This window comes from Sus scrofa, chromosome 2, assembly GCF_000003025.6.
Source record: "Sus scrofa isolate TJ Tabasco breed Duroc chromosome 2, Sscrofa11.1, whole genome shotgun sequence".
NCBI classification, from domain to species: domain Eukaryota; kingdom Metazoa; phylum Chordata; class Mammalia; order Artiodactyla; family Suidae; genus Sus; species Sus scrofa.
In genome coordinates, this window is record NC_010444.4 from 30,283,304 (window position 1) to 30,355,392 (window position 72,089).

The following is a 72,089-nucleotide window of genomic DNA, read 5'->3' on the forward strand; positions in this document are numbered from 1 at the left end:
AGTGATACTAGGAATACACTTGCCTGAATCTAGAGATTTTGGGTAAGTAGCCTCTAATTTATCATTTTACATTACAGAAAGCCTGGAGAATTATATAAAAGCCTTTGGCTTTTGCATCTGTATGTAAAAATATTCCCAAACTAGAGGAGCCCTCGATCATTAATGATGTCTAAACACTGACCCTGGAGAAATCACTGTGTGTCTAGTCATTCCCAAGGACATGCCAGCTGTAAAAGCCATGCAAGGAAGTACCTCCACCAGCAGGCCCTTGTCTTCTTTCCCAGACTTAAGCTGTCAGTGGAAAAGAGGTAAACAGAGACAGAAGTTGAGAACTCAGTCTCTGGAGTCGGGCCAGGCTGGGTGTGACCCTAGCTCCACCCCTTACCAGCTGTGGGGCTTATGCATATCGCTTAACTTCATTCATCGATTCCACAAATAGTTGCTCAGTGAGCACCTACTAAATGCCAGCTGACCATTGTAGGTACTGAGACAAAGGAGTGAAAAAACAAAACTATTGGAGTTCCTGATGTGGCACAAAGGAACATCAGTGGTGTCTTGGGAGCGCTGTGACTCAGGTTTAATTCCAGATAGGCACAGTGGGTTAAGAATCAGGCATTGCTGCAGCTGTGGTATAGGTTGCAATTTCGGCTTGGATTTGATCTTTGGTCTGGGAACTCCATATGCTTCTGCAGGCCAAAAGAGAAAAAAACAAAACAAAACAAAACTACCTTGTGTTTCCATTCGTTTCTAAAATGGAAATAATGGAAGCACCGAGCTCACCAAGAGTGTTTAAGACTTACACAAAGCATGGCACCTTGCTCAGACTTACACCATAAAAACTTAATAAAGCAATATTTAGCCTCGATTTTAGATTTTAAAAACATTTGGTATTGCTTGTTTATATTTTGAGCCACTCCAAAACCCTGCTTTTTAGAAAATTCTTGAGGGATTTCCCTCAGTGGGGCATGTATGAGAAACAGTCTCTGGAGCTTTGGGCCACATGGACGGGAACTGTGAGGGCAACGGGAGAGTTACGTCCACTTGGTGAACACAGCCATGGTCATGATCAGAACTTGCTCAGGTGGCCTTTGCACAGATATTCATAGAAGAGCTTCCTTTTCGGTTTTATTCTGAAGGGATTCTGCTGATACTATTTTTACCACTGGAATTTCTGTCTGCCCAGAACACAATTTTAAAGTTTCAAATGAAACATTTACCTGAATCCCTGACATTACAGCTCACATTCATTTCCTTTCCTCTTGCCCTCCAGGTCTCAGCAGTGAGATGGCCCAACCAAGAAAGAGATCCCCCCCCACTCCTGCTCAGATCTGATACCTGGGCTTTTCCTTGGGCCTCTCTGGGATGTACCAAAACCGAAAGCCCATGTACTGGCCAACCCTCCTTGGTACAGACACCAGGTCCAGAATCACTCTGTCTTTGACAGTCAAGTGCACTGTCCTTTTCTCCTGCTCCAAAGGATCACACTATCCTTCCTTGGTCTTTTTGTCATTGAGAATCCATTTCCCATTGGGATCTGGAGTTCACTTCCTTGCTTCAAATTTTTGAGATGGGTTGAAACAATAAGTAAGGTCAAATTGTATGAAATTGCCAAATATCAGCTATTTTTTTTTTTTTTTTAACCTAAAGGAAGGAAGGAGGGGAGGAAGAAAAGCTTAAAGAAGCCAGGGCTGGAAATAGGTAACTACTCATCTATTCTGCTCTTTAATGATAATTGTAGTTGATGGAATGTTTCCTCTTTATGAAGTACTGGGCCAAGCAAAATTTTACATACATCATCTCAGTCATTGTAGCAAGTGCATGAAGTCCAGCTCCCTCTATCATCTCATTCAATTTCCAGTTTAAGGATGCAAAACTGAGGGTCAGAGTTGTCAAGAGTCTTTCCCAAGGTCCTTCAACTCTAACCAGAGAAGCCAAGAGCTATATGCTATATCTTCTATGTGACAAGGATGGATTACAAATCATTAATCTCAATAACTTCCACTACCTTCTTGTAATCACCTATGTTGTCATTATTATAAGAGTAATAGTGTTCAATATAGGAAATCTGAAAATTGTATAACATATGACAGAAAAAAATTAAAAATGCATAAATCAAAGATAAGTTCTACTAATATTCTGGAGTCTCTCTCATTCTGTTTTTCTGATTTATTCTGCTTTTTAACAAATTTGGAATTGTCCTGTTTATATTGCTTTGTACCCTGCCTTAAAAAAATAAATACTATGTCATGAGTATTATTCCAAATCATTAAAAATTCTCCAAAAAAGTGTTTGGTCGCATTATATTGATATATAAGTACTATAACATTAATTGTTCAATTGTTTTCTTCTTGTTGGAAAATAAGTTCATGTATTTTGCTGTTATATGATAAAGATCCTTGAACAAAAGTCTCTGTTTTTAGTCCCCAGTGGCAGCCAAGTTTGTCTTAGAGATGATCTCCTTCTGACAAATGTCATCAGTTACATTTTCTGGTTGTTTAGTCACAATGGAGTTGATACAGCACACCTGCTGGGAGCTGACACAGCTGTGCCTGTGGTGTGAGGGCCAGGCCAAAGGCCAACAACGGGCAGAGTGGCTGGACCTGCAGCCACTGCCCACTCGGTGCTGCTCTGGGCTCAGCCTGGTGAGGACTTCCTGGGGGAAGTGGGAGGAGCAGAGTGGCGGAAGCAGGGAGAGCGCAAGTGTGGCTACTGTCCTGCACCCCTGAGAGCTCACCAGCGGCACAGAGCAGCTCACCTTGGTCCAGCCTTGGCACGTAGGGTGGCACCTATCATGTGGCTTGGGACACTGCACGTGTCCTCAGGCCTTCCTTCTGCAGCACACTTTCTAACCACCACAAACAAAACAGAGGACAGTGAGCAAAACACTTCCTTTTAGTTCCTCTTACCTTCCTTCAATCCCCAAACCTACTTGTAAGTGGTCAAACTCACTTTCCCCACTCAGAGAAGAAAGGAGGGGGCTGACTTCTTTCACTGGGGACAGGGAGAAGAAAGGAAAGGGAAGAAGGCAGAAACATAGCCATTAGACTACATTACCAGTTTCATCTCTGGCTTCATGCTTTCTTTCCTAAAGACTCACATTTTGTAATATTTTAAAGCACTTAACTCAGTAAGATTTATTGAATGTGTACTATGTGCAAAGCACTGTGTTTAAGGCAGTGGAGAATGGAAATGGCCAAGGCCTATCTTAAAAAAAAAAAAAAAAAAAAACAAACCTATAACTTTGCTCAGATTTGCTACTTATTCAAAAATTTAGAAGCTTGCCTATTTTAATTTTTCTAGATACTAGAAATGTAAAGTCTTGGACTAAAGTCTCTAGCCAGAGACTTTGTGCCAGAGTTTCCCATTTCAGATTGCCATATTTAAATAAAAATAAAAATATAGGACACCCAGTTAAATTCAAAATTCAAACTTCTTTCCTTTTTTTTTTTTTTTTTTTTCTTTTTTTCTGTTTAGGGCCGCATATGGAGGTTCCCAGGCTAGGGGTTGAATCGGAGCCGTGTCTGCAACCTACACCATGGTTCACGCCCACGCCGGATCCTTCACCCACTGAGAGAGGCCAGGGATTGAGCCCGCAACCTCATGGTTCCTAGTCGGATTCGTTTCCACTGCGCCACAAGGGGAACTTCTAAATTCAAATTTAAGATAAACAAATACATTTTATGCAGTAGATCTAAATATGTTCCAAATATCGCATGAGGCATACTCATACTAAAAAATTACTTGTTGGAGTTCCCATGGTGGCTCAGCAGAAACGAATCTGACCAGTATCCGTGAGGATGGAGGTTTGATCCCTGGCCTCACTCAGTGGGTTAAGGATCCGGCATTGCCGTGAGCTGTGGTGTAGGCTATAGACGAAGCTCGGATCCCAAGTTGCTATGGCTGTGGCATAGGCCAGTGTCTACAGCTCTGATTCAACCCCTAGCCTGGGAACCTCCATATGCTGTGGGTTTTGTTTGGTCTACCAAACAAAACAAAACAAAACACAAAAAAAAACTCACCTATTTTTTGCTTATCTAAAATTCAAATTTAACAGAGTATCCTGTATTTTATCAGGCAACCCTACTTCTACTGAATAAGAAATTGCCATTTACTATTAACCTGGCATATTTAATCCTCACAATATCTCTATCACACAGGTACCACTCTTTACATTTTACAAGCAAGGAAATTCAGATCTCTGGAAACCAGGTAACTTGTCTGAAGTCACAAAGCCAAGAAATATTAAGGACAGCACTCAAACACAGATCTGTCTAAGAGAAAAGCCCATGTTCTTTTCTCTGGATTATAAATACTTACAATTTAAGTATGGACTGGTTCTGGAATATTCTACTACAATCTGTACTTCTGTAGAATATTTAATTTCCAGCTGAAAGAACAATTTATCTAAAAATGTAGTGGAAAATTTTCTCTTCTCCATATAATATTTAGAAGAAATATTTTTCCCTGAAACCACTCGGGCAAATTGCACTTCAACTGTACCTTAAGAAATCCAGTTTCTCAAACTCACAGATTTCAGAACCAGTCTTATGGTTGTCATAGGTGAAACTGTTGGGAGAGAAGGAGAAACTGGGAGTGTGGGAATAACACGTACACATTACTGTATAAAGTAGATGATTAATAAGAACCTACTGTATAGCATAGGAAAATCTACTCAATAGTTTGAGTAGATGGGAAAAAAGAATGGGTATATTTATACGTATAAGTGATTCACTTGGCTGTACACTTGAAACCAATACAACACTATAAGTCAACTATACTCCAATAAAAATTTTTTAAAAAGAATGGATATAAATATAAAAATATAATAATGGAAAAGCGAAAAAAAAAAAAAAGAAAAGATAAAAAAGAAAAAAGAAACCTGGTTTCTAAATGCTTACCCTCTCCAGAGTAAGCTGGAGGAAGTCTCACTGTAAGTTTGTAGTAAAACATTGCCCTCTTCTGGACATATGGGCATCATACAATGGAGATGGCTACAAAGGGTTTTTTAAAGTTGGAACAAAAAGGACAATTCAATTCTGTGCCCAACGACACAATGAAAAGCCATTGTTATCAATTATCAGGTTATATCTTACTCTTCAAAGTGATTCCTCAGAACTGAAGCAGAAAGACATTCTGGAACTGACTGAGCAATAATTTTCTGTCCATTTTTATGGAGGTGGCTAAGTACTGCAGATAGAAGTAGGTAAAATTTTTAATTACAGGACACACCTTAAGTAACTTATAATAATACCTAACTATAATAATAACTATAATAATACCTAAACGATCAGAACCAAATAGCTCCAATGAATCCTGAATAGAAAGAACTTTGCATACAAAAGATGAATGGAGAAAGAATAGAAAGAATAGTGAGTATAGGTTGGCATTTGCAGGTTGGAGTCAAATAGACTTCATTTGATTTTTTTCTTCTATTTATAAGCTATGGGACTGTAGGCAAGTTATTGAATTATTTGAGCCTCAGTTTCTTCATCTGTTATTCGTAATTATAAAAGTAGCTGCTTAAGTGAAATAAGCCAGGCAAATACTTCATAGTATTACTACTTAAATGTGGAGTCCAAAAAAGTCAAACTTTTAGAAACAGAAAGTGGAAAAGTGGTTGCCAGGGGCTGGGCAGGGGGTGAGGGGTGGGTGTGAGGGATGGGGAGAATTGGGAAAGGTAGGTAAAAGGGTACAAACCTTCAGCTATGAGATAAATAAGGTCTGAGGATATATTGTAAAACATGTGACTATTTTTAATAACACTGTATCGTATAATTGAAAAAAAAGGTAGCTAAGTAGGCCAGGTGGGAAAATGAAATGAGATAATATTTGACAAAGGTAACACATTGCTAAGAGACTCAATACCTGTGAACTGATATTTTGTTAGGTTTTCCCAATTATTAATTGCATAGAATCAGCTATTTTAAGTTTTGAAGCACAAAAGCCAACAATATAGAAGTAAAAAAGCAGTTTCTTTTTCTGAAGTGTCTATTTTTACTGAAGTTTTGGCTAACAGTAAAGATCCAACAAACCGAATATTTCTCTATAAATTATCCAAATTTTAGAGCTGTATACTTTCTAAAAGAAATCAATGATATTCCTACCAAGATGTTTTGGAACAGAAACCTCAAAAATATGTGAATTTATGAAATTCATGGCAGAGATAATCTATAATTTCAAAACTAAAAAAAAGTTTAAAAATAAATCAATATAGAATATAAAGAAGATGAGAGCCAAATATTCCTATAATAAATGTTTAAGAACATCCTAAGACACTATCAAATATCAGAAAATCATTAGCCATTTAATTTTTTGGGACTATTTGGAAGTGACATAGATGCTGTTAAATTGTGCTGAGTTTCCTTTCATCTGCTGGAAATACTGCCTCATATTATGCCTTCAATCACATAGAATTAAATGGTCTGTAAGGACAGAATGGAAGAACTGGAGCAGTTAATGCTTAAATTTAACTTTGCCAGAAGTGTATCATAAATCACAAACTTGAGGCAATGATATACATTTAATTGCCTGACAAGTTAATTAATTCAGACTTGGCTATTAACAGTTTTTAATCATTTAACCTAGGACCACGTTCTAACTATGATACATAGGATCATAGAGAGAATGCTTCAGTATTCAAATAATTTTCAAACATCCTAAGTGCCTTAAAGGCAAATGATACAAACCAAAATGCCAAATACTGATATCTGAATTATGTCTCTTATTTTTATTATATAATTTCAGACTCTAGTGGCAAATTACTACAGTCCATGCTATATTCGTCTTTTAAAGGAAGTTGAGTCCATGAGGACTATAGAGAAGATTCTGCAAGGATTTGGCAGAGGAATAAAGATATGGCTGTAGGTCACAGCTGCTTGCTCTCCTTCCTTAAAACACATATATTTATTTGATTTGTTAATCACATCTAAAAAATGCCTTCACAGCAACATATAATCTTTGACCAAAACCTGAATACCATCACCTAGCCAAGTTGACACATAAAATCAGCCCACTAGAACTGAGTGATTTCCACACGGAGCCAAAGTGTTGGCCTCCCAATGCTCAGGCCAAACTTCAAACCAATTAAATCAAATACCTGCAGATGAGGCTCAGGTAAAAGCATTTTTTGATAGAGTAGTCATTCTTCAAACATGGTTTCCAGACTAGTGGCTCCCACTTTACCTGCAAACTTGCTAGAAATGTTCCAGACCTATCTATAACTTGCTCCTATCAGAAACCCTGGATTTAATCCTGGCCCTACAGGTGGTGGTTTTACAAGCTCCACCCGAGGTGATTCTGATGCATGCTCAAATTTGAGCCTCGCCTGTCCAGACAGCAATACGATGCTAACACATGCAGGAACATAACATTACACCACTCTTTGTTAAGTAGAAGGGTACACCACTCTCTCTTAAGTAGAAGGGCAGATGTATTAGATTCCTTAGGTAAAAGTGCCAACTCCTCATCAAGGTTTTCCTAATGATGGTGTTGTTTCTAAGGATGCTTATGAAAATAAGGGGTCTTAACTGCGCGTGGCCAAGCTTCATTGAGATCGGGTATTTTCAAGATACAACAGATGTACTAATCTGACAGCATCTCTGGTGACTCAGTGGCAGCCTGATTAGTCGTTGAAGGTATAGTGTGTAGGTATAGAACCTTGGTGTTCCACTGTAGTGCCTTAGCTATCCAGTCATTTTGTCTCAACTTATACAAACCGCTGAATTTTTCTCCTTTATCTTTTTTTTTTTTTCTTCTTTTTTTGGTCTTTTAGGGCTGTACCCATGGCATATGGAGGTTCCCAGGCTAGGAGCTGAATCAGAACTACAGCTGCTGACCTACACCACAGCCATAGCAACACCAGATCCGAGCCACACATGCAACCACAGCTCAAGGCAATGCCAGATCCTTAACCTACTGAGCGAGGCCAGGGATGAAACTGCGGCCTCTTAGATACTAATCAGATTCGTTTCTGCTGAGCCACAGTAGGAACTCCTCTCCTTTATCTTCTATTTAAACTCCTGAGAATTGGATTGGCTCAGTTAATCACTTTCACCATTTGGGTAGTGTTTCCTTAATGGTTGCCCAGCTTTAAGCTCTGCTGTGCAATATGAAGACTGGATACCCCCGGGTCAGGTCACCCTCCAAGCCCTCTCAGTTGGGACTAGGGGAACACAAATTGCAGAATGTTAATAATCTCCTAAGCCCATTTCCCTTAAAAGGTCTGAGCCCCACAACAATGGGTTATGGGTTTGTCACACAGTGGGAGGCTTTGCTGTTAGGAATGTCTAGTTCTTTGCCCTTAAATCTACGTGTAGTTCTTTAACACAAAAAGACATCAAAGAGAAATTAAACATTTGTTCAACTATGGGGGATGAGTTGGAAACCAACTGAAGAAATTTGGAAATGTTTCCCTTTCAATATTTCCTATAAGCATGTCTTCTTGTGCCTAATTTAGGATTGCCATGAGCCAAATTTTGGGGAAAAAAAATCTCATTTGCATAAACCAGATTGCAGGGTCTTTATTTCATGCAGAAATTCTCTTCACATAGTTTCATTCACTAAGCCATAAATGACTAGAAGCTTGTTGGTATTTTTTAAAAAACCTCATTTAACATAAAGGAAAAAAAAGCTCGTGATAGTTTTCTCCAGATCATTTCTGATTTGTCAAGGCTCTTTTGGGGGGGTGGGGGGGCAAGGGAATTTTAGAAGCATGGCTAGGAGTTTTAGTCGTGGCTCAGTGGTAACGAACCTGACTAGGATCCATGAGGATGTGGGTTCGATCCCTGGCCTCGCTCAGTGGGTTAAGAATTAGGCATAGCTGTGAGCTGTGGGGTAGGTCGCAGACACTGCTTGGATGTAAGTTGCTGTGGCTTTTGTGCAGCTGTAGCTCCAATTCGACTCCTCCTAGCCTGGGAACTTCCATATGCAGCAAGTGTGGCCCTAAAAAGCAAAAAAAAAAAAAAAAAAAAAAAAAAGCGTGGCCAATAGGAAAAAGGATATTATAACAAAAGATAATTCATGATTGAGTTACTATGAATTACACCAATTTAAAATTTCCTTGCATGATGTGGTGCCTTTCTTTTTATTGAATTATATAGTTGATCTACAATAGTGTTAGTTTCTAGTTATTTCAGCAAAGTGACTCAGTTATATATACATACATATATATATTCAGATATATGTATCTTTTTCAGACTCATTATAAGTTCTTATGAGACACTGAATATAGTTCTCTGTTCTTGTTGTTCGCCTGTTTTGTGTACAGTGTTATGTGTTAATCCCACACTCCTAATTTATCCCTCCCCTACTTCCCCTTGGTAACCCTGCTTGTTTTCTATGTCTGTAGACTTTTTAATAACTGATCTGATCTTACTATATTAAGATGAACTTAAAAACAGGTAAAATAAGCCACAATCAAAAGATTAAATAACCTTTGCGAAGGCATGAAATTATTTAAAAACCTGAAGGACACCACGATTCACTTAACATCCCTAAATCACTGTACCTCTCTTAATGCCAAAATTAAATTTGTACTTTACCCAGAACCTTGTAGAACCCATTTACATGGTACCAGAATTGCCACTACTGCTTACTTTGTCTTATGACACCAAATAACAAATGTAATTTTTAAAATAACTATAAGTAAATGCTACTTTAAAGTTCAAATCATAAATCTGGGTTACCAGACTATCACTAAAACCAACATTTAATTTGCATTTATCAAACTGTCTGATGCAATTGATTAGTTGTTGATAACAAAGGGAAAATTACAGAGTTAGCATTTACATTTTGAATTGTTTCAGGTCTCCTTTTAAAAGTCATACTCCTCAATCTTGGTTCTAGACAATTTCCTTCTATAAGACAAATATCCCACAACTCTGAGCCAAGGTCTGGTTTTCACTTTGTTTCACTAAAGTAAAATGTGCTTTTACTTCAAAATACGCCTCTGAAAAGAACAGATTAAAAAAAAGTATCATTCAGGCTGTTCACAATGAAAATCATGAGCCCCCAACTTCTGTGTTTTCATGTACTGGTGTAACTGGGAGTACGGGGAAGTTTTGGCTATTTTAACAATGTTTGCAACCAAATGCAACCATTTTATTTTTAATAAGTCCATTTATTTAAAACCATAGTCAAGGAAGATTACAGCAACTTCAATAAAACACTTGTTTACTTACAGTGATAGGAAGTGAGAAAACTGATGTTCCTAATCATTGTTTCACAAATTTCTTCATCATTTCAAGGAAAAAAATTAATAAATTTTAGTTGTCCCAGTTTACAGGGCTGGAATTAAATACTTTCAGTTGTATTTAAAGATGGATTATTACTAACCTGAGTTAATAATCTGTTTTATCTGATAAATCCTCTAGAAGTTAAATTATCTTGGTAAGAATGGTCACTCCTCATAATTATGCTGTTACAGATAACCTCCAAATTGAGGTATATACTCTATAGAAGTCAATTATACCTATTAAATGAAGTGTTTGATGGTTTTTAATTTTACACGTCAATGAAGGGTTTGATGATTTTTAAAAAATAGATAAAAGCATTATTTTTCCAAGTTTTTTTAATTTTATAAAAAAGAAACCCAGAAGTGTCCATGCATATGTTTATATATTCATACTTTTTAAAAATTTGGTGCAAGACCTAAGAATGCTAAAAAGAGAAGCCATTCTACTTTAAGAATTTTTTAAAATATCCTACTTCAATATAATTATGTGTTCAAAGTTTAATTTACAAGTGAAGAGATTATAACCATATAGTAGCAGCAGAGTTTATTTTCATGAAAATACCAGCAGATGTCAGCAAACACTAAGGCAGTGCCATATGAATTTGTACAAGGATGCTAAGCTATTTCTAGTAGCATAACCTATCATAACTTGAGAAAATCTCTAATTATGAAAGCTCAGTCCGTGTAAGACACCTCAGTTTTCTAGCTACTCGACCTGTAATTACCTTTTTGGAGGTAGGACGGGTAGGGATGATAGCCACAATGGGATCTAGCTTTTTCAGGGTAGCAACAGCTCTCTCAAGAAACTAAACCACTCTGATTTTGTTTAATAAAATCCATCTACAACACTTCATAACAAACCATACCACACTTTGTTTTTTGTGTGTTTTTAGGGCTGTACCCGTGGCGTATGAAAGTTTCCAGGTGAGGGGTCAAATTGGAGCAGCAGCTGCCAGCCTACACCACAGCTCACAGCAATGCCAAATCCTTAACCCACTCTGGGTGAGGTCAGGGATCGAACCAGCGTCCTCGTGGATCCTAGTCCAGTTCATTACCTGAGCCGCTATGGGAACTCCAACACGCTACACATCATAGACAGCCATCCTCACTTTAAAAAACATCAATGGTTTATAGAAAACTCCTATTATTCAGAGCATGAGTTCTGAACATGGAATATGTGAGTACTCAGATGAATTTTTCTGGGCAGACAGTTCATAGTTTTCATCAGCTTCTCACAGGGGTCTCTGACCTCCATAAAGTTAAGAACCATACTAGACTGTACTATAAGTTATATTCTCTAGATTAATAAATCACTCTACATATGTATGCATGTTTTAAAAAACATCTGTTAAAAATTACTTAGTTGAGTCCATGCCAGGAAAGCAGTTTTAGAACAGACTGCCAGGCTGTGGAACAGCTTATTATGTGGGATTAGACATAATGTTTAAAAAAAGAGAAGAATCTCATATATAATATTCCAAAGGTAAGCAGCTATTTTCTTTTTTTTTTTTTTGTCTTTTTGTCTTTTTTTGTTGTTGTTGTTGTTGTTGCTGCTATTTCTTGGGCCGCTCCCGCGGCATATGTTGGTTCCCAGGCTAGGGGTCCAATCGGAGCTGTAGCCACCGGCCTACGCCAGAGCCACAGCAACGCGGGATACGAGCCGCGTCTGCAACCTACACCACAGCTCACGGCAACGCCGGATCGTTAACCCACTGAGCAAGGGCAGGGACCGAACCCGCAACCTCATGGTTCCTAGTTGGATTCGTTAACCACGGCGCCACGACGGGAACTCCAGCAGCTATTTTCTTATACTTGTAAAGAACAAATGGGAAAAATATCACAGGGATGCCATTAATTTTATTCAAATATATACATGCATTTTTACTCTAATCTTTGTGACCAACGCTGTGTAACACCAACGTCTGTGGTCTTAACGTTAACTTTTCCATTGGACCCAGTCAAAGCTATATATTCATACAACTTTTATTTTTGCTTTTTAGATTAACAGCATTCTAAAATAATTTAGTCACCTTGAATCGTACTTATGAAAAATACAAGAAGGAATTTCATTGGAGTCTATATTTCTATAATTTTATATTAAAACAGTAAATGGACTTGTGATGTTAATTTTTCTAAAACACAGCTTTTATTATAGCCTACTCTAAATCAGATATACTTGGATTTTCCATGGCTCAGCAGTAAGGAATCCGACTAGTATCCATGAGGATGGGGGTTCGATCCCTGGCCTTTTTCAGTGGGCTAAGGATCCTGTGTTGCTGTGGCTATGGCGTAGGCCAGCAGCTATAGCTCTAATTTAACCCCTAGCCTGGAAACTTCCATATGCCACAGGTATGGCCCCTAAAAAAAAAAAAAAAAAAAAAAAAAGATATACTTTTCTCTATGAACATTTTGCATGCTTACTAAGTAAGTTTGTCTCCTAAATAGGCATAATGAACAAATACCTGCAAAATTGTTTAAGAAAGTTTCCCTTGAAAAACTTACTGTCCTTAAAAAATGACAGAAATCTTCTACTAAGAAATGTTAAAATATAACAATTTGAATTTTAAAGTCATTTATTTTGCTGAAAATATGTTCCTGTTTTAAACAAAAAAACTAAGATTTTAATTTATCCTTATGAAGAGCTTAAATGATATACTAAGTCATACTTGGAAGCAACTCAATAACACAACTAAGAAAGTCTAATAACCTAAAAGTTCAGATAAAATTGGGCATCTGTGTTTGCCTCCTCTGTACCAAGCATTTCCTTAATGTAGGAAAAAAAGAATCTAGCAGCTGACTTAAGTATATAAGGCCTACATATTCTTTTCGCCAGTGTCCTGTTGAAACGTATGAATCAAAGAGTTGATAAGCTGTATTTCTGATAACGAGGTCAGTGAACAATAACTTAAATATGACATTTAATTGCATGGTTGAAAACGGTATTCTATCAAACGAAAACCAGTCATTTTAAATAGATACCAAAAGTATCCAGGAGTAAAAGTAAACTTCTATTGGTCAATTTATACAAAATGGCTATATAAATTTACTTTCAACAGCTAAAAAGTATTTCAAATTGCTAACAGTTTGTTTGATTAAACTAAGGTACTATATTTAGGGAAAACAAAACAAAAACATAGTTTAGGAAACACAACCTAGATGACTAAGAAAAAAAATTTTAGATAGACAGACAGGTAGCCGTTTTTAAAAAATAAAGAGCAGAGAGAAGCTATTACCTACCTCCATCCTCCAAAGGGTACCTACTCATATAAATTCCAACATCAAGAGTTGATCAATTTCCAAATAACTTACACTCTGTCTCAACCAGTGTTTCTCCACCCCTTTTCATTACTACTCCATTAAGGAGTTGTTTTTAGCCCTTTTAATCTAGTCAACACACTATCAAATTTAAATACTACAGACATAATATATATGTTTATATACTACATGTATATCCATGCTTTATACACAGAAAGAATAAGACTTTTGACACCAACAACAAATTTTCACCAAGAATGCATAGTCTAAGCAATGACAGGTTTAAAGCATTAAAACTTTTCTTTTAAAAAAATTAAAAAAAAAACGAATAAGTGGGAAGAGGGAGCTCTCTGGTAGCCTAACAGTCAAGGATCTGGCATTGTCACTGCTGTGGCTCAGGTCATTGTTGTGGCAGGAGTTTGATCCCTGGCCTGGGAACTTCCACATGCCACGGAGGCAGCCAGGGGGACAAAAAAAAAAAAAAAAAAAAAAAAAAAAAAAAAAAAAGAGTAAGTGGGGAGAAGAAAAGATATATGCTAGTACTAGTTATGTAGATTATTTCCAAAATAATTCAACTACTTAGCTGTACCAAAATTAATTTTTCCTGAAGTAGGCAATGTTTTCATCTATAGGCAGTCCTTGCCTTGCATGGTCTGTAGTGAAGGACCATTAAAAGTGTCCATTCAATGCAATCTTAATAATTAATAGGGAAAATTATTGTACTTTGACCTTGAAAAATCTAACAAAATATTAAAAACTGTCAGTTTTTAATGCAAAAGAAAATGAAAAAGTTGTAAAAAACTATTTACTTACTACACTGTAATTTAATACATTAGAAACACTGAGAATTAAAGAGTTATTTCATTGCAAAAAATTAATCAAGAAACAGTGTGAACAGTTTTGCCTTTCTGTCAAGTAACATATCAGGTAAGCATCTTTTCTATATCATTGCAAATTGTCATACTCCTGCAAGTTTAGATTAGCTTTCGCCAATTTATCATGTGTGCTTTCGATGTAGTGAAATACCTCTGTAATTTCCTTTAATGTGATGCTTGTTACCATCACTTCCTCTAGCATATGTTCATCCTTTTCATCACACCCTTCCTCATTTATGATGGTAAGTCTGCCTTCACTAAGTTCCTCTAGCTGCATGTCAGAGGCTTTAGAATACAGCAGTGCCAACAGTCCAATGATCAGTGATTTCTTCTAGACTCCATCTAAGTTTAAATGAAGTCTCACTGCTGGCATTATCATTTTCATTTCTTCACTGCACTTTCATCTTTGTTGGCCAATTCTTCTCATTATCCACTTTGTAAAATGTCACATGGGTGACAAGGAGACAACACAACTATGTGCTTTGCTGTCTGTAAATAAACTGTAACAGATGGGCAGTGACCAATCTAGCAGAATTTGAGAAAAGTAACATGACTGGTCACTGATCTTGAAACACACCTGTTACTCACAAAGTGATATGTGGACTTAAGAACTAGCAGGAAGTCTGCACTTCATGTAACTACTGAATTAATAATATACCATGGTAACTGAAATTTGAACTGTGCTGTTAGGGAACTAGTTTATCTAACTAAGTCATTGTCACTGAAATCTGTGGACATGGGAACTGTGCAAATCAAGGACTGCCTATACACTACTTGTTTATGTGGACATGGACAGGCTTAAAGCTGACTGAGTAATAAATAGCCCATCTAAATTTATACCAAATAATGACTCTTAAAGCACTCTACAAGCAACATTAGTGCACATGGAGTGCATGTTGAGATGGTTTTCAAATTTTCGTCATTTGGCAATCAACTTTAAAATGTGTCTTAGAATAACAAAATTCTAGATATAGAGAAGGGACCTTTAAAGATCCCCTAATTTGATACCACAAGTTATCCAGCATGTTTGTTATGAATTATTTCTCCTCCTTCGATTTCAATCTGCTCATACAGCCACTTGCGGTCACAGCGGCATTCGGCTCCACATTTGGTAGAACCACAGGCAGGACAAGCATAGAAACATCCTAAGCAGTCTTCATCGAGGCAGTCGCAGAGGTCCATTCCACTGAAAATGAGGAGACCCTGGCTATCATAGACCTTACTCTTCGCTGGGATCACTTGTCTGTAATACAAAACACAAGGTGAGTTACACCTCACAAATACATTATTTCTGAATATCTTACTGAAAATAAAGTAATGAAAAGATTTTAAGGAGATAAAATGTTTTGAATTAGGGATGAAATCCTGCCAAATCGATACATGGCCTACCAGATTCATGGCTACTCTACAATTAGTAGTTAATGAACTCCTTGTGAAAGTAAGAGATTTATTTCACTCTTAAAGCATTAAGACAAATCCTAAGGAATGGACAAGAACTGTGTCCCAACATATTAAATTTAAAAATTATTTTCCCCTTGCAAAAAAAAAAAAAAAAAAAGGCTAGGTAATAATGGTATATTATTTTATTAGCAACCAATCTCTTTACTGCTTTGTGAACATAGTTTTTTTTTATGAGATACTATTCAATTGTTTTTATACTATAATTAATCTGTTTCTTGTTCTTTAATGGACTCTAGCAAATCTGGCCTAAAAACACATGACTTAATGGAAAACTTTAACAGATGGAATAAATGGCATATGCAGAAAAGAATTCTGAATGATTACACTAACATTTCATTGTCAATTTGTATTTTAGAAATGTTCAATTTAAAAAGTCACATTCTGGGAGTTCTCGCTGTGATACAGTTGGGTTAAGAAATCAACTGCAGCTGCTTGGGTTGCTACAGGGAAGTGTGGTTCAATCCCGAGCCAGGCACAGTGGGTTAAACAATCCAGCTGCTGCAGCTTGGATTCAATCCCCGGCCCAGAAACTTTCATATGCTGCAGGTGTGGCCATATTCTGGAGTTCCCTTGTGGTGCAGCAGGTTAAGTAAGGGGCATTATCACTGCAGCAGCCTGGGCTTCTGCTGTGGTGTGCATCTGATCCCTGGCCTGGCCTGGGAACTTCTGCATGCTGCCAAAAAAAAAAAAAGTCATTCAAAACAATTTAGAATTCCTGTTCATTCTATTGACTGTACATTAACGGTTTCTATTTTAGACACTTAAAAAATAAAAACCACCTTTCATTCTCATAAAGTTTATTTTTTAGCTGCCACTCATAGAGCAGAGATATACCAATTACATATATATACCAAATATATATACATATACATTTTTTGGGCTACACCCATGGCATGTGGAGTTTCCCAGGCTGAGTCAAATTGGAGCTACAACCCTACACCACAGCCATATCAATGCTGGATCTGAGCCATGTCTGTGACCTACACTACAGCTCATGGCAATGCCAGGTCCTAAACCCAATGAGTGAGGCCAGGGATTGAACCCATGTCCTCACGGATACTAGTTGGGCTTGTCGCTGCTGAGCCACAACAGGAACCCCCCCAATTATATATTAATGCTTTTCAAACAAGTGAATTCATTTAATTGTAAGAAGCGTATGTTTAAATTATTTTAATTCTTGTGCCAAAAATACTGTATTGCTTCCTTCATTGATATTTTCTGAAAAACAAATTTTTAGAGGGGAAGGGAAGCCTTAATGTTACACGAGGCCCTTAGAGATTCTTACTGATTCATTCCAGATTTTCTTTTTTCCAGATTATCTTTTTTATTTTTTTTTGCTTTTGAGGGCTGCACCTGTGGCATATGGAGGTTCCTGGGTTAGGGGTCTGATTGGAGCTACAGCTGCCGGCCTACACCACGGCTCACAGCAACAGCAGATCCTTAACCTACTGAGCGAGGCCAGGGATCGAAGCCTTAATTCCAGATTATCAAATTTAAAATGTCTAACCAGAAAACTCAAAACTTAAAAGAAAAATATTTTAAAAATACACATGTGAAGCAGCAACACATGCCTTAAAATTACACATAGCCTACCTGTCTGAACCAGCAGTTGCATTTTTTGTAAGCCTTCTTTTTTCTCTTTTACCAGTTTCTGGAGCAAATTCAGTTTGTTTTCCCGGGTTTGCAAATTGTAATGACCTCAAAGCCTTAGCAGTTCTTCCCTGAATAAAGGTAAACAAATTATCAACTCAAATCTTGATACCAAAACCATACAAAGATTAATATTTCACTTCAAGTTAATCCAGATTATTCCTTAACCTGGAAGACACTCTGGAACTCACAAAAAAGAAAAAAAAGGTTTTAGTGCTCGTATGCAACAAAATTTACATGGCCCTGGACCACATTTAAAGTTCATTGATTAACTTATTTATAACTGTTTCTTTATCTAATTTTAGTCTCTGAATATTAGAAGAGGAGGCAGGCATGGTGAAAATCACAATGGCTGCTGCCAACATGGGAGAGAAGGCAGAAAAACTGTATAACCCAACAGCATATATAGCAGAGGTTCCCAACAAGGATGTTGAGTCCTTAGGAAAAAGTTCTATTACACACATATTTTTTTTTTCTTTTTAGGGCTGCACCCTCAGGATATGGAAGTTCCCAGGCTAGGGGTCAAATTGGAGATGCAGCTGCTGCCTATGCCAGAGCCAACAGCAATGCCAGATCCAAGTTGCAACTGCGACCTACACTGCTGCTTGCGCCAACACTGGGCTGGATCCTTCACCTACTAAGCAAGGCCAGGGCTCCAAGCTGTACCCTCGTGGATACTAGTCGGGTTCTTAACCAGCTGAGCCACAACAGTAACTCCCTATTACATGTATTTTTAAAAGCAGAGAATATAGTTCTGAAATGGTATTATAATCGTCTAAAAAAATTTGGTGAAATAAAATTTTGATGGCTATGGGTTCATAACCTGGGGAAAAGAAAAAGGTTTATGTAATACATTCTACATGAACAAGAGATAAATGAAGTGGAAAATGAAGTGACAGTAGCAAGTACATAGCATGAATTGCAAAATAACATTGGGTCCTAGAGATAGGCCTTTGAGGGGATAACAAAAAGAAAAACACTACAGGAGTTCCCGTGGTGGCTGGCACAGTAGTAATGAACCCGATTAGTATCCATGAGCTCACAGGTTCAATCCCTGGCCTCACTCAGAGGGTTAAGGATCCGGTGTTGCTGTGAACTGTGGTGTAGGTCACAGATGTGGCTGGGATCCAGAGTTGCTGTGGCTGTGGCGTAGGCTGGGAGCTGTAACTCCACTTGGACCCCTAGCCTAGGAACTTCCATATGTCATGGGTGCAGCCCTAAAAAGATATAAAAGAAAAGCACCACATATAATTAAAAATCTTAATTATGTTTTAAGTTGGTTTATTACTATAATGACAAGAAAATTGAGAAAAATATCCCAGCAAGAATTATAAATTGGTTATAAACAGAAAATTTGAGAAGAGCTCCTTTGACATACCTATTCTTGTCCTACACCAGAGACAGCTTCATAAAATCTTAACATTGATCTGATACAGCTAAATAATCTAAATGTAGGCATATGAATTAGGAAGTTATAAAATATTTAATATTTACAATGTAAAAATGTATGCTTTTTGACCACAGGGAGTCCTAAAATTAGCCCTGACCATAACAAGTAAGAATTCAGAGCTAGAAGCAAAGGAAATTCACAAGCATCTTAAAAAAATGCAAAACAAGAAGGGGTAGTGAGGAGTTCCCATTGTAGTTCAGCAGGTTAAGAACCAGACTAGCTGTAGTATAGGTCACAGAGGTGGCTTGGACCTTGTGCTGCTGCGGTGTAGGCTGGCAGCTGTACCTCTGATTTGACCCCTAGCCTGGGAACTTCCATAATATGCTACAGGTGTGGAGGAAGGAAAGAAGGGACAGAGGAAGGAAGGGACAGAGGAAGGAAGGGAAAGAAAAGAAAGAAAGGCATAGTGCCAAAGTAGAAAGAAAGGCTGAAATAAGAAACAATTATTTTCAAGTCACTTCTGAAGTTCCTTGTACTTTTTTTTGGCTTTGCCCACAGCATACGAGAAAGTTACCAAGCTGAAGAACCTGAGCCATAGCAGTGACAACACTGAATCCTTAACCACTGGGTCCCCAGGGAACTCCCTGAGGTTCCTTTTAAAGCAGTAATTTTCAGGAGTTCCCTTGGTGGCACAGCGGTAATGAATCCGACTAGGACCCATGCATGAGGTTTTAGGTTTGCTTCCTAGCCCCACTCAATGGGTTACAGATTCGGTGTTGCCATAAGCTGTGGTGTGGGTCGAAAATGAGGCTCAGACCAGATGTTGCTGTGGCTGTGGTGTAGGCCACCAGCTGTAGCTCCAATTTGACCCCTAGCCTGGGAACCTCCATATGCCACGAGTGCGGCCCTAAAAAAAAAAAAAAAAAAAAAAAAAGCGGTAATTTTTAAGTCCTTCATAAAAAGGGGTATTTACTCTCCTATACTTCAGATCCTTGCGGCCAGCCTATCCCAGTGAGTTATCAGAAAAGAAACTACAAAGTTAAGTCCAGGCTTTGCCAGAATGTTCTAAAAGCCAGTCCTAATGTCTTAGCAGCAGTCGGAGTTATGGCTTGAGAGTCTTGGGCATGTTATGTTATTTCTTTCTCAAGGCTACTTTCTTTACCATCCAATCTGGGTTATGCAAATATTTAGAAACACCATTTATTTTCACCTCCCCAACTTCATATCTACTGCATGTTAATTAGTATACAATTGTCCCTCAGTATCCAAGGCAGATTGGTTCCCAGATTTGTTGTGGATACTAAAAAGCTCGAATGTTCAAGTCCCCTAAGTTGCCCTCTAGATTCTCAGGTTCAACTGCAGACTGTGTAGTACTATACTGACTGCAAAAAAAAAAATAAGAATCATGTATAAGTGGACCTGCACAGTTCAAATCTGTGCTGTTGAAGAGTCAATTTAAGTAATTATATAAATAGTATTTCTTTACAATTAAATAAAACCTCACACTGTAGAAGCAACAGAGCAGAAAAAAAAAAGACTACGTATACCTACATCTGAATCAGGTTTTCTTCTCTGCCGGTCTTCAGAATCAACATCCACACTTCCATTGATTATCTGTGTACATTTTGGACAAAGTTTCCAACCAGGTACAAGCTGTCTTCCAAATTTTGCACTCAGAAAAGTGGCATCATCTAAGTCAATTACATGTAAATTTTTTTTGGCTAGTTTCTTGTGTATGTTAAATGGGTCACAACATGACTTCTGCAAATCCTCAAATCTGTCTATGTAAATTTTTGCATGATGGAAACAAATTGTATTGTTCCCAGAAAGTGTCATTCCAGTTCTAAGCTGAAGTAAAAGCATGTCATTTGACGACAATTCTTGCAAAGTCTTGAAACCTGTGTGACGTGTATAGTAGGTTTTATGACACTCATTTGTTGTACGAAGCTGGACTCCAACTGAACATGGATCCATCATTCTTGATTTTAGCAAATTTCCTCTTTTTGATTTTGACTAGAGATCTCTCTCTAGCAGGTCATATGCTGACACCTTAGAGAAGACATTAAAGAGAGTCAGATTGGTGCTGCAAAATTTTTATCTGAAAAACTGAAAAAGCATTTGATAAAATGTACTGCCTGTATAACAGAAAGAAAACTCTCAGTAAGCAATGAATACAAAGATATTTACCAAAAGACCACAATAAATATTGTATTTAATTATAAAACATTAGAAGCATTCACTGTAAAGTTAGAACTACACAAGAATACCTATATCACAGTTCCCATTTAACACAATATTAAAAGGTATAAGGATTTAAAAGGAAGAAACAGGAGTTCCCGTTGTGGCGCAGTGGAAACAAATCCAACTAGGAACCATAAGGTTGAGGGTTTGATCCCTGGCTTTGCTTGGTGGGTTAAGGACTGGCATTGCCATGAGCTGTGGTGTGGGTCAGAGACTCAGCTCGGATCTGGCATTGCTGTGGCTGTGGTGTAGGCCAGCAGCTGTAGCTCCAATTAGACCCCTACCCTGGGAACCTCCATATGCCGCAGTGCAGCCCTCAAAAGACAAAAGACAAATAAATAAATAAATAAATAAAATGAAGAAACAAGAAATATTACCCAAAGATGACATAAATACCTACATGGAAAGACGAAAGAAGGGGTTCAATGGGCAAACTATTATAACTAGTAAGATTGCTGGAAACAAAAGCACTATAAGATACCTTACGAAATACATAAATCTTACAAAAGATATGCAAGACTTTAATGGAGAAAATGATCAAAGAGAGACAAAAAAGGCACTCTAATGTAGAAATTAATTATGGGAAGTCTGACTACAGTAAATATGTCAATTCTCTAGATTTCTCTACAAACTCTAGGATTCCAATCAAAATTCCATCAGGTATTCCACAAAACCTGCTGCTCCCTAGAATTTAGCAACCTGGTCTAGATGTAAGAGTAAAGTCAAGAAAATCTTGAAGGAAAATAAAAATTTTATTTACTATAAAGTCTTTAAAAAAAAAAAAAAATGGCCACACCCCATGGCATATAGAAGTTCCTGGGCCAGGGACTGAATCTGAGCCACAGTTGCAACCTGTGTTCCTTTAACCTGCTGCACCAGGCTGGGGATTGAACCTCTGCCTCTACAGCATCCTGAGCCTCTGCAGTTGGATTCTTTTTTTTTTTTTTTTTTTTTTGCTATTTCTTGGGCCGCTCCCACGGCATATGGAGGTTCCCAGGCTAGGGGTCGAATCGGAGCTGTAGCCACCGGCCGACGCCAGAGCCACAGCAACGCGGGATCCGAGCCGCGTCTGCAACCTTCACCGCAGGTCATGGCAACGCCGGATTGTTAACCCACTGAGCAGGGGCAGGGACCGAACCCGCACCCTCATGGTTCCTAGTCAGATTCGTTAACCACTGCGCCATGACGGGAACTCCCGCAGTTGGATTCTTAATCCACTGTACCACAGCAGGAACTCCATTATAAAGCTATTTTATTTAAAACAGTGTATGGTATCAATATAGTACAGGCAAATAGATCCAAGAAAAGATGAGAGCTTGGTGTATGATAAATCAATGGGTATTACACATTAATGGGAAAAAGACTTAAAGATGCTGGGGTAACCAGCTAACCATATGGAAAAAGACAAAGATCTCTTCTTCACAAACAAAAATCAATTCCAGATGTATTAAAGAATTAAACATAAAAAGAAAAATTGTAAAAATGTTTACAAGAAAATATAGCAGACTTTGTAACACTAAGGTAGAGAAGAATTTCTCAAACAAGAAAGGACATATCAGAGGAAAAGATGGATACACTTGATTTTATATCAAAATCAAACATTCATATGTAACTCTTAGGGAGGGGAAAAAAGTCATACTTGAAAGGTGTTGTTAGGATTATTACTCCAAAAATGCAAAAAAAATCCTGACTTCTACAAATCAATTAGAAAATGACAACCCATCAGTAAATGAAATATAAATATAAATTCCTCTTCCAATTTACAGAGGAAGAGAAAAAAATAGCCAAAATGCAGATAAAGATGTTCAATCTCATGGTTATCAGGAAAATGCAAATTAAATACCATTTCTCAAACATCTGCTTGGAAAGATTTTAAAAATCTGGTAACACAGTGATGGCAAAAAATGCCATAAACTGTTACATGCTCCTTATACCTTGGTAGGAGTGTAAATTTCTGTTGAACTTCTTTAGAGTGTTTTTGGCAATTTCTTACAAAATTGAAGATGTCCACACCCCAGGACCTTCCACTCTCAGCTACAGGTGTCTGTGCCAGAGAAATACATGTCCCATATGAATATGATTCTGTGCATGCATCATTTTTGACAGTGAAAAACTGGAAATAACCTAATGGTAAAGAATGAGAAATTGTATGATACTCAAGAGGGACTCCTATAGGACAGTTAAAATGAACAAACCGCATTAATTACATAAATCAATCTAAAAAAATCTGAAAGACAACTGTGTAAGTGAAAAAGCTTCAAAAGGACATGTGGTATATCACATACATAAAATTTTAAACACACAATAGTATACATTGTTCATGGATAAGAATGCGAATACATGCTAAAGTGTACATAAGAGTGACAGATAACAAGTCTGTGGTATTTATTTATACTTCTAAAGGAGGAAAGAATTTTTTTTTTTAAGAGAATAAAAGGCTTGCTTGGTGGCATGTATACGAATTTCATTATTTTCTGTTACTTTCTGTTTACAGTTTTTCATAACTAAATATTTTTCAAAGTAAATACAAAAATTTAGTTGAGGAGTTCCCGTTGTGATGCTGCTGAAAGGAATCCTACTAGTAACCATGAGGTGGCGGGTTCCATCTCTGGCCTCGCTCAGTGGGTTGGGGATCTGGTGTTGCCATGAGGTATAGTGTAAGTGGCAGACATGGCTTGGATCCTGCATTGCTGTGGCTGTGGTGTAGGCCAGGCAGCTATAACTCCAATTCGACCCCTAGCCCGGGAATTTCCATATGCTGCTGGTACAGCTCTGAAAAAAGCAAAAAAACAAACAAAACAAAAAATTTAGTTGAATTCTTAAAGCAAGTTTCAACAAATACAAGTCACTAAAAATTATTACAGAAAATAGAAAACTGAAATCCAGGATCCTGAAATTTTCTGAGTGTTTTTATAAGCTTTGGTCCATGTTTAAAAAATGGTCCCTGGCCTAAAAACTTCCAAATGCTTATGGGTGTGGGCGTGGCCAAAAAAATCCAAAAAGGTTAAAAAGCTTAGATGCTTTCTGAAGTGTTTTCTGCAGAGAGAAATTGTAATCAGTAAAACCGTATACAAAGAAAAGGCTAACCTCATGTAACAAAAAATGGTGAGTAAAAAATACACATTTCTATGTTTTAAATTAAAGATGTTAAACAATTTAAAGTGTTTGAAAATTTTAACTTAAAATGATTAAAAAAGCATTTTTAAATTGTATTTTAATCAACTTTTAAAATTTAACTACCAAGTATGGTCCCAATCACATCAGATAAAAAGACTTGTGTAATACAAATAATTATATTTAACATAAAAGTGGGTTAGGATAAGTTTAGGAGTGGAAAATCCAGAGATATGGTTATAAAACACTATCAAACTATGTTGTATTAAACTTTAGCAGATACAGGACACAAATCTGGCTCTGACTTCCTTAAGAGTCAAAACAAAGAAGGAAACTTGATCAAACATCCCCCCCCAGCACATTATGGAAACTACTAATGCTTAATGTCTTATTAATGCCATAGATTCTTTATATTTGTAGCTAACTATCACCAATTTTTAGGCAACACCCTTTGATTTTTTTTAACATAAAACTATTTCTTAGGATTCAAAGACTTGGGCTACACTCTAATCATATGTGATAGGAAAAGCACCTTATAACTTAGAAATTTTATTTTAGAAATTCTATTTGTCCATGGTAATAAAACATGTTTACTCACTAGGGAATTTTTTTTTTTTCGTTGCTACTGGGAGCTTGTCTTCGCTTATTTTCCTTTAATCTTGACTAAATTACTACATAGTTCACAAGAGTTTATCAGTAGACTCTTAAGTTGTGCCAGTGAAGTTGAATGCTTATTTCTAAGTGATCTTCTAGAAAGTTGGAAATGTAATTAACTCCTGTTAAATCAATTTTTCTGATAAGAATTTGTTTGGACACATTCCACATAGCATGGGTCTTTTATTAAAAGAACCTAGACTCTTAGATGGAGGGTGGAGTTGAATTTATTTTTCTTTCAAGTTAGCCAGGACTCTTATCAGTCTTTGAAAGCATCCTTTTCTGGTAAACAGTGGCTTTCAAACATTTGAACTTGTGGCACACTTTTTTGAGTACTATAATTTTTGGAGGAATATTTGAACAAATATTGCTGCACAATGATACTATTTTCTAAGACGCCATCCCTCAGGTATCACTTTAGGGTAGAATTATTTAGAGAATTTCAAAGACAGAAAGAAAAAAACAACTAATCACATACAAGGGAACTGCCAAAAGGCTATCAGCTGATTTTTCAGCTGAAACTTTTGCATGATAAAGTGCAGAAGGGGGAAAAAAAAAACTTGCGGAGTTCCCACTGTGGTGCAGCAGAAACGAATCCAACTAGGAACCAAGTGGTTGTGAGTTCAATCCCTGGCCTCACTCAGTGGGTTGAGGATCCGGCGTTGGCATGAGCTGTGGAGTAGGTCACAGAAGCGGCTTGGATCTGGCATTGCTGTGGCTGTGGCATAGGCCGGCGGCTACAGCTCCAATTCGACCCCTAGCCTGGGAACCTCGTGCTGCGGGTGAGGCCCTAAAGAAAGACAAAACAAACAAACAAAACTGCAACCAAGATTACTCTACCCAGAAAAGTTATCAATAGGAAACTGAAGGAGAGATAAAGTTCCCCAGACAAGCAAAAACTAAGTAAGTTCATCACCACTAAACCAACCAGAAATGTTAAAGGATCTTCTTTAAGCAGAGTAGAAAAGGCCATAACCAGAAATAAAAATATGTGAAAGAAAAACACTTCTCTAGTGAAGACAAATATATAGTAAAAGCAGTGAATCAGCCACTTAAAACAAGTATGAAAGTTAAAAAACAAAAGGTAGTAAAATCAACTATAATCAAGAATTAAGAAATTCACAAAAGAAAAAGATGTAAAATATATGCCAAAATCATAAAACATGGGGGAGGGGTAGAGTAAAAATGCAGTGCTTTTATTTATTTTATTATTATTTTTTTTTGTCTTTTTGCTATTTCTTTGTGCCGCTCCCGCGTCATATGGAGGTTCCCAGGCTAGGGGTCGAATCGGAGCTGTAGCCACCGGCCTACGCCAGAGCCACAGCAACGCGGGATCCGAGCCGCGTCTGCAACCTACACCACAGCTCACGGCAACGCCGGATCGTTAACCCACTGAGCAAGGGCAGGGACCGAACCCGCACCCTCATGGTTCTTAGTCGGATTCACCAACCACTGTGCCACGACGGGAACTCCCAGTGCTTTTATAGCATTCAAACTTAAGCAAGGATCAGCTTAACATAAACTGATATATATATATTTAGAGATCTATATATAGGAACTTCATGGTAACCACAAACCAAAAACCTACAAAAGATACACAAAAGTAAAAAGAAGCTGTAGCACTGAAAACAAACAAACAAACAAACAAAACCCCATCAAACCACAAGGGGAGAGAAGAAGAGAACTATAAAAACAACCGGAAACAATCAACGTAATGGCAGTAAGTACATATGTAAATAGAATAGACTAAGTGCTCCAAATCAAAAGACACAGATAAGGTGGATGTATGAATAAAAAAATAAGACCCATCCACATACTGCCTACGGTTCTTCATATTTGGAACAATTCAACAAACCCTTCAGGTCTCCAAACTCCGTTTGTAATTTGTCTCCATTCCTATGGTCTGTAAATTAAAGGTCAAACGGAAAAGAATTAACTAAGAGACTGTTTCCAGACCAAGAGGAATGAGCACAGCTCTCATTTCTCTACCTTACTTCTGAATATGGTCAAAATTGTCAAACAGTATTTAACACTACAGATGTTGGTTAAGTGACTGCTGAAAACACTTTCACCTCTTCCTAGAAAACAAAGTCTGAACTCTTGAGCTTCTCATGACTTGTTCAAATGTCACACACTCCAGGTCAAACTACACTACCGGCAAAGTTCTTTACATTTTGTCTTTAAACAGTCCTCTTTGCTGGGAAAGCCTTTGGCTCTTTGTGCCAGGCAATGCTAACTTGTCCTTCAGGAAAGTGCCAACGTCTTCATCTTTCTGCTGTGCCTTCCCCAAGTTATTCTTATAGGTCCTTCTTAATCTTGTAAAAGTTTGAAACTTTTATTCTATTCTCAGCTGTTGGAAGACAGGAGCTATATGGTGTTATTTTTTATCACCCAAGGCAAAAGAGTAACTTCCGGGACTTCCCTTTTTTTTTTTTAGCACTCATCAGAGGCTTTCTTCCTTCTTGTTAGATTTTTTTTTTTATTGTATGTTAAACTCCGTTAGGGGGCAAGGAATCACGTGGGTCCTGTTCACAGCAGCAGTTTCTCTAAATAGCACACTACTGGGGCTTTGTAGGTGCTTAACACCTTTCCAATGAATACATGCTCCTTAACTGCCAGAATCTCACACCAAGAAGCCTGAATCTCCCCAAATCAACATGGGACTAGGTGTCCAGAGACCTGCAATTATTCCCACCTCAACCCTGTAGTCACAAGCATAACGTCCCTATTTCAGGGCCATATCATAAAGTTTCAAGCCATCAGAAACACGTCATATGAGCACCTACTACGTTCATGCTACCAGGACGGAAAAAAAAAACAAAAAAACCCCAACCATTCAGCATCCAGCCTCAGCCTCAACCAAACAGCTACGGCTGGGAGGGTTCCGATTTGAAAAATAAAAAACAAAGAACAGAGATTACGAGCTGAGGACGGGGTTCTAGGCCACCAAAACTCTCAAGTGACCATGACAAGCCAAAGTCAAAGTTTGGAGGGCTCTGGGTCTCCCGAAGACAGTCGACACCTCGTGGGGTCGACAGGTGCAGCAGAAACCGTGCTGGGCCTTGACACCAGGGGCCACAGAGGAACTGGGAGAAGAGGGAGTCTCTGCAGGGTGGCAGGCTGCCGGAGGCCCCAGCGAGCCGCTGAAAATCCACCTCACGCATCGGACTCCTCTTCCTCCCTCTCCTCCCGGCCCGTGGTCCCCCTCCCACCCAGGGATCCTTCTCCACGCCCCTGATCCTCTCCAGAGCCACCCCAAGCCCTTTCCTACCTCTAGCGTGAACTCTCCTCCACTGGGGTTCAGAGCTGCCTTGGCCGCCGGCTTTTCAGTTTGTCCCGGCGCTACCATCGAGAGGACGGCGAGCGGGGCTAGAGAGGCCCAGCGCTACCATAAAGAGAAGCCCGGGAGAAGCCTAGAGAGGAACCGAGTCTGGCCGCCTCCGGGGCGGAAGGGGCGGGACGACGTGGATTGGCGAGTGATTCAAGGTGAGGCAATAGTTACTTCAGAGGGTGACGACATTTTGCTCACCGTTCTCAGACGTTTTGTAGTTGGGAGGTGTCTGGGACCACCTTTTACAAGATACATATTCGGCTAAGATGTAATTTGTTCGCGAATCTCTACGCCTGTGCGTAATGCCATATTTTTGCTTCCCAACCCTCCGAATCCCTGAAATAGTAAATGAGTTAAAAGGACTTCAAGACCTTTAAAGGGCCCACGTTTTCTTTGATTTTTTTCAGTCAAGCTAAATATATTTCAAAAATGCATCTCCCTTATTATAAACTAAAAAAAAAAAAAAAAAAAAAGCTTTGTTTATTCCTTTGAGAAAAGTATAGACACCGGGATGATGCTTGCAAATTTTCTGAGGGGAAAAAAAAAAAAAAAAAAACCCACAACACTATCGTTCCTGTATTCCTACTGTCCTAATTTAGGAGCACATTAATTTTTGTTGTTGTTAGGGCCACAGGTAGGGGTCTAAGTTGCTGGCCTACGCCACAGCCACAGCAATGACCAGATCTGAGGCCGCTGAGTGAGGCCAGGGATTGAACCCACATCCTCATGGATACTAGTCTGGCTCGTTTCAGCAGAGCAAGAATGGGAACTCTACGCACATTGATTTTTTTTAACTCAATGAATTTTATTATGTTTATAATTTTACAACGTTCATCACAACCCAGTTTTATAGCATTAGCACATTAATTTTTAAAGCAGATTTTACCAATCTAGAATCTTTGAGAACCCTAGATCATTAGCCTGGTGGGCCTCAGCCTTCAACCAGCTTCAAGTCTAGGTAGGAGGAGATATTACAGGCCACCCCTACCCGGCAACCTCCCCACCCCACCCCTGCCCCTAATTGCTTTTTTTAGCCAGCCAAACGAAAAATGTGAAACAGGGAAATAAGATTCACCAAAACCCACGCTTGGTAGCAATACTATGTATACATACTGTAAGTTGTTTTTTGCAGTGAACCTATGGTCCTTCCCTAGCACCTCCATGCTGCTTTGCAACCAAGCAGGGCTTTGCTACTTGCTAAGTTACACCAATTTTAGAAGTGAGGAGTGGGAGAAAGGCAAGAACAATGGGTAATCCCCTCAACTGTGCCTGTAGGAGGTGACATTCTGTAGTTCTTTTAATAGTTACTTTGTGGTTGGCACTTTGCTAAGTTATAAGGAGAGAAAAAAGAGAAAAAGAATGAAACATTCCTGCTTTCAAAGAGCTCACAGACTAGCTAGAGACAGAGGAATAAATAGTTAATCACACTGTGGTGTGGTAAATGTCATCTTGGAAACATAAGGATATGAACAGGATAAAAGAAGAAGTGCTAAAGCAGGGGCATTCTGGGAGGAGATTAATGCCTGAATTGAGTTGTCCTATGGAAAACTGCTTGATGCAGTGGTGGCCTCCAGGTACACTATTGGGAAGTCTATCTTAGAGGTAATGAACTACAGAGCTCCCAGACCAAATTAAGATGCTTGAATAACATGGCTTACTGGATCAATTTAAATATCCCCTGAAAAGCAAGGGGAAAGAGTTGGGGAGTAAGTTAATGCACCTAAGCTAAGAGGGGGGCAAGTGCAAGGGCAACATCAGCTGAGTCATGGGTTATGCAGTGTTCATGTGCCCTGTTGGCCACATCAGCCTTCTCCACTGCTCATATGCTTGTGAAGACTAGAGGTTACAGAAAGAAGGCCTACAGGTGGAAGTGCTTTGCACCAATGATACACACCTGCTCTGTAGGTTCTATACAGGACCAATGTGCTTGGCCCCAACCAGAACTTACTCATTAGCCTGATGAACAGACATCAATTTTATTTGCATTTCTTGGCTAGAGCATTTATGAGACTATACTAGATGCCACCTATGAATGGCTGATTTAGGGGTGACATAACTGGCATCCCAGAGATGGTGTGATTATTTATATCTTAGTTTTTTCATTCCTTTTTGACTAAAAATGACGCTCTGTTCCATCACATTTTTGATTTATTTTAACTTTGGTATGCCTTATAGTTTACTAACTTACAATGTGTGTTTAACACAATTCTGTCTATGTTTCACAAAGTACATGCTTACTCATACGCTATATATAAAATATCCTAGGAGTTTTGCATTTATCTCATAAGCTCCCAGTGTACTTAACACCTCTTCTGAGTAACGCTTCTTCTGACTTTCATCCATCCTTCAGGAAACTGCAAGGAATTCAATATAGCTGGGGTAGGAAGCTAGCGAGGTAAGTAGAGGAAAGATAATACCCTTTTTTGCCTTATTAGAGATATAGATTTTATCCTGGAGAAAACTGCAAAACTCTAAGGAGTGTGGGGAATAGGGACAAGGTAAAGTCCTGGGCAGGAGGGCCAGATGGAATCTCTTGCCTTAATGCAGGTGATTGAAAATGAGGACTTTGGAGTTCCTGTCGTGGCTCAGTGGTTAACGAATCTGACTGGGAACCATGAGGTTGTGGGTTCGATCCCTGGTCTTGCTTGTGGGTTAAGGATCTGGTGTTGCCATGAGCAGTGGTGTAGGTTGCAGATACGGCTCGGAGCCTGCGTTGCTGTGGCTCTGGCGTAGGCCGGTGGCTACAGCTTGGATTAGACCCCTAGCCTGGGAACCTCCATGTGCCGCAGAAGCGGCCTTAGAAATGGCAAAAAGACAAAAAAAAAGAAAATGAGGACTTTGATCAATGAAGATAGTGGCTCTGTAGAGAAGAGGTGATTCCCTTGTTGCCAAGACATTTGGTAATGTCTGGTGACACTTTTGGTTATTCCAGCTAAAGGGTGCTACTGATACCTAGTGTGGTGAGGACAGGAAAACTGCTAAACAGCCAGTAGTGCACAAGAGAACCCCTCACAACAAAGAACTACTTGGTTCAAAATTTCAATAGTGCCGAGATTGAGAAACCCTGAACTAAGGGAATTAAGGAAGCACAGAGAGTATAGAAGTTAAGCAAGCAGATTTAGTAGGATTTTGTAATTGCTTAGATATATATGTGAGGAAGAAGGTGACAAGCAAAAGAATTGAGGAATACAAAAAACATGAAGCATTAACATGAATTGGGTCCCAAGTTAGGGATGAGATGGCCTGGTGCTTGGAAAGGGGATACGAGAAATGAAAGAGGATGGGTTCTTATCACTGCTTTCCTCCTCTTCTTCTTCTTTTTTTTTTTTTTTTTTTTGGTAAGCTTTCATATTGAATTTTAACATGTCACTGAGAAGTACACAAGTCTTAAGTCTATAGCTTGATGAATATTTATGTCTGTATAACCACTAGCCAGGTCAAGAAATTCCAGCATCGTAGAAGATTCCTCTAGTTACTGTTACCAAAGGTAACCATCGTTGTAACTTCTTTTCCCATAGACTGATTTTGCCTGTTTTTGGAATTTGGAATTTAACCGAATAAACTCTCTTGTGTCTGGTTTCAGTGACACAATGTTGTATCCATCTGTATTGTGTATAGCAGTATTTCTTTGTCATTACTGAATCATATTCCTACTATATGAAGGTGAGGACCTTTTATCATATCTGTTTCACTGTTGATAGACTGGGTTGATTTTATTTGTGGCTTTTACAAGTAATGCTGCTGTGCACAGTCTGTCTTTTGGTGCATGTATGTTCCACACTTTGTGTGAACGTATGTAGTGGATATTCAGTAGATAGTGGAATTGTTGGATCATAGGCACTGTGTATGTTCAGTTTGAGTAGATAATGTCAGAGTTTTCCAAAGTGGTTGCATCAATTTACATTCCTTCCAGCTCCAATCTATACTTCTAAACATGTTCCCCAGCACTTGGGATTATCAGTTTTTATTGTTGGTTTTTCATTTTAGTTATTTTGGCGTTTCATAAGTAATGTTTTCTAACACTAAATTGCTTCATTGTACCACTTGGGGCACAGATCAACTCTTAAGTGGGCTCTGGAATTAGATGCCTGCTTCAAATCCTGAATCAGCCACTTATTAGTGCAAGTTACTTCTCTAAGCTTTAACTCTTCATCTGTATAACAGGGATAATATCATGTGCCTTATAAAGTTGTTTTGGGGAATAAATGTGTGTGTGTGTAAAATAAATAATATATTAGGGAGTTCCTGTTATGGCTCAGTGGGTTACGAACCTGAGGATGTGGGTTTAACCCCTGGCCTCACTCAGTGGATTAAGCATCTGTCATTGCTGTGAGCTGTGGGGTAGGTTAAGGACATCGCTCGGATCCTGTGTTGCTGTGGTGTAGGCTGGCGGCTGCAGCTCCCATAGTAGCCTGGGAACTGCCTTAAAACAAAAAAGAAAAAAAAATGTAAATAAAAGTAACCAGATTTGGCCCAAGATGTTATTGCCCATGCTAAGTAAGCCCTGTGTCAGTAAACCAAAACAAAGTTTCTATTCTCTCCAAAAAGAAAGGCCAAAGTGAGCCAATCAGTGCCTGCCTGCTCATGCAAGTTACCTAACCAGGCCCCATGACTTCCCTTTGCTCCATATAAGGAATATACCCTCACTTTAAAAAGCAAAAAAAAAAAACGCCCAGATGACTTTCCTGTTCTTGCTCCCTTCTACCTTTAAAAAACCTTTTATTTTGTACAGCTCCTTGAAACTACTTTCCATCTGCTAATCCACTTACGAATCACAGAATAAAGCCAATAAAAACTTTAAAATTGACTCAGTTGAATTTTTTTCTTTTTTTCTTTGACAAATATATATACTAGCAAGAATTATATAGCTACTAGTTATTGAGAATTTAGCTATATATGCTAGTCACTATGCTGAACTGTATAAGACGTGTTGTCAAAAAACAAAAGTCATCCTGGTAAATTTGAAGATCTAATTGGCTTTATTCAGGGACTCGTTAATTGGGCTGCAGGCCTTCTATTGACTTGAAGGGCACTCCAAAGAGTGGTACAAAATGGAAGCTTTTTTGTAGGAAGGTGGGTGGGGCAAGAGAACTATTAGCAAGAGAAAAGAAAAGATTATTTTTAGACCAGGACGTCTTCTTTTGGGTGGAGTGGAGGGAGGAAAAGGAACAGGTAAGGGTTTTATCATGCAGATTGCTTTTCTTCCTCTGGGAGGTTTGGAGTGGGCCCATTTGACAGATTACCTCAAAAGTGCTGATGAGAAAATTCCAAAGTGCTTCATTAAGATTATATTTCTGGGGTTCTTATGGCTCAGTGGTAACAACACCGAATAGTATACATGAGGATGTGGGTTCTATCCCTAGCCTCGCTCCCTGGATTAAGGATCTGGCATTGCCATTAGCTGTGGTGTAGGTCACAGAGGCAACTTGGATCCAGTGTTGTTCTGGCTGTACTGTAGGCCAGAAACTATAGCTCTGATTTGACCCCTGGCCTGGGAACTAACATACGCTGAGTGCGGCCCTAAAAGGAGCAAAAAAAAAAAAAAAAAAAAGTTTTTGTTTATGCAGAGTGTCAAAATTGCAGTTGATGATGTATTAAATCTAGGTTTGAGATTATGGACTTCAGCATAGGCAATATCCTTTTGGGCCTGTGGTCATATTTTTGACAGTAGGTACAGTCAACCTTCATATCCATGGCTCCGCATCTGTGGATTCAGTGAACCTTAATCATAGATGTAATCCTGTAGCACTTACTATTGAGACAAGTCAAACCACACAGTTCAAACTTGTGTATATATTTAAAAAAAAAAAAAAACAACAAAATAAAAAACCTGTGTATATATTCCTTTGCAGTATTATCTATGTTTGTATATACCTCTACAGTATTGTTGAAACAAATAGTCCGCCTGATATTTCTTCAGCAAAGAAGGGTTTACTTGCAATCAACAGAGAATTGCATTTTGGGTTCTGCAACCAAGGGAGCAAGTCTCTGAACAGCAGAGGGAGGCAATGCTTTCATAAAGAGGAAAGGAGTTTGGCAGGGCCATAGTAAACAAAGAGCCATAGCTGTTCACTGGCTGAGTCCTTTCCAGGGGAGTCTCTCTTCTTCCTGTTGGACTGACTCCTGCTATCATCCTAGGGTGTGAGATCTCCCCTTTCTGGTCTTCAACTCCATTCAGTGGGTTTTCTGTTTATAAATTTTTATAGATTACATGTATATGCCACACCTCTTCCTGTGTGTTTTCCTTTACACTGAATAATCCTTTACTTATGACCCTCCACAGATGTATGGATTTTCCACACACAAAACAATTCCATGACATCAGCTGGTTGTCCTACAATTTAACTCAATTTTTACACTGTCTTACTGGAAACAGTATCAGATCCCACAGGTTAAGGGTTCAGTCCCAGCAAGACTGTCCTTTCCCCTTCTGATACCAATCATAAGTCCAGGTTGTTATCTGTGCTTCTGACTCACTGGCTATCAATCTGATACCAATCATAAGTCCAGGTTGTTACCTGTGCTTCTGACTCACTGGCTATCAGGTGCCCATGACCCTCTGGTGCCATTAATTTGCTAGAGCAGCTCACAGAACTCAGGAAGATGTTTTACTTACTAGACTATTTGTTCATTATAAAAAGATATAACTCAGGAATAGCCAGATGAAGGAGACACATGAGGCAAGGCAAGTGAGAATAGTTTCAGAGCCTTTTATACCCTTTCTGGGGCATACCACTCTCCCAGAGGCTTACGTGCATTCACCAACCTGGAGACCCTCTCGGTTCAATCCTTTTGAAGTTTTTTTGGAGGCTTCATTAAGTAAGCACAATTGATTAAGTCATCAGCCATTGATGACTGAACTCAATCTATAGCCCCACACCCCACTCCTCCCCTCCCAGAGGTGGAGTGAGGCCTAAAAGTACCAATTCTCTGCTTGCCTGGTTCTTTCCCTTGGTAACCAGCCCCTAGCCTTTGGGGCTTTCCGTTAGTATTCTCATTAAAAACATACTGGTGTGGAAAAAAAAAAAAGGAGTTACCATTGCGACACAGTGGAAAACAAATCTGACTAGTATCCTTGAGGACACAGGTTCGATCCCTAGCCTCGCTCAGTGGATTGAGGATCCGGCGTTGCCTTGAGCTGTGGTGTAGGTGGAAGACAAGGCTTGGATCTGGCATTGCTGTGGTTGTGGCATAGGCCAGTGGCTACATTTCTGATTCAACCCCTGGCCTGGGAACAGCCATATGCTTGTTCAACCCCTGAAAAGAACAAAACAAAACAAAAAACACTGGTGTGGTTGTTAAGAGCTTATTTATCACTCTTATAAATAGGGAAATTCTAAGCAGTTTAAGAGCCTGTGCCAGGAGAAGGGGTGGAGACCATATATAAGTTTCTTATTGCAGATCACAATATGACTTTATATATACACACACACATATATATACACACACACATCATATGTATATCAATAACGGGTAGCTATAATTACTTGTGCTACTATTTATGGATTGCCAATTATATCAAAATACTTGAGTGATCAGCTCACATATGTTCTCTTATACATGACATGCTATATTTTAATCTTGAAAGGTGGATATTAAACTGAGAAGCGGAATTGTTATTTGAAACTATATCTCCTGACTTTCTTCTTACCAGTTTGTACCCTCCTTCCTTGCAACAATATTTAAGAGTCAGTTGATGTAAAGAAATGTGATATAGGGAATTTAACTAATGGCTGGACAGTAGAACAGATTGAAAGTGCATTTTTAGCTGCTTCTGATTTTTCTCATTTGAAGCAAAGATTTCAGACTGTTGTGGGGGTGGTGTGGGGAAGGAAATACAGATCTGTTCACAGCTGCTACTCAAAATTCTAGCCATATAACTATAAGAGAATTTGGCCCAAATTAAAACCCCAGGGCTCTTCATTGCCATCATAATCATTAATATATCAGTTAAGATTCATTTAGGTGTCCACAGTGTGTTTGGCACCCCATCAAGGAAAGATGCTGACAATGACAGGAAAGAATTCAACCATTTTGCTTATGTCTGAGAAGGACTCAAATGGTGTAACAAAGCAGAAATCGTTAAAATTTTGTAATTCAACACACTTAAAATCGTAAAATATTAGAACCAGAAAAGGATCCAACAATTCTACTGCAGAGTTTCTTCATTTAGAGCTTGATGAAACTCAGTTCCAGAAATGGTAATGTTATAGAACCTATATGAAAGTGACAGTTAGTAAAGGTTACACAACCAGGAGATAATAGGGAAAGCCAAGACTCCTGCCCAGGTCTTTGAACTCAAAATACTGTGTTTTTCCCACTCTGTCAGGTTGCATCTTGATCTGTAAGTAAAGATCATATTCTTAGAAAACTGGAAAATAGAATATTATATGTATCTGTTCTTTTGAATTATTCTCTTAAAAAATTAGGAGTCAAGCCATTAGAGTTTACTTGTTCTGTCTTTTCTATATTAGCCATTATTTTTTTGTTTATCTTAATTTTTTATTTTTTATTTTTTTTAGGCCCTCACTCGTGGCATATGGAGGTTCCCAGGTAGGGGTCCAATTGGAGGTACAGCTGCCAGCCTACACCACAGCTCACAGCAATGCCAGAGCCTTCACCCACTGAGTGAGGCCAGGGATCAAATCTGCAACCTTATGGTTCCTAGTTAGATTTGTTTCCGCTGCGCCATGACGGGAACTCCTGTTTGTCTTAATTTTTTATATTGAAGTATAGTTGATTTACAATGTTGTGTTAGTTTTAGGGGTACAATAAAGAGATTCTATTATACATACATTTATACTTTTCCAGATTATTAACCATTATTAATGATAGAGAAGGTACTGATGGCTTTGGGGGAGGATCCTTTGGCTTGGGGGAGGGTGTTTATTAAATGAGCAATGTGAACAGTTCAAAGTATTTTGGGAATTCTGTGAGAGAACCCTCATCAAGGCCTTTGGCCTTGCCTTTGAAGAGCAATACTGCCTAGGAGCCAGCAGAGGGAGAGCAGAACATTGTTTTGCCAATTTTCACCAGATTTCTCTTCAACTATTTTTACCTTTTGTTCATTTTTTGCACATATTTGAAAAATTGCTTGACAGTGGTAAGCAAAATCCTCTTCTTTCCTGCACTTTTAGGGAGAGCAGAGAATACCTCTGTCAGCAAATGGGAGTTTTATTTAACTTATTGGTCAACAGGCTACCAAATGAGCTGGGTTTGGAAAGTTCTTAAACATGGTAGGAATGATGTGTTTGTGTGTGTGCACACTTTTCTTCAGAAAATTGGGTTAAGTGATTTTAAATATATAATCAATCCATTATGTAGATTCTCTCATTTCTAATAGTTACTGCAGAGAAAAATAGAATGTAATAAGGTTTGGAATTATCTCATTAGTTAGTCGATTTTCTTGTGTAAGAGGTTATGTGTGTACTGACTTCAAAGAAAGTTTGCAGTAATTACTTTTTATAGCTAGAGGTTTAGAAATAAAATTCATTTGTCAGTTAGTTCGAGTAATCACCTATTCTTTTTCCCAGAAATCTTCAGCAAATTTGCAGACTCATTAATGCTTTGTTTCTGTATCCTCAGACTTTGGGGAATCAAACTGAATATCATGAAAATTTTAAGGGCAATATTAAACAATTAGACGTACATGCGGGACCATAAGGGTGCATAGAACACAGGCATTGGAGTTCTTGTTGTGGCTCAGCAGGTTAAGAACCCGAATGATATCCGTTAGGATGCAGGTTCATCCCTGGCCTCACTCAATGGGTTAAAGGATCTGGCATTACCATGAGCTATAGTGTAGGTCACAAATGCAGCTCAGATCTGGAGTTGCTGTGGCTGTGGCATAGGTCATTGAACCCCCTAGCCTGTGAACTTCTATAACCTCCAGGCACAGCCCTTAAAAAAGAAAAAAAAGGTGCATAGAACACAGGTATTGAACATAGTAAGAGAATCTGGAGTGCTTCCTGGAGGAGGACCACCTGCACTCTTATACAGGATGAGTAAGAGTAGTTCCCATTGTGGCTTAGTGGGTTCAGATCCCAGCTAGTATCCATGAGGATGTGGGTTCGATCCCTGGCCTCACTCAGTAGATTAAGGATCAGGCATTGCTGTGGCTATGCCTGTGGCATAGGCCCATAGCTTTAGCTCAAATTCAACCCTTAGCCTAGAACTTCCATATGCTGTAGGTGTGTCAGTAAAAAGAAAAAAACAAAAACAGATGAGTAGGAGTGTACTCTCCTCAGTGTAGTCCTTAATCTGCCCTGTTCTCTTTCCTCAGCTTTTCTAGGTACTTTTCTCCCCCATCCATATGCTTATGGCAAGAACAGCCATTCAATACACTGTCGCACTGTGTCCTTAGGCCACAAGTTTTTGTTCATGAGCTGGGCCAGTCAGTATCCTTCCCTAGGATTTTTCAACGCGGTCCCTATGAAGCTTGAAAACTCTCATCTGCCCTGTTTTCTGCTTTTTGGTAGAGGAAAGACAACAACAACAATCTACATTACATCGACAACTCACAGAGAGGAGCAGACACAAGCTGTGGACAGACCACATGCTCTTAGCATTCAAGCTTCTGGTTCTGTTGTTTCCTACAATAGATGTGCAGCCACTTCCCTGTCTTTCTGTTTCATGAGCTTCTCCAGTATCCTTATAATAAATTTCTCTTTTTTTCTCAAGCTAGTTTGAGTTGGCTTGGTTTCCTTTGCAGCCTTAAGAATACCAACTGGTATTAAGAATTACCAAAGCAGAGAGAGGGAAAGGAGGTTTCAGGGGCCACAGAAGCAAAGGAATAAACACATAAAAAAGAATGGCATGTATACAGAAATTATATAGTTCATATTATTGAAACTTATCTTAGCATTCTTCCTCTCTCTCACTTTTAGAGATTGGGTGGTTATCTGTCATTTTAAGGATTCTAAAAGACAGGAAGAACCATAGAATGATTTATGTAGTGGTTGACATAGTCATATCTGTGGTCTAGGTAGATCTCTCTGGCAGGAGTTTCTTTGGCATTTCTCTGATCTCTGGGCTTGTTATGTTTTGTCTCCTCACTCAGGACCATAGCGAAAGGGGTTGGGACCTGGAAGATGTATGCTCACTGACCAGAACAAAACCTGGGGTTGTGGCTGCTTCTGCCTTCCCTTTAGTAGCTGTGTGACAGTCTTTTTTCCCCTTCATTCTGAAAATACTGCTAGGGTAGGTGTCATGGCTGCTTTGTTCATCATGAATTCCCAAGGCCTATCTTAGAACCTGAAACATGTGATTATGCAATAAAAATTTGCTGATAAATCAGTGAATGAGTAAATAGTGATGAGGTAGAGGAGATAAGGTCAAGATATATTTTGGAAGTAAATAGGGCTTGATGAGTTTGATAAAACTAGCTACATCTATTATGTACCAAGAAGGAGGCTGAGTACTTTGCATGTATTACCTTCTTTAATCTTCACAACAATCCTCTGTGTAACGTGTACCATACCTTTTCCCATTTTGCAGATGAGGGGAAAAAAGAGACTAAGTACTAGGCTGAATTTATGAGGTTGCCATGTAATAACTTGCCCAGTATAGTTAATAAACCCATATCTGGGACCTGTTCAGGGCTAAGTTCTGGATCACCATACTGCTCTACTGCACATAGATGTGAAGGGTAAATGAGAGGGGAGAGTCGAGAATGCTTCCCAGCTTTCTATCGTTGATGAATGATGGTGTCTCCAACTGAGGAAGAGAACACAGAGCAGGAGTACTTCTACCAATAGAGATGGGGAATTTGGGACCTGTGGAGGATGAGGTTTTTGGGATGACCTCAAGACAGTGTCTGTCTGCAAGTTCATGTGTGTGGATCTGAAAACACCTTTGCTGAAGAATTGGATTCATTGGTTACTAAGTTTCCAATAGAATAAAGATATGAAGTGAGGTCTAGCAAGGAAGGTATGTTGCATAAGGTGAGACTGGCTTTAGGAGAGCACCTTGGGAAATATTACATAGAAGCTCAGAAGTGATGGGCAGAAAGTACAGTGCCATGAGAGGAAAATAAGAAATCCAGGGAGGAGGAAATAGGGAAGAGGGAATGATCTATGGTGCCATAGGCAGCGGAGAGGTCCTATAAAATATATATTGAAAACTCTACATTAGGTTTGCCAACCAGAAGTTTATTGATGACTTAATAAGAACAATATCAGTAAAGTGGTTGGGCAGAAGCCAGAATACATGCGGTAGAAAAATGATTGGCAAGTATGGCCAAGAAGAATAAATAATCTTTCAAGTGCTTTCTGTGAGAAGGAGAAGAAAGATGCCATACATTAGTTAGATGAAGATTCTGGGAGAAAAGGCACTATTTGTATTCATTTACTTTTTTTTTAGTCTTTTAGGAAGAGAGAGACAATTGAGTATGTTTATCAGGTATGAGAAAGAAGCCGGTTGAAAGATTGAAGATATCGGAGAGGATATTGGAGAAAAGGCCTCACAAAGGAGGGAGGAAATAAGAGAAAGCTGAGATGGAGGTGCGTGCCTTGAATAGGAGTTGGGACATGGAACTTCTGAGCTTAAAGGGAGGTAGGTGGTGATGTATGTGGATGGAAGCAGAATTCTGAGAGACATCCTGTTTGATGGGTCTGATTCTCTTGATGTAATGGGAATCCAGATTATCTGCTTTGAATAGGAGCTTTAGAAGAAGGTATAGTACTTCAGTATCTGCAGGGGATTGGTCCCAGGACTCCCACAGATACCAAGATCTGCAGATGCTAAAGTCCCTTATAGAAAATGGTATAGTACAGTCAGCCCTCCCCACTACAGGTTCTGCATCCTCAGATTCAATCAGCTGAGTATATGGAAACTTTGATATGGAGGGCCCATTATAAGATAGTCATTATGCAGTTTGGGAGAGCAAACTGATCAAAGCTTATAAGGGATCATATTTGGTAAGGGTAACAGTATGGTTTTGAGATATTCTTCTCATTGCTCAGCTTTCTAGTTGACTGAGGAGTGAACTCAAGATCAGCACATTGAAAGCTAGTTGTACAAATGAATCAAGGATGCTCCAGACTGCATACAGCCCGTAAAAACTAAAGGCTGTAGCTTCAGCACTCTCCTAGGGGCAGAAGACAGGCTTTGACTTGTGTGAGGCAGAAAGTTATAACTCAGGTACCTGTATAAAGGCAGGACCTTGGGATTGCTCTCTCTCAGTGAAAGGGGAATTAGGAAAACTAAATGCAAAAAGTAAGGAAATATCCCCTGAGAAAGGAGAGAGCTCTACGCTCTTTCCAGGTGCAGATGTAAAATTTCATTTGACATTTTTCCTAGGATTTTGATATGAACACTAATGTTTCCCACCAATGAAATCCTAGAGTGTCCAGCAAAAGGAAAATTCTTTGTAGCAACATTTCCAGCAGTCCTAGAAATAAGGAACTCCCATGAAGAGTTAGTGATTAAAATGTATACATCAGAGAAGAAAATAATTCATGAGAGAGAATATACATGGTGAAGAGGAATGTTACTTAGAACTTGAGAAAAAAAAGCACAGCCTTAAAGATACTATGGAGTAACTGTGCTTCATGTTATTAAAGTGATAAAAGGAGTAAAAACCAAAGGGAAAGAGTAAGATTATCATGCTATTAGAATATGTGAATTTGAAAAACAATTGAAAGGAACTCTTAGAAATGAAGTCATTGACATTAAAAACTCAAATGAAGAGTTAAACATTGGATAGGTCCTAGGAAAAATGAGAAATACGAACTAGAATAAAGTTGAGAAAATTAACCAAAATGCAGCAAAGATAAGTAAAGAAATAAAAAATAAGAAAAAAGGGTCAAGACAGAGGATAGACTGAACAGGTGAGCATATGTCTAATATAATGAGAGTTCTAGAGAAGAGAGAGTGAAGGAGAGGCAGTATGTAAAAAAATTTCTGTAATTGAATCTGTGATGGTTGTAAGCAGCATATAGTTTTGTTTCTCTTTTTCAGCCTGACGATCTTTGTCTTTCTATTGCATATAACTATTATCTATAACATAATAACTGATATGATTGGATATGTATTGACCATTCTACTATCTCTTTTTCTTTTGGTTCATTTATTCTATGTTCTTTTTTTCCTCCTTTGTTGGATTATTCAATTGATTTTATTATCTTTTCCCTTTAGCAGCATGAAAAATGCATTCTCTTTGAAGCTGTTCTAACCAATATAGGGACCATTAGGTGTATATGGCTATTTACATTCAAATATAAGTGGAAATTATTTAAACTAAAATTAAAAATTCAGTTCTTCATGTCAGGTACTCAGTAGCCACATATGTGCAGTCATTATTCTATTGGACAGCAGTGATCTAGATAATCTGAAGTTCTATTTATATCATCTGGGTTCTCCTTTTGTTTTATTTACTGGTTTGCCTTGTTATCTTTCATTAAATAATAGATATTGTATATGAAAATACTGCATAGGCATCAGATGCTTTTATCTTCTCTCAGAAAGGGTTCTCCCTCTTCTCTGTCAGGAAGCTAGGGTAGGGGTCATGTCACCTTAATTTGATCAAAAACTGAGTTGGCATGAATTATCTGTGTTGCAAATTTTTTTTCAAGGCTGCACCCCACAGCATATAGAAGTTCCAGGGCTGGGGACTGAATACAAGCCACAGCTACAACCTATGCCATAGCTGTGGCAACTATGAATCTTTTAATCCACTGTGTTGGGCCAGGGATTAAATCCATGCCTCTGCAGAGACCTGAGCCCCTGCAGTTGGATTCTTAACCCACTGTGCCACAGCAGGAACTCCTGTACAATATTTTTTTGTCTTTTTAAATTTAAAAAAATTTTTTTAGGGCTGCACCTGGGGTGAATTGGAGCTGCAGCTGCTGGCCTACACCACAGCCATAGCACCATGGGATCTGAGCCATGTCTGTGACCTACACCATAGCTCACAGCAATGCCAGATCCCTGACCCACTGAACAAGGCCAGGGATTGAACCCACATTCTCATGGATACTGGTTGGGTTTGTTCCACTGGGTCACATTGGGAAATCTGAAGTTTTTATTAAGACAAATATACATCTGGTTTTCCCTCAGCCTTGTGGATATAGACCTCCAAGGGTCTTAACTGAGAGGCTATGGGTGTTTATTAGGGCCTCTTCATTTTCCTGGGTTATATACTCTTTTATTTCCTTGGCACTGTCAGACCATTGAAAACTCTGCTGTACTTTCATTGGCATTCTCCTTAGATTCTTACCCTCTTGCTTTGTGTATCTTAAACATTTGACTGTGTCAAGTTCACCTTTCCCTTTGTCCTTGCTGTCTTTGTCTGATTCCACTTTTTGTCTTTTCTGTCCTGTATGATTACCAGAAACTCTTTCCACTGCTTTGCCTCCTAGAAACTACACACTGCCCAGATTCTTAGCCTTTTAGCCAGCACTAAGAATTAGGAAATTCCCCAAGAGAAACCTTATCAGCTTACTCCTCTCTATTCACTTTTTTTTTTTTTTAAATAGGATCTTGGCCCTTTAGGTCCTGGTTGTCTCATTGTCTCAGCAGCTCTCAATGCTTTCAAACAGATTTTTTTTTTTTTTTAAATCTTGTTCTTTCTGGTGTTTATTGATGCAAGTATTCATTGGTTTGTTACAAGTTATGCTGTTATAGCTGGAAATGGAACCCCTTCTACTTCACTTGCATTCATGGTTCGTCCTCATGCAACTCTATTAATATTGAGGAGAGTCACTTTATTATAAGATTATTTTTTATAGTTTGTGTCTTTTGGTGGTACCAATATAATTGCTGCTGTGTTTGTATTTGTAAGCCCTTAATGAATATTGGGGATGTATTGGAAAAACTCATGGGATTTAACAAGGGTCTTATTTATTTATTTTTGTTTTTATTTTTTGTCTTTTTAGGCTGTACCCCATGGCATATGGAGGTTCCCAGGCTAGAGCTCAAATCGGAGCTGTAGGCACCAGCCTACACCAGAACCACAGCAACGTGGGATGCGAGCCATGTCTGTGACCTACACCACAGCTCACGGCAACGCCGGATCCCTCAACACTGAGCGAGGCTAGGGATCGAATTTGTGTCCTCATGGATACTAGTTGGATTTGCTCACCACTGAGCTATGATGAGAACTCTGAGGGTTTTTTATTTTGGCAAACTTCTGAGAGCTATAATAACAAGAGCCGTTTATCAACCACCTATCAGATGTCTTGTGTATTAGATATATGTTGCTTCCTATTAACAATAATTCTGCAACATATATATTATTGTTCCAATGCTGATCAGAGATCCAGGGCTCAGAATGGTTAAATAACTTCCCCTTGGCAAACCCAACTTTAACTGACTTTAAATTCCTCAGTGTTACTTCCCACCTATTCTTGAGAATGTAGCTAAAGCTTAGGAAGACTCTGTTCTTCACATCCCCTCACACTTTGCTGTAGTCACTTGCTATAATCCAATCCAGCCTTTCTAGGTGATATCCCAAAGAAATAAAAATAGAGGTAGTGACAACAGGCCGTGATTATTGTACTGAGAGCCTCCAAAATGATTTTAATGAGCTAAACCTGTGTATACGTAATAGTCTAGTAACCACCAGCGTGTTCTCTGCTTCAGGCAGTTTAGCTGGCTGGGCATAGATGGGAAAATCACAGATGAGGATGCTTTTCATTTAAATAAATTAGCAATGCTATGGAATTCATTATCTGTAGTAGCTATTTTAAGCTTAGAGTACCAAGCAGAGACAAGTAGGAGATGCTGGGTGTTATCTTTTGTTTTACCTGCTGGCTTGCAAGAAAGTTCCATCACCCCAGCACTGAAAAGCAGACAGGACCTGAAAACTTCATTCTAGCTTCTCACTGGAAAAGTGCAGATTCTGAACTCCCCATTGTTTGTCTTCTTACTCCTCAGCCTCCTTCTACATGCTCTGCATATTAATCCCAGTCTTCAGGATATGTGTTTTACTCTAATCCAGCGGAGGATGTTGGACATTAAATTATGGTTGTGGATACCCTGTAGTTTAAAAGTCAAATGTTAGCAAAGTGATAGTTGAGGATGATTCTATCTCATTAAGAACCAGAGTTTGTTTTAGACCATAACTCTAAGAACATTTGGAAATGGGCGAGTCCACGTGCTACAAAGGGAATCTAATCTTTTTTTTTTTTTTTTTTTTTTTTTTTTGTCTTTTTGCTATTTCTTGGGCCGCTCCCGCGGCATATGGAGGTTCCCAGGTGGGGGGTCCAATCAGAGCTGTAGCCACCAGCCTACGCCAGAGCCACAGCAACGCAGGATCCGAGCCACGTCTGCAATCTACACCACAACTCACGGCAATGCTGGATCGTTAACCCACTGAGCAAGGCCAGGGATCGAACCCGCAACCTCATGGTTCCTAGTCGGATTCGTTAACCACTGCGCCACGACGGGAACTCCGAGAATCTAATCTTTTGGTCGTGCCTGCATGGGCAAGGGATTGAACCTGAGCTATAGCAGTGACCTGAGTCACAGCAGTGACAAGGCTAGATCCTTAATGGCTAGCCACCAGGGAACTCCCCAAAGAGAATCTGATCTTACGAATGGCTTATAGTAAACATATCCATAGTTCAGAAGATGATGTAGAACATTTTCCTTTTGCTGTTGGGTTACCTTTCAGTCCAGACAGAGTAATCATCAGATGGGTACCAAGAAATATATTCTTTTTTAGTCTGTTGCTCCCTGTCCTTTTATTGCCTGCATTCCCTCCCTTTCCCTGACCCCCTGCTGGGTTGTAGTAAATTTTGCTGTCCTGTATAACCTATTTTCGGCTCCATCTTTGGATGGCAGTGGTGAACTCTTACTTTCTTAAATGGACCACCTATAAGGCAAACAAATTTTTCTTTAGAATCATAGGTCCATTTTAGAGCACTAATATAGTTGCATTTTTATGTGCATCAGAGATGAGAGTAGAAAGTGATGGAGTAAGGGAGATGGAGGCCCCTCTGCTCTAGGATTATTGATAAAGAGATTAGGTTGGTATGACTAATGAGAGAAGATTTTAAGATATTCAGCTATCAGCAACCTGGTATTTGTTTTTAATTTTTTTATTATAGTTGCCCTTTTGCCAGTTGTGTGGCATCTTAGAATTCAGCCAAGACTTGAGCCCCTGATGCAAATTTCTAGCATTCCTTCTCTGCTTAGGTCCCTTCTCTCTGGTATTCTGCCTCAGAAATTTCTGCTGCTCAGCTTCCCGAACTATTATCTCTTTCTCCCTAACTCTGCAAATGAGCCTTCTCTGCATGGCTTATACCTTTCTGCTTTACAGTGTGGACATTTCCTTTGGGTAAAAATTGTGGGTAAACATGAAGGGTCACAGTCCTGCACTACCTGTTGTCCATAGTCTGCAAACATAAGTTTTGTACAGATTTCAATGTTAGTAGTGAAATATCTAGTCCAACATCAGCTAGTCCATTTGGAACAGAAGAGGATGACTATTCTTTCTCAGGAGTTGATGGCGGTCCTTTCATAGGCCAGAATTAGGTTTTCATACTCATTCCTGAACCAATCACTAGCAAGGGGTACATGATTATCATCTTGGATGCAATCTTTTGAGAGTCCATTCATGGACTTGAGGTTAGCAAATTTTTTAAGTTTCATTTCAAAAAGAGTACATATTAAAGAAATAAAAGTGAACTTGTTTGGATGTCTGATAGTAATGCTCATTACACAACTTCATGCCTTCAAAACTCATCAACCTGTAAACCTAAAATTGGTGAATTTTACTTAGTTAAATGAACTTCTATAAAATCAGTTTAAAATGATTGTTGCTTGCCTTTGTTGTAATATGCAGAAAATGATATATATATTTGATAGTTCTTTTTTCATTTTTAAATTATAGTTGATTTACAATGTTTTGCCAATTTCTGCCATGCAGAAAACTATATTTTATTTTATTTTATTTATTTATTTTTTTGTCTTTTCTAGGGCCGCACCTGAGGGATGTGGAGGCTCCCAGGCTAGGGATCTGATCGGACATGGCCTATGCCAGAGCCACAGCAACACAGGATCCGAGCCGCGTTTGCTACCTACACCATAACTCACGGCAATGCCGGATCCTTAACCCACTGAGCAGGCCAGGGATTGGACCTGCAGCCTCATGGTTCCTACTCAGAATCGTTAACCACTGAGCCACTACGGACACTCCAGAAAACTATGTTTTAAAAAGCACAAATATCAACAGAAAAAAGAGCCTGAGCCCCAGTCTACCTCACAAGGAGCACTGTTCAGTCAAAGATAGAGAATCTTGCTAGGTCAGGATCCTTGAGCTTTTTTTCCTTCATTCTTCTCTTATTTTTTCCTGGCACTGTCAACTGTCAGGTAGCCAAATTCTTTCTATCTCACACTCTACTTGAAGAGAAAGTGCTTTCCTCTCTCTAATGGAATGGCCTCTTTTTCCTTATAAGAGCCTATTCTCCTTAGCTTCCCTTGATAGCCTGGAGGCTAAAACAACACGTTTATCTTCCCAGAGAAATCGTCTGTTCTTTGGAACCAGAAGTGTCTTGAGAGTATTTTATTTTGGACCATTGATGAAAGAAGTCATTATAATTTTGGAGTTGCTGCCCTGTGGCAGATACCAGTGGTTGTCTACAGAGTATCCATCCCTCTTTTTCTTACTTAGAACTCTGAATCTGTCCCAGTATCCACCACACTCTCATGTAGCCCATGCAACTCAGGGGAACTTGATCTCATCCTCTTTCCATGAAGCATGAGCTCAATATTTATTAAACTTTGCTTTTGGTCTCCATTTCCCCTAGTAGATTTGGGGTTGTTTCATTTACTAGGTAGTGTTGACCTAGTGTCTAAGGCCTGGAGGCAGGGAGGGCCTCTGAAAATGTAAAAGACCTGGAAAAAGGCAAAAAAAACCAAAATGGAACTTTATATTAGTCAGCATTGGTTAGACTATGCTGCAACAACAATTATTTCCAAAGTCCTTAGTGGCTTAATTCAAAAAGCTTTATTTCTAGCTTATGTTACATGTTCATTGCAGGTTAATGATGAGAGAAGGGGCCTTCTGAGCTTTTCAAAGTCACTCAAGAACTCAGGCTGATAGAACCTTCACCATCTCTTAGGTGCACCATTTGGAAAACCCAGCTTTCCTGATTGCCAAGGCAGAGAAAAGTAGAGTCTGAAGAACTGAGGGTTTCTCTGCCCATCACTCCCCTTTCATTGGGCAGGACCAATCACATGGCTTTGCTTAGCTGTAGGGACTGAGAAGTACCGTTTTCTACTTGCTCCAAGGCAAGGAGGGCCAGATATCCATGAGTATTATTGTTATTATGTCCATTGAAAGTTCCGAAAGGTGAAACAAAAACTGAAAATTCAAATTCATACATTTAAATTAATAAAAATACGTTTAAAAATAAAGAAAATCCAAATTAATAGTTCATTTTTATTTTTGTTTTTGTCCGCTCTGTGGCAAATGGAGTTCCTGAGCCAGGGATCAGAGCTGAGCTACCGTTGAGACCCAAGCTGCAGCTGCACCACTGTGGGATCCTTAACCTACTGTGCCAGGTTGGGGATTGAACCTGCATCCTAGAACTCCCAAAATGCTGCCAATCCCTTTGTGTAACAGCAAGAACTCCTAACTTTATTATTAAGTTGGATATTCATAAGTATTTCATTGTATTGAAAAGTTTATTTCTTTCCTTCCTTCCTTTCTTCCTTCCTTTCTTTCTTTCTTTCTTTCTTTCTTTCTTTCTTTCTTTCTTTCTTTCCTTCCTTCTTTCTTTCCTTCTTTCCTTCTTTCCTTCCTTCCTTCCTTCCTTGTGGCTGCACCTGAAGCATGAGGAAATTCCCAGGCCAGGGACTGAACCTGTGCGACAGTGGTGACATGAGCCACTACTGGCTCCATTACCTGCTGTACCACAAGGGAACACCTGGAAAGTTTATTTCTTAATTCTGAAACCTCAATATGCATAATTACCATAACATCATAATAATTTATGAGTTATATGTTCTATTTGTATCTAATAATGTCACACAAAATTGTAAGACTGCTTTCATAACTTTTACTGGTACTAAAAAAAAGTTTGATATGATATGTGATATGGCCTTCAGAATTAAGGAATCCCAAGAAAGTCTTTTAATGGCCCTTCATAAACAGTAATTCCATGAAGGCATTGTCTTTCTTGCATATCATTTTACCCCTTAGGTCCAGCGCAATCTCTGACATAGCGCAGGAACTTGTAAATACTTGCTTAACTACTGAACAAATAGGTAAAATAGTTGTCTTCACTTTTGAGCAAGGTATAATCTTAGGAAACCAACAAGTAAAAATGTTCAATCGAGTTCTGTAAGCACTGTCAGTCAGACAACTTCCTCCCATTTGGAAGGAGTTAGAACACACAAAAATTGAATTAATTTGAGGTGAACTTAATGGAGATGTGCATAGAGGAAGGGGAAAGAAGCAGAAGCTGGAGAGAGGAACACCTACAGAAAAGTTCACTTTAGGTTAAGGGACTCAGCTAGCCAGCAGCAACCTTTTCCTTGTCAGAGAAAGTGGGGTGGAGAAGTCCATGCCAGGCAGAGGGAATAATATTTAACAAGACGGGGGTGTGAAAGGCCTCAGGTATCGAGGCAGTGGTGAGAAGCACAGTATGTCATGAGCAGGCAAGGCGGGAAGTTTCTGGAGTGGAAATGGATGGAGCTAGAGAAGCAGGTGCAAAGGGTCCATAGAAACAGGATGCTTCTCTGTTGGTATGGCACATAGGAAACCACTCCCTCCAGAATATTCCTTGAATCCATGGACCACATCCTGGACAAAGAGCTACAGCTTCTCACATGCTCCCCCTAAGTTGCTAGAGTTGCCTTAGCGCAGGGCTGCTTTGGTTGCTTTAAAGCTTTTGACTCCTCCACTGTGCTTTGTTGGGATGGGCTTCCCAGGAATTGCTGCTTGCTGACTGTGGTGCCCACTCCAACCAGGTGCAGACAATTGTTAGTTCCATCAACCGGTGCAAGAGCAGTGGTAGGGAATTTGAGTTTGCTCCCCAGGATCCGTGTAAAGGCCAGGAAGCCAAATGCAAGGCATTCTAGATGTGAGTGGGCAATGGAAGTATAGCTGTGCTGATGAGCCTATAGGTGGCCCTTTTAGTGCCTGCAGACTTCAGTTCCTAACCTCTGGCCTTGCGTTTCTGGACTGTCCCATATATCTCTTTCAGAGCCTTTCTAGTTCTCCCATACTCCTACTGGCATGCTTCATGGTTGATTTTTAGCTCATTTAGTCTTTAGCTCCTAGCGTGATCACTACCTGGGAAGTCTTCTCTACTTCAATTAAACCGTCAGAGGCCATACTTGCACTAAGCTTTACCTAGGAAGATATAGGTCAGGAAAAATAGCATGCCAGCAGGGCAGACAAATATTTCTTTTTAGTGGGAGTAGTTGTCACAGCAATCCCTGCGACAGTAGTCGTCACATCTGGGAGCCAGTCTTTTTTTACACACCCACCAAAGTTTTAGTTCAGGTGTGAGGGAAGGAGGTCCAACTGGGCAAGTACAATATGTACCTTGGCTTAGAAACTGTTTCCCAAGTATGACCTAGTACCTCATGTTATAGTCTCAGGCATGGGAACATATTCCTGCAAGGCACATATTTAGTTACAAGAGTTACCACTTTCAAGAATACCAAAGCTGTAGATTCCAACCAAGAATTTATAATTCATATGCATAACTTTCAATCCAGATGCTATTTACCAATCCAGGTTTTTTTTTTTTTTTTTACCATAAGCACTCGTGCTTACTGACAGAATCACTTTTCTCCATGTATCAGATTTGGGGGGAAACAGTGATAAAATGTTAACTCAAGGGCAGATTTGTAGGAAAGGGGAAAAGGTATTGTTAACCCTTTATTCAGAAGAGTTTCATTGAGAAAATATGATTTGAGCAAAGACTTGAAGGAGATGAGGGAGTTAGCCATGTGGCTATCTGGTAAAAAGCTCTCTAGACAGAGGGAACAATCAGTACAAATACCCAAGCAGGAGGCATGTCTGGGATGAGTGAGGGACACAGGGGATGTCAGTACACCTGGAATAGGGTGAATGAAGACAAGAGTAGTAGGAACCAGTCAGAGGTAGGTGATGCTAATACAGCTCAGGTAATACCTCTTAGGACATTGTCAGGACTCTGGATATTTATCTGAATAAAATAGCGAGGTATTAGAGAGTTTTGAAAAGAGGAGTGATGAAAGGAAGAGTGATGAAATTTCAGTTATATTTAAGAAGAATCATTTTGCCGCTTATCTTGGGAATAGACTATAGGAAAGGGTGGGAGCATAATTACTTGTTAGGAGGCTGATGCAGTATTTCAATGTGGACAGTAACTTGGGCTCATGCAGTAGCTATTGACATGAGGGGCCCTAGTCATATACCTGATATAAACTGGGTAGTTCCATGTTCAGATTTGCATCCTCTATGAAATATAATATTAAGCTTATTCAAATATCTGTGTACATGAGTATAGAACATAGAGAGCTACAGCTAGGTGTCCTGAGAAATTTGAAATATGGCCAGTTAAACTTTATTCTTTGAGAGTAAATCAAGTAAAAGAATAATAATTCTATATTGTCCAGACTGAAGGATGAAAATTCCTGAAGGTTGCATTGCAATATGAGAGGGAAATGCTGGTGTTTTTAAGTGAGTGGGAAATTGTTAAGCTTTGTGGTGTAAATTACCAGGCAGTTACTTTCCCTCTCATCTTTGCTCAAGTGCTAAGGTATTGGCTAGCCCCTTCCTGGCTGCTCTCTTTAAAACTGGGGAATTCCCTGGTGGTCTAGTGGTTAGGACTCAGCACTTTATCACTGTGGCCCAGGTTCATTCCCGGTCTGGGAATTGAGATCCCACATCAAGCCACTGCATGTCACGGACAAAAACAAAACAAAACAAACTGTGGACTGCTTTTTCTGATTCCCGGTATTCCCAATCCCTATTCTCTACTTAAATTTTCTCCATAGGGCTGATCATTATCTGCTGTTATGTCTATTTATTTATTGTTTCCTCACTGGAATGTAAGTTCCTCAATAGCAAGTACTTTTGCCTGTTATATTCACTCCTATATTACCAGTGCTTGACAAATACTAGGCACACACTTATTTTTCTAAATGAATAAATGGTGTATTTATTTGAATTTCAACCAACGTATTTTTTTTCCCTCCTGATATGTTGTTGTTTTTATTTGCTTTTGGTGCAAACTTGGGTTTCTTTCTTGCTTTTTTTTTTCAATGCATGTCTTCTCAATTATGGAAAATTCCAAACATGTGAAAGTAGAGAAAATAGTGTAATTGAACCCTATATAGCCAATATCCATCTCCAGTGATTATCAATAATGATCAATCTTATCTTTTCTATTTCCTCATTTTTATCACCACCCTGGTCCACAAATTATTTTGAAGCAAGTCCAAGACATTATATCATTTCAGTATATACCTTTAGGACTAGGACTCTTAAAATACATAGTTACAATACCATTATCCTGCTGCAGGGAAAAAAAAAAAAAAAAAAAAAAAAAAGAGCTGTAACTCCATAAAGTCATCACAGGAAAAAAAAAAAAAGATTTTCATAATGTCACAAATATCCAGTCACTGTTTAAGTTTTCCCAATTGACCCACATTTATTTAACAGTTTGCTCAAATCAAAGTACAAATAAGATCTCTATATTGCAATTTGATGGATGTACCACTTATCTATTGTTACAATATTGCTTTTAACAAAACCTGAATTACTTCCCGGGACAAAGAAAGAAGAATTTATTACTAATGTTATCTGGGGTCAGCTTGCATGTTCTGTTGATCTTATCTGGGCTATTTGTGTATCTGGTTTTGGTTGGCTGTTGGCTATGTGGTGACTTGGATGATCTGGACTTGATCCATATGTCTGTCCTTCAATAGGCTACCCCAGGCATGTACTCATAGCAATGGCAAAGGAATGGGAGAGCAAGCAGTGACATGCAAGTTTCTTGAGGTTTAGGCTTAAATGTGGTACACCATCACATTTTTTTTTTTTTTTTAAGGGCTGCACCCATAGCATATGGAAGTTAGGGGTCGAATCAGAGCTACAGTCACTGGTCTATGCCACAGCCACAGCAATTTGAGATCCGAGCCGCATCTGCAACCTACACCACAGCTCACAGCAGCTTGGGATTGCTGACCCACTGAGTTAGGCCAGGGATTGAACCCGCATCCTCATGGATACTGGTCAGATTCGTTTTCACTGTGCCACGACAGAAACTCCCTTTTTTTTTTCCCACTTTACAGTCTTTTGGCCAAAGCAGGCAATATTGCCGAGTCACAATGTCAGATTGGAAGGTGCTTCAGAGTTATATTGCATAGAACTAGGTAAAGACTGCGATAATTTTTATAAACTACTACTGTGGATATATCATTTAAGCCTCTTTTAATTTATTGGTGTCCCCTCCTCCATCTCTCTTTATTTTCCTTGTTGCAATTTATTTGTTGAAAAAAATGCTGGTTGGTTTTTGTTTTTTGTTTTTTTGTTTTTTTTTGCTTTGAGGAGTCTGTTTTTCTGATTATATTCTTACAATGTGATTAAATGTTATTAATGTTTCTATATCTCTATATTCCTATAGATTTTAGTTAAATCTGAAGAAGTAATCAGATTCAGGTCTGATAATTTTTCCTTTTTGCTAAAAACATGTTGCAGAGTCTATTGTGTACTTCTGATAGGTACATTTAGTTGTCTTTCTTTTTGTATCTTTGCCTAATTCCATTATTTTATTAAGAGCAGGAGTTCCCCTCATGGCTCAGTGATTAACGAATCCGACTAGGAACCATGAGGTTGAGGGTTCGGTCCCTGCCCTTGCTCAGTGGGTTAAGGATCCGGCATTGCCATGAGCTGTGGTGCAGGTCGCAGACGTGGCTCAGATCCTGTGTTGCTGTGGCTCTGGTGTAGGCTGGTGGCCACAGCCCTGATTCGACCCCTAACCTGGGAACCTCCATATGCCACGGGTGCAGCCCTAGGAAAGGCAAAAAGACAAAAAAAAAAAAAAAAAGGCAGCAGAATAGTGATATTGTAACCCTATCATTTCTTAATATTTTAGGTGGAATACCCTGTAGAGAAAACCCTCTCCCCTCATCAATTATTAGATTTCTCTGAGGTACAAACGGAATAGGAGAGGTAGGGCAGATGAGTCAAGGCTATGGACAGATTGAAGGAAGCTGTCCAGGGAAAAATCATACTGCTATCAGATGGAAAAGAAACATTAGACAGGTTAAAGTAGCAGATATCCACTCTCCCAGGAGAGAGAGGGATTGATTATTTGGTCCAAAGACAATCCGTATGGCTCTTATAAAAGAGATCTTCATTAAATAAGCCATTGAATTATGAATCTGGTAGCTAGCACATTTTTTTAAAAATTCCTCTTTTTGCCAAGCAACTATATGATGATTTGGTTTCCTGTATTAATCTGCCTCCTGAATTTTCAGTTTTGCTTGTTTTACAAACAGACTTCATTTGAGTGCATTCAAGATTCTTTTGAATGTGGTTAGTGAGAGCCAGCCTTCTCAGGTCAAATCTGCTCTCAGAGTTTAATACCAGACCGAGTAAGGACTAAATTCCGAACTCTGGTAAATTCTTCAAAGTAATACCATCCAGGGAGGGCTCCTTCAACCTTTCATGGTGTTAGAATGATGTGTTTCCTAATAAAAATGGATAACCTGTCTTTTTGATTAATAAATCATGTCGTCACAGTAAATTTGTAACTTTCAGGGTTAGCTTTCTAGAACCTAAAAATTTCTGTGTGAACTGATAAAATATAATTTAGAGGCTATCAAATCTGAGTCCCTTATTCCATTTACCATCATAGTATAATGAGAACTTCCTGAGTGGCTAGCCAGCTCCTCTCCTAAATATCTAAAAATAAAAACCAAATAAATAAAAAAGTATATATTTTTTTCTGCTTACAGGAGATGTATAAACAAGAGATGCATAATATAATAAGATTTAGTGAAACTTTTTGGAAGATCACCCAAGAAGTCATGGTTTCCAAATTCAGTGGTCAGTCCTCTCAGCCTCTTAGTAGCATCCACTCCTGTGATATTTCTTGAGAGACTTCCTACTTACGGCTTCCAGGGTACTCTACTCTCATGGTTTTCCTTCTGTTTGGAAGACTGCTGGCTTTCATTTGCTTTTGTGGGATTTTCTTAGTCTTGCTGACCTCTAAACACTGGAGTTTTCCAGATCATTCCTCACACTTCTTCTATTTATTCTCATTCCCTTGGTGACTTAATTCAGTCCCTTATCTTTAAATATCACCTATAAGTCTGCCTGTCTATCTGTCTGTCCGTCCTTCCTTCTTTTCTTGCTGTATGGACGTTCCCAGGCTAGGGGTTGAATCAGAGCTGCAGCTGCCAGCCTCCAACACAGCCACATCAACATGTGATTCGAGCTGCATCTGCAACCTACACCACAGCTCATGGCAACACTGGATCCTTTAACCCACTGAGTGTGGCCAGGAATTGAATCTGCATCCTCATGGTTCATTACTTCTGAGCCACAATGGGAACTCCAAATACCACCTATATGACTTTCAAATTCATATTTCCAGTGCTGATCTCTTCTCTGAACTCCAGGCTTTAATATGAAACTGTTGACATCTCCACTTCTATATCTAATAGACATCTGTATTCTCACATGTCTTAAGCCAAATTCTCTTTTTTTTAGAGTGAAAATTAATTACCTTTATTTATGATAGAGCAAACAAGGGGACATTAAATGTTCTAAGGCGATGAAGCCAAATTTCTCACTAATCTCTCACACTCTTCTTTCCATCACACCACACTTATTTATGTGAAATATATCTCAAAGAAATTACACTGTAGATTTTAGTTTTTGGTAGTGGTCAGAGAAACATCTAGCCTATTGCAGGGCTGTGTCTTTGGTTGCTACCTACACATCTCTTTTCTATTCCCCCCTCTCTCTAAATATGTACAGATATTACTAAACAAGCTAAAAATGTGAAGTCACCTAAGATTTTTAGAACAAATTCTTGATTTCTATTTTATTGTCACCCTCTCCCCAATAAAAAAGGAAAGTAAATGAGAAAACTTCAGAGTTCCCATTGTGGCTCAGCGAAAATGAATCTGACTAGCATCCATGAGGACGCAGGCTTGATTCCTGGCCTTGCTCAGTGGGTTAAGGATCCTGTGTTGCCATGAACTGTGGTGTAGGTCACAGACATGGCTCGGATCCCGAGTTGCTGTGGCTGTGGTGTAGGCCGGCAACTGCAGCTCTGATTCAGCCCTTAGCCTGGGAACCTCCATATGCCATGGGTGCGGCCCTAAAAAGACCCTCCCCCAAAAAGTTATAAAATAAATAAATAAATGAGAAAAGCTGGTCTTAGTTCAGTAAGAGTATGAGTACATTTTCATTGGTTAGTTGTATAACCTTGGGTAAGTTACTAAAAATTCTGGTGCCTCAGTTTCCTTATTAGTGAAGATTAAATGAAATGATGTATGTGAGGTTAAATGAACTCATATATATAAAGAGTTTGGAAAAGTGCCTGGTGCCTACTAAGAATCATTTGAGAGTTGACTATTTAGTTATTGCTATCCTTATCTTGGTTGACAACATCTCTGTTTAGCTGCTTGCTCAGGCCAAATAGTTTGGAGTCATCCTTTATTCTTCTTTCTCATTCCTTGTGTGAAATTGATTAGCAGTTTCCTCTGGCTCTACTTTCAAGTGTGTTTGAAACCCTGTCACTTTCCACCACTTCCATGGCTACAACCCAAGTCCAACCCATCATTATCTCTTGCCTGGTAAAGGACAAGTATCTCCTCATGGGCTCCCTGTTTCTTTTCTTGGCTGCGTGATGTTGACCTGATTTGGCCATGGTGCCTGGATATTTAGTCAAACGTTATTCTGGGTGCGTCTGTGAGGGGGTTTTGGATGAGACTAACATTTGAATTGGTAGATTGAGTAGAGCATCTAGTCAGTTAAAGGCCTAAGTAGAGCAAAAAGTAGACTCTCCTGGGACTAAGAGGGAGCTCCTCCTGTTGACTCCCTTGAGCTGGGATATCTGTTTTTTTCCTCCTCTCAGGTTGGAAGTGACAAATTGGGTCTCCTTGGGTCTTAGGCCTGCCAGATTTTGGACTAGAACTTATACCATTAGCTCTCTCAGTCTCACGGCCTTTGGACTTAATCTGGAACTGTACTATCTGCTCTGCTGGGTCTCCATTCAGCTTGCTGACTGCAGATCTCAAGACTTCACAGCCTCCATTATCATGTGAGTAAATTCCTAATAATAAATTAATCTCTCACCTATCTACCTACTTACCTACCTCTTTATCTATAGCTATCTTCTATAGGTTCTGTTTCTTGGAGAACACAGACTAGTACATTCCATAAGTCTATCTTCTCAAAACAGCTAGGAAAATCCTTTAAGAAAATAAAACTGATCATGTCAGTTTCCTGCTCAAGATCCTCCAGTAACTTCCTCTACTGCTTGGAGTTAAATTCTAAGTTATTTCCTTGAAGGCCCTGCGTGATCTGGCGGTGGCTCATTCTCTGATGCCACCTTGTATCATTTACTATGCTCTGTGTTGTCTGCCACACTCCTGTCATGCTGGCTTCCTCACTGTTCCTCGAGCATACAAATCCGATTTCCATGTCAGGGTCTTTAGACATGCCATTCCCTCAGCCTAGAATTCTCTTCTTTAAGTCAGTCGATGTTGGCTCATTCTTCATTAGTTCAAGAATCTACCTAAATATCAGTTATCCAGGAGGCCTTCCCTAATAACCACTCCTTCAGTCTCCATCTCTTTATCCTGCTTTATTTTTTTCTTGGGCTCTTACTTGATGTTTTATTAGTTATGTATGTATTTGTCTTTATTTGTCTCTTCTCGATAGAATATAAGATCCATGAGATCAAGACATTTTACTAAAAGGTCAAGGTCTCTTTTACTAAATGCTTTTTTTTTTTTTTTGTAAAGGTCTTTTTAGGGCTGTACCCATGGCATATGGAGGTTCCCAGGCTAGGGGTTGAATCGGAGCTGTAGCCACTGGCCTACACCACAGCCACAACAACGCCAGATCTGAACCACGTCTGTGACCTACATCACAGCTCAGGGCAATGCCAGATCCTTAACCCACTGAGTGAGGGATCGAACCTGTGTCCTCATGGATGGTAGTCAGATTTGTTTCCACTGAGCCATGATGGGAACTCCCGTTACTAAGTGCTTTTGACCTGGCAGTGTCTGTACGTGGTAGATGCTCAGTCAATATTTGTTGTTGAATAAATGCCTGAAATATAAATAACTGCACTCTCCTCGCTTAAACTTCAGATATTTGTTGTTGACCCTGTCTGTCACTTGGGCCAGTCTTTAGCCTGAGAATACATCACTCACCTGCTTTGTGCAGAGGCCTTTTTTGACTCCAGAGTAGGTTTCAATAGTTTTGTTTTTTTTTCCATGCCCATGGTGTGTGAAAAGTTCCTGGCCAGGGATAGAACCCACGCCACAGCAGAGACAGTGCCGGATCCTTAACCCACTAGGTCGCCAGGGAACTCCTCAATGGATTTTTTTTTTTTTTGTAATTAAGAAAATTCTAGGAGTTCCCGTCGTGGTGCAGTGGTTAACGAATCCGACTAAGAACCATGAGGTTGCGGGTTCGATCCCTGGCCTTGCTCAGTGGGTTAAAGGATCTGGCGTTGCTGTGAGCTGTGGTGTAGGTCTCAGATACGGCTCGGATCCCACGTTGCTGTGGCTCTGGCGTAGGCCGGTGGCTACAGCTCCCATTCGACCCCTAGCCTGGGAGCCTCCATATGCCGTGGAAGTGGCCCTAGAAAAGGCAAAAAGACAAAAAAGAAAATTCTACAGGTGAGCTCATAGGTATATGCTTGTGTTATTTTAATTAGTTTAGAGAGAGAGAGAACTGGTTTCCTTATTAATAGAAATTCTATGTCCCTTTTTTCTTCAATGGTCAGCTAAAAATAGAAAATAGGAACTAGTCACATGTGTGACTAGGTAGAAATTTCTTAGCCTCATCCTGCTAAGTGAATGATTTATTGAGTTCTCAATGACTGACCTATAATTTTTAACTGTTAAATAACATTGTTTATTTTTAAAGATATGGTGAAATATATTTTTAGGGAATTGCCCATGATGTCTGTGACATAAAAAATAAAGTATGACCTGCTCATAGTAACTCTAATCAAACAGTACAGAAAGGTTCTAAATGATTCCCAGTCACTTGGCCACAAGTACTAACTATTAATAGTTTTTTATGCGTCCTTTCATTTTTAAATTTTATTTATTTATTTATTTTGCTTTTTAGGGCCGTACCCATGGCATATGGAGGTTCCCAGGCTAGGGGTCTAATCGGAGCTACAGCTGCTGGCCTACACCACAGCCACAGCAGTGCCAGATCCAAGCGGCGTCTGCAACCTACACCACAGCTCATGGCAATGCCGGATCCTTAACCCACTGAGCAAGGCTGGGGATTGAACTCAAAACCTCATGGGTACTAGTTGGATTCATTTCCACTGTGCCACAATGGGAACTCCTATGCTTCCTTTCAGAAAAGAAATTATGCACACACCAGCATATAGAAATATTTCTGTTTTCTGATTTTTATTCACAAAGAAAGGATCATACTTTATCCATTATTCTTTTCTTTGTTCTTTTTTTTTGGCCATACCCGTGGCATGTGGAAATACCCAGGTGAAGGTTTGAACCCTGTGCCACAGCAGCGACCCAAGCCACTGCAGTGACAACTCTAGATCCTTAACTCATAAAAGAACTACTTTTACCCATTTTTCTCATTATTCTGTATTTCTTTCGTAAGTCAACGTGGCTTGGCCATCTTTCCATTATCAGCTAATATAGATCTCCTTTCTTATATCATGGGCTATATGGTATTCCATAGTATAGATTTTTTTTTATTAAGAACTATAATACTAAAAGCATTTTTTTGTTTCCATTTTTGACTGCAGTAAACACCCTATACCATGTATCTTGCAAGTGTGGCTGTAGATAAATTCCTTGCAATAAATTTCTAGGTCAAAGAGTACATATACTTTAGATTTTGGAAGATATTGTCAAATTGCCTCTAAAATGTTGCATAAATCTGTACTCCCACCAGCAGTATCAGCTTTGGACATTATTAAACTTTAAAAATTATCACCAATTTTGTGGGCCAAACTAATATCTTCTTTGGGCTTGCATGTCTTTAACTATGAATTATGAATTTTTTCCATGCCTATTGCATTGCTTTTTAAAATAAATTATCTATTCATATCCTTTGCTTGTTTTTATCCTTTGCTTGTCTTAATCTTGATTTATGTAACTTCTCTATATGTTGGAGAAATTATTCCTTTCATGTATGTATTCCAAATATCCTTCCCAGTCTTGAATCTAATTTTTAATGACTAATTTTTAATGTAGTTACATGACATGGGTTTTATCTTGCTTAGAAAGGCCTTTTGCATTGAGATTTTGAATGCATTTATTGATTCGTTAGAACACTGGTGATTTCATTTTTTAACTGTTTAAATCTTAGGTATTTCTGGAAATTATTTAACAACTGCAAATCAAATAGGGGTCTGACTTAATTTTCTTCTTAATAGGTTATCTAGTTGTCTCAAAGCATTTATTAAATAATCAATTCTTTTTGACCACTTATTTGAAATACTCATTTATGAAATAGGTTTACATCAATTTTAAATTCTCTCTTCCATTCTGTTAACACATAAGATGCTTCTTCAGTCCCAAACTAACTATTATAGTTTCTTACCATATCTCATTATCAGGACAACTTGTCCTTTCTCATTTTCCTTTTCAGAATAATCCTGACTTTTGGTATATGTTCTATTTTTCTAGCTGAACTTCAATTCAGTCTTTATAAAACTTTATTCTGTATGGAGAAGAGTATAAAGGAACCTTTGCTTGTTCTCACCTGTTTTTATTTTTTCACTCATGGACATAACAATGATTTGTTATGTGTTTATTTCTACTGAGACCATTGAGAATGTAACTGGTTTGAATGCTCAGAATGACAGGTGGTGGAAATTGGGAAAATTTGATTCCCATACACATGGCCCCAAGCAAGAAATGGCAAAATCCTCCAGATGGAATTCTAAATGCATGAATGTTTGTGTGTAGGTTGTCAAAAATCTTGTGATCTTGTTTTTACAGTGATGAAGGCAGCCAATAAATGTGAATAATAAAGGATCCAGTAGAAATATTTAAGAGGAGTTCCCGTCGTGGCGCAGTGGTTAACGAATCCGACTAGGAACCATGAGGTTGCGGGTTTGGTCCCTGCCCTTGCTCAGTGGGTTAACGATCCGGCGTTGCCATGAGCTGTGGTGTAGGTTGCAGACGCGGCTCGGATCCTGCATTGCTGTGCCTCTGGCGTAGGCTGGTGGCTACAGCTCTGATTCAACCCCTAGCCTGGGAACCTCCATATGCCGCGGGAGCGGCCCAAGAAATAGCAACAACAACGAAGAAATATTTAAGAATAATCTCTAATTTATTGACTAGGCATTTTCCTGCCTTCCTCCTCAACTCCCAGAATTTACTTGGTGTAAGCAAGTATCATTTTTAATTTTGTATGTTTTTTATTTGACATTTTCCCAACCTTTTTTTTGGACTCTTCAACTGTATTGGCACTAAACTTAGAACAGTCTCCTTGGGAATCTGATGCCCTTTCAGTTCACTTCTTAAATGTTCTTAAATATTGACAACCATCAGTTAAACTCCTAAAAAACTTCTCTTCCCCCCTGGATTTTACACTAGATTTGATTTCTTTTCTTATTTGCACTTCCCATTATGGAGGAAGTGACAGCCAGCATGTTGCCCTAAATGCTTATGCTCCACTCCCTCCTCCCCCTTTTTAATATAAGTTGATATTTTAGCAGCTGAGCTGAGCATCCTGAGAGATTTCAGAATCAATGAGCATGTTTTGGAACTCTTATTAGAACTCTTAATTTTAGTAACATTCTAAGGTATCCTCATTTAACAGAAGAGTAATAAACAAGCTAAAAGAAGCTGAGGAGACAGGAAAAAATTGTATATATTGTACACTTATCATATGCTAAGAGTTGCCAGGTACTTTGTTCCATGAGGGCAGTGACCAGGTTGGTTTTGTTCACCTGTCCATCCTTGGTATCTAACATACTACCTGGGACATAATACCCACTAAATATTATTTGTTAAAATTTTGAATGAACATCCATGCTGCAAGGCTGGATAGAAATGACTGATGAACAGAGAGCTATTGTTCTCCCACCTTGGTGAGTGTATTTGTGGAGCAGATCAGTTTGTGTACCTGAAAAGCTTTAGTAAACCTGGATTATTTTAATCTGTTTTATCAGAGCATCTATTCTCAGTGACTGTGGGAAACCCTAGCAGATTTTTAAAAATTTTCAACAATTAAGTTTTCATCTTTGCAGTTTTTAGCCTCTCTACATTAAGGCTAGGGGATAGGCATGGGGGAGGGAGGCAATACATAGAAAACTATGCTTATTTTGGAAAGAGTTATCTGGAATATATTTCCCTTTGTCAAGTGTTGTTACTCTAACTTCTTTAACACTGCAGAGCATTATTCTTTTGAAGGTAGTGTTTAGTTAAATTGTAGACCCACCCCCAGGGATAAGAGTTCCATGGGAGGAAAATGTGTTTCATATCTTAAAATTTAAATTTATATTTTTGGACAGACTTAGGCTCGTTTTCATTTGGCATTTGATGATGTCTGTGTTATCCACACACTCTTTTCCATGAGTAGAATTCATCAAGGGTTGGTTATACCTCCTCCACAAAGCCAGTTGGTTTTTCTTCAGTTTTGCCATCTTATTGCTTTATATGCTTGTGACAGAGCTTATGATTAATCACTCACTTTAAATATTTTGAACAACAGGACTGCTGCCTTTCTCCACCCTGGAGAGCCTGGGGAGGCTACCATCACTTATAGCATACATGGAGAGGTATATTAGAGTAGCCTCGGGGTCTCCTGCAATCCTGGGTAATTTTTCACAGAAATGTAGTTTAAAATTCGAGAGCAGTTGTATGCCTTTTCTTCTAAATTGCTGAGCGATTTAATGTCTTTTTAATGTGAGAAGCCATTTGCATTGTCCCGAAGTATTACAGCCTTTAAACCAATCACAGGATCGTTCTAGGCTCCATTTGTTTCCAGATTTCATGTGCTATGGTAACAGTGAAAGGAAACATCACACTCATTTCTCAGACACTGTTGGCAGTTTCTGTTGCTACTAATGCAAAGGTTTGGTGTGTAATTTGCTGTTGGTTTCTGCAAAGCACAAATTATATTATTGGTTTTAAATGATAATAGATGCTATTACTTTAGACATGTGAGAAAACAAAACAAGATTGTGGTATGAAAACTCAATTTTAAATTGCTTGATTAAGTTATTTTAGTGGTGTATAGCAACTATTATTCTTTATTATGCTGGAATAAGCCAGTTTACTGTAAATCAATCTAACAAATGAAATGCCTGAAGGTACCTTATAAATTGCAGTATGGATTTTGTTGTAGTGAATATAAATGAATCAAATGCAGATTCCTAAGACAGTTTAAAAATGTGTCTAGCAACATATGTATTTAAACCATTGACCTAACTTTCATAGTTAAGTATATTCAGCTAAGATTTTGTTTGTTTACATCTTCTCAATTCTGACAGAAATCTGAAACAGCCAATCATTTTGAACTATAGATTTCCTTTCATTTGATTGGTAAGGAAGTTTCTCCAGCTTCCTTCTCACTGACCATGCTATAGATTGAATGTTTGTGTCCCACTCTCCTCCCCAGTTCATAAACTGAAACCTAATCCCCAAAGTGATGGTATTGGAAGTGGGGTCTTTGGGGTGGGAGTCTGTGGTGAGGGCCTATGGTGGGAACTTGTGACAAGGACAATGAAAGGAAGGTTACACAATTTGGGGAAGGGGTTGGCTAGTGGGTGAGTCCCACGACCAAGTGCTTGTGGCAGGGAAAATTATAAGGGAAGGGGAAAACTAGAACAATGAGAGAAAATGGTTGGGGTCCGAGTCTTACCACCAGAGAAGTGCAACAGCAGGAATTGACATACAGGGGGCAGTTAATATTTATAGGTGGTTAATCTTTGCAGGCAGTTGTTTCCTGTAGACGTTGTCTCTTGCTGTCCAGCTCTAACAGCTGCATTCCCAGGAGAAAGCTTCTCCATTCTCCTGGGAACCTATCAATTAGGCCAAGGAGGGCAGAGCCCCCTGAATGGATTAGTGCTCTTACAAAGGAGGTCTCAGAGAGCCCTTTCCCCTACTCCCTTCTACTATGTGAGGACAAAGCAAAAAGACTGTTGCCTATGAAATAGGAACATGCTTTCATCAGACTCCAAATCTCCTGGCACCTTTATCTTAGACTTGCTAGCCTCCAGAACCATGATAAATAAATTTCTGTTGTCTGTAAGACACCTAGTCTATGGTATTCTGTTATAGCATCCTAAACTGACCAAGAGGCCAGAAGATAGCTTAAACGAGAGGGTGGTAAAGCTTTCATGAAAATCTGAGTTGTGATGAATAATTATATAGCCACTACACCCTGAATTGATATTATACCTAGAGGACTTTACATGGATGCCACTGAGTGAGAAAAGCAAGATGTAGAAAAGCATGTAAAGAGGATTGTTGGCTCTGCATATAGATGTATCATATGTGTATATACTACATATCATAGAGATATAGAGATATATGGTTAAATATGCAAACATAATAGTGTTTAGCATAGATTTCCCAGGAAATGAGGTGAGTGGGAATAAAAGCAATAAACAGATTAAAAGATAGTAAATACATCCCTAAAATGCCAGTTTTATGTTTGTTAAAATGGGCATGTTTGTACCTGTTGACTTTGTTTTTAGAGGAGAAAGAATTGAAGTACAGTAGAAACTCTTCTCCATTTATAGAGCAGTGAGTAAATTAGATTTCTCTAGACTTTTTTTTTTTTTTGGCTGTGCCTTTGGCATGCAGAAGTTCCTTGGCCAGGAATCCACCCTGAGCCACAGCAGTGATAATACCAGATCCTTAACCTCTGGGCCACCAGGGAACTCTGGATTTCTCTACACTTACCACCTTGAATATTGGACATTAAGTGAGGGAAACCGAAATCCGATTGCTTTGTTTGAAAAAGGGAATATAGGAGTTCCCACTGTGGTGCAGTGAGCTAAGGATCCAGGACTGTCTCTGTGGCAGCCTGGGTTCGATCCCCTGCCTGCTGCAGTGGGTTAAAGCTCCAGCATTGCCACAGCTGTGGCGTGGGTCACAGCTGTGGCTTAGACCTAATCCTTGGCCCAGGTAGGCAGCGGGGGCTGGGGGAGTGGGGAAGAAAAAGGAATATGGTTTTTATAACATGGAATAATCAACTGCCCTTAATTTTTTCTATGTAAAAGCCCCAGAGTGAGGGTGACTGTTTATATAGGGCTTTCCTTTAGTCAATAAGCAATTATTTCACACCTAATATGGCCCAGGCCCTATGTCAGGTGCTGGGCAGCCCCCCTGGAAGTAAGACTACAAACTTCAAGGAAACTGTAGTATAGTGGAGGGACCAACAAGCAGTTAATTTATCATGTTTGTCAAGTGGAAAGGGGAAGAAGATAAATCTTTTCAGGTAGAGAGAACTGTCTGTGCAAAGCTTCAGACGTGAAGAACATAGCATATGTAGGGATTCTGGAATAACACGTGCTTGGGCAACCGAGGGAAGGAAAGCTGGTTGGGCAGAGAAGGGGTAGAGAATATCAGGAGAAAAAATTAAGGTGAGTTTGGATGAGATTGTTTAGTGACTTAGAAGGCATGCTCTGAAGAGCTTGGGGTCTTTACTGCAAGTCATGAAAAGCTCTAGAAAGTCTTAGAGTGGACGTGACATGATTGGATTTATGTTTTTACAAAGTCAGTCTAGCAGCAAGGTGTAACATATAGTTGAAGAGTAAGAGAGCCGAGGCAATGAACCGTTTGAGACACTTGCTGAAAATAAACGGGAGAAAATAAAGGTTTTAAGGAGAGGAAGAAGGTACAGTGGGAGATTGTATAAAGGCAGAATGAATAGAATATAGTGATTTTTGTGAAATATTGACCAGGAAAGTCAGGAGTTAAACATACTTCCAAAGTTTAAGGATAAAGTCAGTGTAATAACTAATTCTTCCCCATTAACTTGGAGAGAAGGGAGAAGGCTTAGATTTAGAACATGCTGATAAACAGTCTAGCTCTAAACACACAACTAATTTTTATTGCGTGTTTACTATATATCAGGCTAAATTATTGCATTTATTATTATTATTATTTTACTTTTTAGGGCACACAGCTGTCAGCCTATGCCACAGCCATAGCAATGCAGGATCTTAGCCGCATCTACAACCCACACCACAGCTCATGGCAATGCCAGATCCTTAACCCACTGAGCAAGGCCAGGGATTGAACCCGAAACCTCATAGTTCCCAGTCGGATTCTTTTCTGCTGTGCCACAACGGGAATTCCCTATGCTACTATCTTTATTTAGTATTCACTCAACAAATATAAATTGAATGCCAACTGTGTGTCTGATAATGTTTTAGACATTGGTATTATTATTTTTCCAACTTATAAATGAGGAAACTGCAACTTGAAGTGGTTAAGGAACTTGCCCACAGTATCACAGCTAACAGACGGTGGAGTCAGGACTAGAATCCAAGTTCATTTACCTCTCAAAACACTTTTCAGCAATATGCTGTGTTGCCTTTTTGACATGGAACACATGACATGTGGAATGGGGTGGGCTCCATATTTCAAGCAAAGCTGGAGACATGCAACTTAACCTGGTTTTACATGTACTTCAGTGCTTCCAAGCATCTCTAAATAACATGATTTCATTGCTATGTTGTAATTTTTCCAAGCTATTGATTTCTGGCTATGAAAAATAAGGGTATAATTCTTTCTTCTCTCTGCCCCACTATACACTTGCAACTTTTTTTTTAATCTCCTGTACTTCCAATACAGTGATGATCTAATTTTAGTTTAATATATTTACTATACACTATTTTTTCAATTTTTTTATTAGAGCATAGTTGACTTACAGTATTGTTTAGTTTTGTACAGCAAAATGAATCAGTTATACATATTCAAATATCCATTCTTTTTCAGATTCTTTTCCCATATAGGTAACTACAAAATATTGAGTAGATTCCCTTGTATTTTGTAGTAGGCTCTTGTTAGTTATGTATTTTATGTATAGTAGTGTGTATATGTTTTTTTCCCATTTTTTGAAAGTTGTATTGAAGTATAGTTGATTTATGGTTTTGTGATAATTTTTGCTGTACATTAATTTATGCTGTACAACAAAGTGATTCAGTTATACATGTACGTACATCCATTTTTCAGATTCTATTCCCATGTAGTAGTGTGTAATGTTAATCTTAACCTCCTAATTTATTCATCTACCCCAAGTTTCCCCTTTGATAACCATAAATTTGACTTCAAAATCTGTGGGTTTTTTTCTGTTTGTAAATGTTATTTTGTATTTTTTTAAATTAGATTCCACATAGGTGATATCATATGATATTTGTCTTCTCTGTCTGATTTTCTTTGCTTAGTATGATAATCTCTAGGTCTATCCATGTTGCTACAAATTGCAGTATACTAGTCTTTTTTTTTTTTTCCTGACTGCACCTGTAGCATATGGAAGTTCCAGGCCAGCATTTGAATTAGAGCTGCAACTTTAGTCTATACCACAGCCACAGCAGCACTGGATCCCACCCACATCTGCACCTCTGCCTCAGCTTGCTGCAACATTGGATCCTTAAACACTGAGCAGGGCCAGGGATCGAACCCACACCACACCAATGACTTGAGCTACAGCAGTAACAACACTGGATCCTTAACCCACTGAACCACTGGGAACTCCTCTTTATCTCTTCTTTGTGTTATTTAGCTTGGTTCTGGTTTTGTTTATCTTTCCTATTGAATTCTCAGAGAAGATAATTTTTTGAAATTCTATTTTTGAAAATGTATTTATTTTTTCCTTCATTTTAAGATGGTAGTTCAGTTTTGTAATTCTAAGTTGAAAATAGTTTTCCTTCAGAATTTTAAGATGATTTCACCCTTGTCATCCAGCTTGCAGTATTAAGAGTAAGCCATGTTGAACCCCATTTTTCCTTTCCTGTTGTTTGAGGGATGGTCTCTCTGTCTACAGGGATCTGAAACTGGAAATTTCCTGATAGTTTTTTTGTTTGTTTGTTTGTTTTATTTTGCTTTTTTGGTGAGGAGTGGGGCGATTTTCTTCTCAAAATAGTCTCTCTCTCTCATTCCTCTCCCAAATCTCCCCTCCTCTTGTATCTTTTAGTTTATAAGTATGGTATAATAGAAATACATTTGGTCTTTTCCCCAGGTTTCTGGCACAGAGCTCCTCAAACTTTGGAATTTCCCAAGTTATAGGAGTGTCATTTGTTATTCATAAGGAGCATCTTTTGAGTACACCTGAGGTGACTTAGGGTGATGCTCTTAGTAAGCTTCAGGATGGGGCTTGGTCACAAAAGACTAAGTTATTAGACGGTTGGAACTTTCAGTCCCATCCACCAACCTGGGGAAATAGTTGGCCTGGGAGATTGCATATTAATCTTGGAGTTCCTGGGTGGTGCAGCAGGTTAAGCATCCGGTGTTGTCACTGCAGCGGTTAGGGTTGCTGCTGTGGCCTGGGTTCAGTCCCTGGTCCAGGAACTTCCACATGCTGCAGGTGTCCCCCCCCCACCCCCCCCAAAAGACCTAACAAACCAAAAAACCTCTTGAACAACAAGATGTGGTGAGCGTCTGGGTTGGTGAGTGCATCCACATGCCAGAAGGGTGGCATACCCCAGTTCCCAGGAGACAAAAGTTCCTGCCCGAGGGACCCTTCTGGAACTCACCCTGGGTACTGCTCTTTTTGGCTGTTCATCTGTCTCCTTTATAGTACCATGCATAATAAGCAGGTAAAAGTAAGTAAATGTTTCTGTTGAGTTCTATGGGTAGCTTTTAGCAAACTAATTGAACCCACGGAGGGGGTTGTGGAAACCTCTGATCTGTAGCCATTTAGCCAGAAGCACAGGTGACATTCTTTACTTGTGATTAGAGTCTGAAAGGGAGGGGGCAGTCTTGTAGGATTGAGTCCTTAAAGAGTGGGATCTGATGCTATTTCAAGGTAGATAGAGCAGAATTGAGTTAAATTGTGGGACCACCCCTTCCCCCCAAGTCACTGTCCACTGAGAACTGGATAGTTGCTTAGTTGGGTTGGAAAAAACACACATGAGAAGAAGCTTTCCCTAGATGTGTGTTGGTCTGTGGCTTTCAGCTCAGTTTTAACAGGAAACTAAAAAACTAACTAAAAATATGATAACATAAGTGCAGATTGTCAACGGAGAGCTCCCTTGCAGGTTGCTCCGACTAGGCCTTTGAAATGAGGAATCTCTGATGTTTATATCCTCTAGGGCTTGTGAGATTCTGCAGAGAAAAGTCTTCAGTCTTGTTTCCTGGAGGGTGAAGGCTGGCTGACAGCATTCTCTGAGCCCAATGGGATAGCAATGTCCTCTATTTTTAGTAAGCTATTTTTAGTAGCTGACCCTTGAGCTATTTTCAGTGACATCAGTCCAGAAGGAAGGTACCTCTATCTTACATTCTTTAAAGAAAAGACCTTTAGTCCTTTGCTGCTACAGAGCATTGCTGGTTTCCTGGCTATTCTCGGTGGCTTGGGTTTCAGATAATTTTCTTTTTAAAAGACTTCTCTTTACCCACATTTACAGAGATACCTGATATTGCCAGTTTTCAGGGTTTATTGCTGCCAGCTAAGGATTCAGTTTTCTTATGTCTCCTAAGTCATATATTTCTTTTCCTTCTGCTTTATATTCTCTCAGAATTTGTTTCTGTTTCATCTCATGTTCTCCATGTTTTTGTGGGTTTGTGCCTTAAAAAAAAAAACTTTACTATTTTAGCAGATTTTTGAAAGCTAGTGAAGGTAGATGTGTGTATTCAGTCTTCTGTCCCTAAAAATCCAGAAAATGTTAGGAAGCTCTTTCTGGATGCTTTTACGATGTTGTTGTACTTTTGATTTCACTTATTAGAGCAAGTTTCTCTAGTGGCACCCTTTGTAGAGATTGAGAATGACAGCCAAAATGGCCTCATTGAATGGCCTGGAACAGTTTTTTTTTTTTTTTTTGGTCTGCCATTCACTGGCTCTGTGATTTAAGTCAATCCCTTAAGCTCTGCTTCTTAGTCTATGTCTCTATAAAACAGAAATAATACCTATGTTTATAGGTTATCATAAAGATAAAATCAGATAATCTGGCAGTGTTTTATGAAAGAGTTTTAATGTTCTTCATAACTGCATGCAAACTAATCTATATGTGAAGACACCTTGGTGTTCTTCACAGTATAAACAATGTCAGTTTAAGTCCTTCCCCCACAGATTCTTTTTTTTTTTCCCATTGCCTAATTATTTTTGTTGATTTTTCCCTGAAACTTTTCTCCCTTTTCCAAGAGCAGCCAACTGCTCTACCCTGTACCAAGAGAAGGGAAATGATTATCCTGAACTCTTCCTTGTCAGACTTCTGCCAGTACCTCCCAAGGCATTTCTTCACTAAGATAAAAACAACAAGGGGATAAACTCATTTCAGTTCATTATGTCTTCTGTTTCTTATGCCTTTAAGTTTCTCATCTGCTTACCTTAGATGAGGGACTTTTCCCTATGCCATTACCAGAGTAGCAAACCAAATAACAATGCCTATCAGCAGCTTATCCCAACTGCCAAATTGTGGAACATACTTACTCTACTAACTGAAGAAAAAATACTGACAAAAAAAATTTGGATTCAGTGACTGAGGCCAAAAATAGTTTCAGGCTAAAACAAAACAAAACAAAACACCCTAAACCAATTGTTTATGATTCCCTACTAGCAGCAGAGAACTCCAAAATAGCTGTTCTGCTGAACTTTCTCTGAAAGATTGTCTCATGATTCTGTAGCATCAGTTCCTGAAATTCATGTGCCAGGGATACAGTTCTTGTGCACCTTTTCTAAAGTTTCTCTTGAGGCCGTTGATGGTTGGCAACTATACCTTTTGTAATATAAAATAAATAATAAAAATAACATCAAAAGAGAACAAGATGGATTTTGGTTTCTGGACTTGGTGGAGTAATTGGAACCAGCCTAGCCCTCTAACTTTAAGCACCTGGAAAACTGGACGAAATTTTTGGAACAAAATTTATTTTTTAATTAGTGAGTAATAAGTATTCCAGAACTTCGATCCTTGAGAAGGGAAGCCAATAAGGTGAATCCTAAAATCACTCTGGTTTTCTGCCAGAAGAACAGGGTTAGGGATTCTAGGATGAGCAAAATTATTCCCCTGATTTCAGGGGACAGAGATCACAGTGTAGAGAAGAGCTGAGGCTGCTGGAATCTGCAGGACACAGAGTATAGGAGAAGAGAGAGCTGTATAGAGAAAAACCTCCAGAAATCTGCTTATGAGTCCCTTGGGTCTGATGCTGACTACAAACCCAGAGATTTATAGGGTAGAAACCAGTGAGGCTGGGGAAAGATAACTGGGTAGTTATTAGCAAAAAATTTCCATAGCTCATACAGGGCTGGGAGATGTTAAAATTCTGACCACTGCAGTGGAGAGTCCTCATTTAACACTGAGGACATTTCCATAGAGATTCCAGAAAGGTCATACTTCAGAAGTCTGGCAAAACTAACTGTAATGTAAAGATATCTCTAGACTTCTCATAACAAACCTGAAAAAGAAGTTTTGAAAAGATCAACCTTATTATTGGAGTTCCCACTGTGGCTCAGTGGTTAACAATCTGACTAGGAACCATGAGGTTGCTGGTTCGATCCCTGGCCTTGCTCAGTGGGTTAAGGATCTGGCATTGCCATGAGCTGTGGTGTAGGTTGCAGACATGACTCAGATCCCGCAT

General features: G+C 39.0%; 1 protein-coding gene across 2 annotated transcripts; it reads right to left on the bottom strand.

Moving 5' to 3' along the window:
* On the bottom strand, positions 10,097 to 28,280 carry ARL14EP (ADP ribosylation factor like GTPase 14 effector protein). Of its 2 annotated transcripts, XM_021083232.1 has the most exons (5): positions 28,143 to 28,280; positions 26,689 to 26,774; positions 20,414 to 20,911; positions 17,416 to 17,543; positions 13,132 to 15,604 (listed from the first exon to the last, which is right to left on the bottom strand). In XM_021083232.1, the coding sequence occupies exons 3-5, from the start codon at positions 20,837 to 20,839 to the stop codon at positions 15,376 to 15,378; spliced, it is 783 nt and encodes a 260-aa protein (XP_020938891.1). In that variant the 5' UTR covers positions 20,840 to 20,911; positions 26,689 to 26,774; positions 28,143 to 28,280; the 3' UTR covers positions 13,132 to 15,375. The 2 variants fall into 2 exon arrangements, with proteins under 2 accessions (XP_020938889.1, XP_020938891.1); XM_021083230.1 differs by lacking the exon at positions 26,689 to 26,774 and having other exon boundaries at positions 10,097 to 15,604.

What these genes read in the sequence shown, in the direction of transcription:
- ARL14EP (XM_021083230.1), bottom strand. Translation starts at nt 20,839, where the DNA reads ATGATGGATCCATGTTCAGTTGGAGTCCAGCTTCGTACAACAAATGAG. An exon ending in GAAGAAAACCTGATTCAGAT is followed by an intron (nt 17,544 to 20,413) that starts GTAGGTATACGT and finishes ACCTTTATTCAG; the next exon opens with GGAAGAACTGCTAAGGCTTT. An exon ending in GCAACTGCTGGTTCAGACAG is followed by an intron (nt 15,605 to 17,415) that starts GTAGGCTATGTG and finishes TTTGTATTACAG; the next exon opens with ACAAGTGATCCCAGCGAAGA.